Genomic DNA, 71,477 nt, shown 5'->3' with positions numbered 1-71,477 from the left:
GAGTCTGACCCACACAGACTCAGCCGGGCCCGGGCCGGGTTCCCACTGAAAGACCTTGGAATGCTGCGGAACCCCAATGGCCGCAGACGGCTCGGCACTGCGAACGCCTTAATTTTGAAATTCCTAAATTTTCCTTAGGGATATGGCTTTGTGTTTCCCTAAGGAAATTATCAAGGCCACCTACACTTTCTCAGCCGTGCTTCTGATTTACTCCCTGAAGCCATCTGCACGGCCCAGAATAAAGTCACCGGCTTCCGTCACCGTCACCGTTCACCTTGCCTGCAGTTAACTGGTTTCACGAGCTTCGAGGATTCCTAATTTCACTTCTTCATTCTGTTTCTGAGCCCGTGGAGTCTAGTGTTTTCTGCTTTGCTTAGATTATTGTTTTGTCATTAAAATGAGTTTGGCTGCTCCCCAGCTCTTCCATCAGTGTGTTATAATCTCACAATTAAAACGTCTAATTTATTTCCTCGTGTTCCTGATGTTATTGAAATTGGCCGGCTCTCTCTCGACAGAATGCCAGAACCTTAATAGGCACCGAGGTAACAAAGCATCCTGTCTCCCTTTCTGCTCGTCATTATACTAGCAAAGTAAAATACTTAACCTGTAGTCAGATGGAAGGCAACTCACCTTTATTTATATTAGAAGTTACTTTGCCGTAAACATTATTTAATGATTTCCCAATAAAGAAGGAAATATTGAAATCCAATGTAATTATGAGGTGTTGATTTTAATAACACCACAGCTTTAAAGGTACCCTGATCTATGGATTACGGAGGCAGGGAAGGAGGAGCAGCTGTCCCCAGCATCTCTTGAGGCTGACCCGTCTATAAGCAGAATCACTGGGCTGATCTTTTCAAATGGAACCTGAAACTTCATTGCTTGACTTTGTCATGCCAGGTGGCCTTTGTGAAATTTCGTTCATTCTGATAGGCTTCTAGAGTTGATCCAAGAACAGTTGTGGAGCTCTCCCACCAGTAGCTGGGCCCCACCTGCTGCAGGTCTGAGGGTCTGTGGCACGTGGCCAACGTGGCTCTCTGTGCAGGTGGTTCTGGAGCCAGCTCCCTCAGCCTCCCACGTGCCACGGCTCACTGTGACCGAGTACTGGCCAGGAGAAGCACTTGGTGTCCATGGGCATCAGAAAGAGGCGCTTATCTACCTCCATCTATTCTGAGAGTGTTGCTGAGACCCTGGTGGGCACTGGGCTGTAATCCAGCACCAGAAACAAGCACAACTGGCTCCTGTCCTCAGGGAAATCTCAGCTGAGTGCAGAGAGACAGTGATCAAGGGCTGTGAGAGGCAGGGACAAGGAGTGGAGCTGACCTGGCGGACCAGCGAGACCCTGTTGGCGGACCTATTCCCAGTAACTACTTACCTGAACTCAGAGGCTTAAGACAGCAACTTGGTCTTAGCTCCCCAGACTCTGGGGTGGCCAGGGCCCTGGTGGGCCCGGGCGCCTTGAGCCCCTCCTGCTGTCACACTCAGACACTGCTGAAGCTGAGGGACCTGGAGGCTCAACCAGCCCCCGATCCAAGATGGCGCCCTCACCTCTGGCCACCGATTCTGGCCGTACTCGGAGGCTCAGCTGTCAGCTGGCGCCCACAGAGTGACTGTGGCATGTCTTGAGCTCCCACAGCACAGGGCAGAGGGAACACCCAGAGCCGGCCTTCCCAGAGGCAGGAAGAGGGGCTGCCAGGCTCACAGAGGCTCTAAGCTGAACCAGCTGGTGGAGGCAGTCAGGGCACCCACCCAGAGTCAGCAGTCCCCAACACCTCATGTCACACTGGGAGCTGGACAAGAGCCCTCTGCAGAGAACATGTGGGATGGGAAGAGAGATGCGATGTGGGATGGGAAGAGAGATGCGATCGGAAAACAAGAGCTTTCCAGGTCTAAGAACATCCTTGTGAGTGCCATTTACAGAGGCCGTCTAACCACTGATTATGCTCATATGCCAGGGGCACACATTGTTCATCGAGTCCTCAAAACCTCTCAAGATGGCCAATATTTCTTGTTACAGATGGGGAAACTGAGGCACAAGGCATAAAGAGCTGCTCAGGTGCCAGTTCTATTTCGAGGCTACCTACCAGCCACCCATCATACGGGTGAGGCTAGTCTTTTCTGTCACAAATCACAGAGCTCTAGCTGTCCTGCAGAAGGGTTCTGCACCATGACATGCACAGGGGCTCCAGGTGAACTGACCACGCTTGCCTGGCACCCCGATGGCCAGGCAAGGTGGAGAAGGGGAAGGGAGCGAGGGAGGCTGGGTGAGGGCAGGAGGGGCAGGCACAGAGGGCTGGGAGGCAGTGGCTGGCAGGGGGGGGCTCCAGGGCAGAGCTGGAGGTGCGATGCCCTTGAGGGACTCGAGCTCAGCAGTGCTCTGAGCAGGGCAAGTCCACAGTCGACAGCAGGCCCGGAGGGGCCTCGTGGCCTCCATGTGGAGGTGGGAATGGACTTGGAGGAGGAGCCAGGTCCACCAGCAGGCTTCCCATGTGGAAGGCCAGCCGTGGGCCAGCAGACACCGGGCAAAGTTGATGGGTTTGGGTGCAGGACGAAGAGGCTGCACCCGCAGGGCCTGGGAGGAAAGGGGAGCGAGACCTGTGGGGCTTCTCGTTTCGGTGAGGAAGTTCGCCTCCTGGGGACTGTCTCTGAGGTGAGGAATGGCGCTGTGGAGAGGCAGATGTGGAGACAAAAGCCAGAGCCGCGGGTCCTCCCTCCTGCCCCACTCCAGGGGACGCTCCCCTGAAGGCAGGAAGCCCCGGAATGTGTCCCCCGTAGGTCAGACTGCTTGGGGCCCGTGTGCTCAGGGGACTCTCCCAGGGCTCGTGTCCCTGGCCGTGCATAGCGGGAGACAGATTGTCCCGTGGCCTGGGCAGGGCAGATCTGCGGTGAGGTGGCAGCTGAGCCACGTTCTCTCTGGATGTCCTCAAGGATGTTAGGTTGGAGACCTCAGGCCTCCTTGGGGGAGGTAAGGGGACAGGCCCAGTGGAAGTGGCCCCTCGGCATGGAGACCGCTGGGGGCCGTGGAGGACGGAAGAGAAAGTGCACGTGGCTGGGGTGAGGCGAGAGGGCCGGGCTCAAGGGGATCGGAAAGGGAGGCGCTGGCAGCTCTGTCTGCTCTTGCCCTGGAAGGGTCTCCATGACAGGGGCAGTCCTGGCAATTAAAAAGAGGGTGACAGCACCCCCACCCCCTCGTAGAAGGCTGCTGTCCCGGGAGGCAGTGTCACTGCCACCAGAGGCCCAGAGCTGTGTGAGGCACTTCCTGGGCTCCTGGCTGAAGAGGAGGTGTCTCGTGCAGGGCCCAGCCCCATCAGGAAGGCAGCAACCCTGTCGCCGTGGCTGCAACTGCGTCCACGCTCAACGGTCTTGGGGAAACTCTGAAGCCACTTTGGCCGGAGCCGCATTCTGCCGCTTTCTCTTTAAGGCTGGCGCGGCTCGCGGCTGGAGAGGCACTCCTTCGGCTTTGAACCGGGTGGGACGTATCCATCACATTGACTTTCCTTCAGATCTTGAGGCTCGGAGAACAGTTTCTTATTGGTATTTATTTTGCTCTAAATTAGCTATTTGCTTATTGACCCAAAATAGTTATCATCTCAGCTGGAAATATATTGGAACTCTGGTTGCCAAACAAATATTCAGCAAAAGATGAATAAAAGCATATGGGAGGAAAGCCCCACCACGTTTGGCCTGCCTGCGCCCTGGAAGGCGTTCTGGCCCTCCGCCATGAGCCCCGCTGCTAGCGGCACTGGGGATGACAGTGATCGATCTAACAGTGGGACGGTATTAATGATGCTCAGCGCCTGGTGGAGGCACTTCACCGTCATTTGCATTTCCATTCATCATCTCCCCGTTTATCATTATGAAGAGGACGCCAGAGCTAATTAAAGTCCGGGCTAACAGGGTGGCCGCGGAGTCTGGTGACCACAAGTGCTGGGGAGGGCCTGGGAGGGCTTCCAGCCGGCAGGACAGCAACCTTACAGCAAACCCAATTAACTTAATTCCTGGTGAAGCCGTAAGGCTCTTGCACTGGGTGGACTGGGAGATTGGAAGCACACCTCATATTTTATGTGTAAATTAGGGGCTCAGCAACTTGGCTTCGCCAGGGCGTCTCTTACCCTGTCCTCCGGCCCAGACAACCCCTGCCTTCCAACCACCTCCGCGTGGAAGTCCTGTGTTACTTGCTGGCAGGGCACTTACAATCCCGTACTGCTCTCGGAATTTTTAGAAAAATTTCCCCAAACATAATTCCAAAGACAGGTGCTCAGCCGGCTTGAACCTGGGTGCACGCACGAGGAACAGAAGGAGACATATCTCAGCGCACGGTAAGGCCTGACTCCAGTCTAGCTGTCACTCCGCGTGGAATTTGTTCACTGCATTTTCACAGGGCAGTTTCTCTCTTCAGTATCCATGACAATAAATGGCATCATTAGAGGAGGGAATTTAATTTCTCCTTTATGAGTTTTAATTAGTGAGTGACATTCTGATTCTTCTTTACCACTGCATGGCAGGTCTACAATAGGGTGTCTTGGGGGGTTCACCTCGGGGCATAATCTTGAAGTTGATCCAGGAAGACGAAGATACCCTTGGAGAGAGAGAGCTCTTTGTGTCTCTCATGGTGGGGGATGAGGAAGGTCCCTCTTGACCTGCCGAAGAATTGGGGGCTCTGTGGCCACCCTGAGCTGCCCTTCCAAGTGGAAAGAGGTGGCCGTACCTGGCCTTGTCCTGTGTGGACAGAGAGAGGGCTAATTCTCAGCGGCCACAATGGCAGCATTCCTCCCAGAGAAGGATGTGGTCCAGCTCAGGGCAGCGCTTGGGCCGGCTTCCCTCCTGTGGAACATGCCGGATGAGTAGCTCCCAAGGACAACAGGAAGTTTGCGCCTGTGCCGTCCACACCAGCTGCTGCACTAGAGCCTGGGCCCAGGACAGTGTGGGCCCTCACGACCTCAGTCTTCCTCACATAGAGGAGGGCTGTGGGGCAGGAAGCGGGCTCCTGCAGGAGCTTGGTGGCTTTTAGGGCTCCGTCACAGCCCTGCCAGGCCGCCTCCCTGGAGCGGTGGCCTCAGCAACGACGTCGGAGCTTGTCTGCTTCCACCTGGCCGGGGCCTTCCCTGGAACAGAGTCCAAGAGAGGGGACCGCGGAGCCTCCTTCAGAGCAGGCGCTCCTCCACCCGGGGCGGGGGTGGCGGCTGCTGGGCCTGCAGTGGGTGCTGGGCAATGACTGGGCAGGTAGGGGGGCTGCTCAGCCCTGGGCCAGCTCTCGCCACCTGAGGGGCTCAGAGTAAGCTTCTGGGTTGAAACCTTAGGGCCCTCCTGCACGTGCCTCCTCTGAGCCCTTTCTGTCCAGTGTCCCTGCTCCTCTGGCTGGAGGCCCTGCATGCCCTGGTGCCCAGTTGCTGGCACTCCCTGGCCTGGACACTACTCTACAGACCTGCAGACAGCCTTCTGCCTGGAGCTGCCCCAGCCTGGAGCCACCCACCCCGGTCCAACCCCTGTGCTGCCACTGTGCTCCCTATAATGACAGTCACTGAGTGTGGTGACAGGAGAGGCCGTGTGATGTTAAAGTCAAATAACTCTTTCACAAAAAAAACAGTGAAGTCTGCTGTTGGGGAGGTCAAGCTCTTTTTATTTCTTCTTTTGTTGGTTTACGAAACTCGTCTGCCGTTTTGAAAACCGTGTTTCTATGTGAATTCGCCCCACACATGAGCTGAATTATTCTGAACTCACAACTAGGAGCAGGGGGAGTAGAAATGGGGGAAGAACCCTCGTCTCCTGAGCCAGAGGTGAGCAGTGAGCGGAGAGTGTGCCACTCCCCACAGCACGCCCGCAATTATCCCACCCTTCATTAAGCCACAGGCCGCCGCTCACCAGAGACATAAGAAGCTGATTTTCCATCATAATTTAATCCCAGGGAGCCCCTTTCTCAAAGTATATAAACTTCTCCCAGGAGGAAGAGCACCATTATCATCAACGTGGCCATTATGATCATCAAAAGACATTTATTAAGCACTTAATTGTGCATAGCACTGAGTTAGACGTGAGCAGAGAAGCTGAGTTCTTGCCTTCGGGAACTCGCTGGCAAGAGGGAACAAGATGACAAGCCAAGGAGAGCAGTAGAGGAGCGGACCAACCCGCCACTGTGGGAGGGGTGTGGGAGAGAGGAAGCCACACCACGGAGGAGACGGGAGGGGCACGAGGGTCGGACGCACCATGTGAGTCAGCTTTCCGTTACTGTGTCAAAATGCCAAAGGTAAACCACTGAAAGAGCAAAGGTTTATCTTGGCTCAAGATTCCAGAGCTTCGGTCCACGGTTGGTTGGCTGTGCTGCTGTGGGCCTGTGGTGAGGGCGTGGGGGAGAGCAAGTGCTCCCTCTCAGCCATGGAGAAGCAGGGAGGAAGGAGGGCTGGGGTCCCCACCCTCTCCCAGGGCACGCTGCAGAGGCCCACCTTCCTCCACTGGGCCCCACCCCTAAAGGACACACTCTCCCAATGGTGCCATGGGCTGGGGAGAAGCCCTCAGCTCATGGGCCTTGGGGGCCTTTACACCCAGACCCTCACAGCCAGGCATGGTGACGTTGTGGCCGACTCCAGTGCAGGAGCTGCGCAGAGGACCTGTGAGGGGTGAGGAGGAAGAACGCAGGCGCGCTGTGCCGTGCAGGAGCCCGACACCCCACACAGGTGGCCAGGCCGACTCGGGGTCCACAGACACCTGAGGAAGTTATGCCACCGCCGGGTATGCACAGAGGACAAAACGATGACAAGTTCAAGTGGCAAGGGCCCGTGAAGGACACTTAGGTGTTCCACTTGTTTCCAGACTTTGGTGTGATGAGCGTGAGCTTTGCTGGTAAAGTGGAGATAAAGATGGCAGCAGGCACCCGGGTCAGCAGCAGGTGCCCAGGCAGGCTGTGCCTCTTCAATCCCAAGGGCATCCTGGTGGGGAGTGTCTGGTGGCAGGGCTTTCCTCAGCCCGGCCAGCTCCCCTCCGAGGTCAGTGGCAGCCACAGCAGTGCTAGCCCAGGACCCTTGGGTCCCAGGACATGGGACAGTCTGCTCTGCTCCATGCAGAAAGCGCTGACTGCAGACAGTCCCCTTTCTGACTCCTGAATCCCAGGTGCAAAACCCTGGAAGGACGTCAAACGCTGGTCTTGGCCCAGTTACCAGTCTGGCTATTGAGTTTCTGTGATCAGGACAGGGACACCCAGAGCACTGTGTGTGGCACGAGCTGACCAGCCATGCCAGCCTGGGTGTTCGGGGTGGGCTGTGCCATGGGGACACAGGGCTGCAGAGGAGCTTCCTTGTGGAATGGAGCATCACTGGAGCAGCGTCTTGGTCAGCAGGAGCCCACCCAGGATGCACCGCCATCTTTGCCCGAGACTTAGTGCCAGGCCTTTCCACTCGCAGATGTTTGTGAGAGTGATGAGCTGTGGCCTCGGTGGCCCCTCTTCTCCCACTGCTTGGAAGTTCTGCACAGTAGGGATGCACTGCACCCATTCTCCAGCAGAGGGGTGCTTGGGTCCTTGCCAGTTTGGGGCTCTGGGGCAATGCCGCTACGAGCCTTCCTGTCCTAGTGTTGTGTTTGCACATGGTAGCTCCCAGGCGTGGGATTTCTGGGCACGTGTGAAGATGGATTTTGTGCCATTTTGCAGTTCTCTTTGCGAGGGGCCATGGTGCTTTCCATGTCCAGCATCCCGTCAGTTTGAGGCCCCACGTCTGCTCCCCCACTGGGCTCTGCAGGGCCTCCCCCCCATTCCAGCTGATGGGCAGCAGTGTTGGTGGCACTCTCCCCCCCAGGTGTCTACTCCTGAGTCTCTGAGAGGCTCTGTTTCAAACTCAGGGCCTGTCACTGAGGCCGCGGCAGCGGAGGCCGCCGCACGAGTGTCTCTCAGATGAGGAGGGTGGCCCGTGAGCCTGCCCTGCCCACACTGGACTCAGAGCCAAGCCCTTCCTGTCTGCATCCTTCTGCTCTCTGCGTTCATTGCCATCTGATGGCCACCTGCAACCAGCACCCTGTTCAAGAGCGTGGCTGTCACTGGAGCTTCTGGGCTGGCCTTCTCTTCTTGGCTTCCATTAGCTCCAGAGCCTGACTACAGCATCCTGGCCATAGCAGGGCCCGGCCTGGTGTTGGTGTTCACCACAAGAGCAGCCTGTGGCCGGGCAGAGCCACCGCGTGGCCCAACTCCATTCATCCTGGTTATTAAAATCTGTGTGTGTGGACTGAATCTCGTGTCCCCCAAGTGCATAGGCTGAAGCCCTCCCACAGGTGGTGGTCCTAGGAGGGAAGCCTTCTCCATCTGTTCCATGCTGCCATGACAGGCACCTGAGACTGGGGCATTGATAAGGCCGAGATTAATCCACTCACAACCATTCCAGCATCTGGTGAGGGCTCTGGTGAGGGCACTGGCTTCTCAGAAGAGCCTGGGCTGATGAGCGCAAGATGCACAGAGGAACGGCCCCACTGCATCCTTCTCTGGGGAACCCACTCTCAGGATAACAGCCATTGTCCATGCACAAGGGCAGCGTGAAGGCCTCACCTCACAACACCGTCACACGGCCATTAAATTCTAGCAAGCGTTTTGGTGGTGACGTTCAAGCGACAGTGAGCTTTTGCAAACTCACTGGGGTCCAAAGAAGTCCCAAGGGTGGGGCCCTCCTGGGGACTCCTTCTAGACAAGGAAGAGTCCTGAGGGTCTCTCTGTCTCCCCGCCTCCCTGTCTCCCTCTTCCTCTCCAACTCCACCCCACGAAGACGCAGCCTTCCCTGCTGACTCCACGTGGCTCCGTCTCACCCGCCAGCCGCCTGTTTCCTGACAGCCTGGTCTCTGTGCTGCCCCTCTTCCTGCTTCTTCTAAGAAGAAGAGAGATGAGAGAGTCGACTTGTTGCTGCCAAGGACAGAGGCAGATTGCTGAGCACCGCTACTTAAAGATGAGCTGAGAAAGCAAGAGCTGCCCAGGCACCATGGGCCCACAGAAGGTTGCTGCCACTTGTCATGCTGTTGATGAGGAACATCCAGTTCTAATATCTTCTGTTCACAAACTCCCAAAGGACATGGGCGATGGAGTGATAAGCAGTTTATGAAGGTGTTCTAGTTCTCTTTTATCTGATATATTTGGCTTTTATTTATCCATTTCCAACAACTGCTCCATTAAACCCTGTTGGCCCTTGATTAGGGATTAATAATCCTCAAGGTAAGTTCACTCATCAACCCATTTCAGCTGCTCTTCAATAATCCAGGTGGTGTAGGGACTATCGAGGCCGGGCACCGAAGACAGCAGGAAACAGTTTTATTGGGCTGCAGCCAGGTTCAGAGGGCACAGCTTTGGCTGTAATCAATCAATCCCCTGAACCCCGAGTTCAGGGAGTTTCAGAGTTTTATACCCAGCGTGTAAGGGAAGGGGCTCAGAAGTTCACAGTCTGCAGAAGTTCACATAAAAGCAGCATTTTCTTTCAGTGTTCTGGGCACGTTAACCCTTCAAGGACAGCGACTGAGAAGGGGGGAGCTTCTCCTCCCCTCTCTTTCCTCCCCTGCCAGCTGTTACCATGGAGCCCATTTGTAACTTATCTTAAAAATGTAGACATCTCCGCGAAGCCCAGCTCAAGGCCAGAGGCCTTGTTTGCACATTTATACAAAGTACTATACTAGATACATGTTCGTGAAAAACTAGTAAGGGGTGTCCAGCACCTGGAGTGCTGCTATCTTCCCAGCCAGTGGCCAAGTAAACAGGGCAACACGAAAATAGGAAGTTTATCTACATTGGACTCTTTTGCAGAGACTCTTTGGCTGACAGTCCTAAAATCAGCCCTGGTGGAGATTTCTGGAGAGGCCCTTTCAGTGGAGAAAGGGGGTGCCACTTCACAGGAACACACAGTTGCCCCCAAGGCTTCCCCGGATGGGGATCTCTGTCCTAGGAGGCACTGTTATGTTGTCCTCCATGGCTGGGAAGGAGGAGGAAGATGGATAAGAGAGCAAACCCATTTCCCCAAACTTGCCTGTGTCTGTTTGTGCTCAGGCTCATAGCTGCCACCTGCCGAGGCGAGGGGAGGCCCATTCTGGGCTGCTCGTGGGCCTCAGTCCTGACTGCTCTCAGTCCTGACCAGAGCCTCTTTGTGTTCTGCACTCTGACTCTTTCCTCCTGGACCTGCGGTATCCCGTGGAAATGCAATGTGAGCCACAGAGGTGACTTTAAGTTGCCTAGCACCCAGTTTTAAGGCTAGTAAAAAGAAGTGGTGAAATTTTAAAAATATGTATCTCAAATACCATTTGAACATGGAATTACATAAACAGTCATTGAGATACTTTGAATTTTTATCAGACTGTCTTCAACCTCCATGAGCACCTAACAGTATACTGTATCTTAAATTAGATCCCACATTTTCAATGTAAAATGTCATCTTAGCAAAAAATCTAGCTGTGTTTAGCAGGGACATAGTTCACCTGGCTTCAGCCTGGAAGTCTGAACATAGATGAAAGGTGATTTGCATTTCAAGTCCAGTTCCTCCTTCGCAACAGCCGTATTTCAAAAGCCAGCCGCCCAGGTGGCCACGGCCTGGAACAGTTCAGGTCTACATCATGCACCAGAGAGGGGTATTGAGGGGCGGGACAGGAAGCATCCCCTGGCAATGCCATCAAGTGCCCACACTCTGCCGGTGAGCAAGTGTGTTCAGAGCCTTGCCCCTTGACGTAAGTGTGGGTGGGTGAGGACAGAACCTGTAACCATGGGGGACCAACGTGGCTGGCTTCTGAGCAGGCTTTTATGATGGGATCCAAGGCCCGGGGTGATTTGGGCACCTGCAGGACATCAAGGGCTATTTGGAGAAAGGTCCTTCTTCTACCGAGACAGCAGCACCCTCAGAGCTGCGTGGCCTGAAGTGCCACCGAGGAGGGCAGGAGGGAGACCCGTGCTGGGCTGAGGGGACGGGACCCCTGGCCTCCTGTCCTGGAGAAGGCAGGGCCAGCCTCAGCCCCACCACGGCCCACTAGGGCACTCTGTCCTGCTCAGCCCTGGGCTCTGGTGGGGATGCAGGCAGCTTAGTGGCTCCTTCTCCTGCCAGACAGGACCCTCGGTGCCACTCAGCCCCAGGCCTCGCAGGGACAAAGGGATGAAGGTGACCTGATGTTACTTATAGGAACTGTAGACGTGGCAGAGCCAGGTGGCGTGGGCACTGGGTGAGGGCACTCTCTCTCTCTCTGGAATAGCACTTGCACTGATGTCGGAAGAGAAGAGCGGGGTGCCTCATGAATGCGCCTTTCTTTGAGCAAACGTCTGTCCGGCTGGTAGGCAGGGCCGCGGCTGCTGCTCTCTGTTGTCTTAAAGTCCACGGTGGAACCCAAAGGGCTGGGGAAGGGCAGCCAAAGCCAATCATTTCAAATTGGCTGAAAAAAGCCATTTGGTTCCACTTCATCTACGCTTACACAAAGCTTCGTTCCCACCTCCTAGGACCCAGGCCGCCTTCACCTCTGGTTCCGGGGGGCCCAGCCAGGCCGATGCCCTGGCAGAAGGACATCTTAAACATCTTAAACTCTGGCACAGCACTGGGGTGCGGTGCCACCGTGCAGACGCAGGCGGGCAGGACCCCTGTGCCTGGGGATGTGCGCAGTTGCATACGTGCTCAAGAGACTCAGATTGTGACAGATCCAAGAGCAGACACTGCAAAGCCCAAGGTAAAACCCACCGCTGAGGGGTCCGGCAGCTACGTTGGCAGGAAGGGTGGCTCCTCTGCGGGCACGTGGTGGCCTTGGCGTCAGCCATGAAGGCGTTTGGACCCAGCACACATACAGGAAGCAAGTACTCAGGGACCACTGGCCGGGCCCCTGGCGTCTGATGCTGAATGCCCTGGTCTCATCCTCATGGATGTGCATCCCAAGCCCAGAGCAAGGGGCAGGCGTGAGCTGTAGGCCACATGGGACAGGAGCAAGGGGAAGGAAGGGCTCGAGCAGCAGCCAGAGACCAGCCGTGTCTACAAGGCATGAGATGGGGCCTCGGGTTGCAAGAGAAAGGCGGCAGACGGAACAAGGGCCAAGGCTCCGAGGCCAGAACAGGACGAGCAGTGGACAGCAGCACGGATCTGGCCTGGTGCTTCCTGGGCTCTGGGGGATGTGTAACCAAAGAGGAAAACGTGACATGTCCTATGGGAATCACAGGTGAGGTCGCTGTCAATCCTTAGCAGTTCCCGGCTGGCAGAGTTTGGAGGGCAGGAGGTTATGGTCCTGGCTGAAGGACAAGAACCTGCTTGCTTTCTTCTCAGAACCCAGCAAATGCCCCGATCCCTCTGTTTAAAGAGGAACCAAAGCAGCCTGGACCACCTCTTCCACTTGAAGAGGACGGAAGGTTTGACGTCAAGGGGAAGAGATGTGTCCCCACTGGAAAGCTGAAGATCATGTGTGCACTGAAAGAAGAAGGGAATCATGGAGAGGTGACAGAGAGATGGACGAAGAGCAGATGCTCGGATACGGAGAGGAAGGGCGACATGCAGATATGGATGGTAGATGCAAGATATCGACAGGGGATAGACATCAAAGATAGACAGACAGACAGCCAGGCTCCCGCAGGACACTGGGGAGGCGTGTGGTGGTGGAGTGCTTTCTGAGGCTGGTTCTGGCGGGACATGGAGATGCTGGCGGCCTGGAATCAGAAGGCACCGGCCTTTGTGTTCCTCAGAGCTGCCCACTCCATCATCAGATTGGTTTCCAGGTCTGGACAGTGTGTCCAGGTGAGGAGTGCTGGGCCTCTACTGGCAGAGGGTCCTCTGTGCACTTCTGAGCGCTAAGATGACTCTCCAAACTCCAGAATGGACAGTGCACCCTGGAGCAGGCTGCAGAGAGAGGCCCCCAGAACCTGCAAGGTTCTCAAGTGCACTTCACCCACTGGGTGGTGTCAATCCACCCCTCATCCTCTCAGGAGGCGAGGGGTCCCAAGGACCCGGGTGCCCCTGCTCAGGAGTTTGGGGCCCTGAATCTGCATCTTAGGCACAAGCCCCAAGTCCCAGTGATCTCTACGTAACTGTCCTCTGAAGTGCTCCCTGGCCTCGAGGACAGAACTGGGACGGTGTTAGTGGGTCTATGGCTTCGTCTATGGTGACAACTGTGGGGTGAGTTGAGGGGGGTCTAAATACCCACAGTGACGCTCAGGTCTCAGGCTCCTGCAGTGAGGGAGAGAGCTCCTGCAGGGGCAGCTTCTTCCCTCACTGGCCTACTCGGGAGTGCCATCTGGCCTCAGCATCACCTCCGGCTTCTCCCATAGGAGGGTCGGCAGAGGCAGGCTGGGGTGGGCCCTGTGCTCATTGAGGGAGGTCTATGGTGGCGAGGGGCACGTTCCTGGTGGCAAGAGCGGCTGCCAGGGGCTTCCTGGTGCTCTCGGTTTCCACTCCAGCCTGTCCTTGTGCGCACCCCAATGAGCTGCAGTCTCCAGGCTGGGGCGAGGTCCCCCACCAGGAGGCGAGAGGCCAGGGGCAGGTGCGGGCAGGTGTGGGGCTTTCTTGGCTGGTCTCTGTGGGCGGGCGACATTTTCCTTTTCTCACCTCTTTCTTTGCTTCCCCTCTCATCCTGCTCAGCCTCACCTGCACTGGAGTCCAGGAGCCAGGGCTGCTCCCCTCTATCTGCCCTTTGGAGGGGCGCTTTGTTTCCAGCCCACGCCTGCTCCCTCCCCGCCTGCTCCTGCCACAGAGCTTTAGACCTCTTCCTTCCTTCTCTTCTCCCGCCCTTCCTGCTGTTTCTTTTTTTTACGATTTTTGAAAGTTATTGAGAGGCTTCCTGGGCCTCCCGCAGGGCGGTGACAATGGGCGAGGCCAGCAGAGCTTCTGCTGAAGGTGGCTGCAGGATGCATCTCCTCTTGCAGGCTGCAGGGGAGGCGGCTCAGGCCTGGGCTCTGGCAGGACAAAGCGTCCTCCTCCTGCCCTTTGGCTTCTTGGGGGGGGGGGGGCGGCCTGGCAGCCTCCAGAGCCTCGGCTGCCTTTTGTGGAAAAGGTTTCCAGACATCCGTGGCGGCCTGGCTGGCAGGACCAGACCCACCTCCCCTGCACTCTGCTGGGTGCTCAGCACCTTCTCCCTCCCATCTGGCCTCCACAACCTGGCAGTGCCTGGCCAGCGGCAGTACAGGGCAGAGAGTCAACAGCACTGTCCTCTGAGAAGGGACACAGGAGTCTCCCTGCCCATCAGACTGCAGATCAGAGCCAACGCCCGGTTGTTCCTGATCTCGCCATCTTATTGAAAGGCACAGACACGAACATACAGACCGGGATGGAAACAGAAGGCAACCGCAGGAACAGACCCTGCGTGGAGCCCAGGCTCCACATTACCCTGTAAGGAGTCTGCACTTGGGTAGAGGTCTCCGAGGCATTCATGGTGTGGGTGACGGGCAGTTGGGGGGCACGGTGAGGGTTTGTCTCCTAGCTGTGCACACACAGACAGGAATCATGTAGCCCAGATGGGACAGGACACATCCCCACCCCAGCAGTGCTGGACCCAGAGACAAATGCACGAACACAGCCACAGAACCACACAGGAAGGCTCGTGTGGCTACCGCTTGCCGGCTACCCCACCCTGCCTGGTGCCACGCTGCCGCTCCCTCGTCGAGAGCACGTGGCAGTCCTTAAGCCGAACAAGCCAAGGCAGCCGCAGAACAGCAGTACCAGCGCACCCTCACAAAGAATAAGAAGGAGAAGGAGCAGAAACAACTTTAAACAAGTTGTTTCACGGCTGCTCTTTGTGATAAGGGACGCTGCGTTGCTCTGGGCCAGCCTAGTGCCATATGCTGCAGGAAACCAGGGCCCTTGAAGGAGGAGCGGCTCTTGAATTATTGATCAATGATTAGCAAATGCAATCGAAATTGTAGACTTGATGTTGTGCAGCGATCCATAATTTATGAGTGGACAAAATAGGAGGTAGCGGAGGTAGCAGTAGGTGATTTCAGCCCCCATATTGATTACTTAAAACCACAGGAGGTAAGTGTACTGTGACAGATGGAACCAGAGCTGACAGCTCACTGGCTGTCCGTCAGCACCGCCCAGGAGCCGGGGGAATACGGCCGCCTGCAGAAGCAAATGCATTTCCATTGTGTCTCTTTGATCATTATGCTGTTCGACGAGACCAAAGGACGTATTTGTTTATAATTTATGTATTCTCTTACTATAAAAGATTGATGGTGCCCTATTAGATACTGTAGTATCTAAATGTCCAGGTAGTTTGTACCTGTGGCAGCTGACGAAGTGGTGTTGCAGCAGAGGGCCACCGTGGTCCCACACACAGTTCAGCCACCCTCAGGGACAGGCGCCTCGAAACTGTGCTGGGACGTGGGCCAGAGGTGGCCCTGTTTTAACCCTCTGGTGGGGCAGGTATGTCGCATGGCTGTCCCCTGGGAGAGCAGAAGAGGAGGGTTGATAGGAACAGACTCTCTGTGTTGACGAAAATTCCATGTAAAATGTACATGATTTTTATCTCAGCGGCAAAAACAGGTAGTTTGGTTGGTCTAGAGGAGAAAATCTCAATGGGGGGACATCGAGCAAGGCTTGGGACATTTGGGCTGTCACACTTAGTGGTGAGGGGGGGCACTGCTGCTGGTGAGCCGAGGCCGGAAGCCCCTGACAAGCTGCGCTCCAGGCCCCAACCCCACAGCCGGGAATCACCAGCCCCCAAAGCCAGCAGCGTGGAGGCCTGGGAACCCTGTCGGAGGACTGGAGCAAGAGGGAGGAGACAGGAGAGGGGGAGGGTCCCTTGTTAGGGACCACAGTCAGCGGGAGGCCGGCTCAGGCCAGCTCTACCACCCTCGGCCAGCCCAGCTCGTCCAGGGCAGTCCCTGGACCTCTGGGTCCCAGTCTCTCTGTGAAGCGGGGAGAAGAGCTGGTGTGAGTTCAGACAGGAGGCAGAGCCTCGCAGGCAGTGTGCACGGCTACAAGCTTCTCCGTTACCAAGCTCCCTATTGCTGTTTACCGAACGCACAAACGCCACTCCCTCACATTTAGAATCTCACACAGGGTCTCAGCGTGCTCATCTTGCATGAGAAATATTATCTGTTGTCTGTCTGTCTAGCCATCCATCCATCCATCCATCCATTCATCATATATCTATCATCTATCTATAAATCTGGAGAGATGGGTTAAAACAGCTCAGACAACTTCCTTAATTCTAATAAAAAATAAATAAATATGAGAATAAATAAATTGAGAATAAGAATGCTTTTAAATAAGTCTCTTGGTACAATCTATAAAACACTGTAAAATATTGCAGAATAGCATTGTAATTGGCATTAGGAACGCCACTGTAGACGGTGCTTTTGAAGTCATTGCAGAATATATGATCGATAGGAGAACGTTCTTAAATTGAAAGAAAAATTCTTCAGGAGTCTTTGGAAATCAGTTTGAAACTCCTGCCCTCTATTGTTTTAAAAATGTAAAACAAACAAAATGGGATTTATTCACAAGAGCCTACGTGGATTCCGTCATTCTTTTAGAAGTGTAGTTTCTAACTGACATGGATTTGGGAGCAGTGTTTTACAAATAACCACTGGCACTTCAGCTGTCCTAATTATTGTATGGTTGAGACCCAGGAAATCACCAAACAACTGCACGTGCACGGCCTCCTCAAGCTCTGAGGAGCATTTGCTGCTCTAAAAAATAGAAATGAGCCGCACACGAGGGCTCGGAAGTCCCAGGGAGTGTAGAGTGTGGTCTTGAGTGCTGTGCAGGGACAGGCTCGGCCTCCTAAGCAACTGCCTCCCCTGCTCCCCTTGCAGAGTTCTGCCCGGTGAAGTGGGGTGCGGCTTAGGACACACATCTGCTGCGAAACTCACAGGAAGTGGATGATGAGTTCTGTCAGAAAATAGGCCTTTCCTGGCCATTGAAATGTATGCCTATAGACTCCGAATTTGCAAGTAAAAATCCACAATTGCAACGCCTCCTGTAGTCCCCTAAGTCCAGAGCAGCCGCTGATGGACTGTCAATCATACTCATCAAGGCAGGTGCTGCGGGGAGAACATGCCATTTTACCAGGACACTGTGGCTGTCCTGGGAAGTCCTGCAAGAACTGGCCAGGTGGCAGTCCTGACTCACGGCAGCAAATTCCTGGGCCCTACCCTCTAGAGTGGCAGTGCCATGCACATCCCACCCCTTGACCCTGGGCAGGCTTTTGGCTGCTCTGCCAGGGGGCAGAGGGATATCAGTGACTTCTGGGGCTGGGCTATCAGCCACCCAGATTTCTGCACTGGGTCCCTGGCAGTCCTGTGTGCCACATCAGAGAGCCAGCTGCCCTGAGGCCACTGGCCCCCATCACATGGGTGCTCAGGTACATTTGAGCCCTGGCCAAGCAGGCATTGGAAAGGCAGCTTCCTGAAGCTGACCACCTGCCTGCCACCTGAACACCTCCACAGCCTGTCAGTGCCACAGGGAAGCCACCAGCTCAGCCCTGCAGGATCCTGGCCTCCAAACCTTGACACAGCCACATGTTGGAGCCAGAGCAGGGTGGTCAGTGGCAACCGTGCACACAGCTGGAACACCAGCTACCCCAGGCCACAGTGGGAAGGCTCGGGGTCAGGAGGGGCAGGGAGGGGAGGGGCTCAAAGGAGGGACACTGTGGCTTCCCACCCAGAAGGGCACCCGGGGTCAGGAGCTGCACACGTGACAGAGAGAAGAGCCACGTGGCCACGCTGAGCCTCCCCTGCAGTGAGCGAAGCTGGTTTTCTCCCGTCGGGAGTCTGTCTCTGGGTGAATGGGGGAGAGGCTACAGAGTGACTCCACCACCGCCCCAACCCAGGGCTTGAGAGGCAGCGGGTGTCCCCACCCCAGGGCGCTCTCTTCTGCGACAATACTCAGCAACCCAGAGACTCTGTTTCCCTCAGACCTATTTGACAGATTGAACTTCTTCCAAACGCAAGTTTTTACTTGTGGAAATGTTGGAGACTAAAGCTGAGTTTCCTGAAATCCTACGAAGGTACGGCCTTTCTAGCACTCCAGGCCTGTGCCACCTGGTGACAAACAAGGGACACCTCGGGTCCCTTGCCTAGGACAGCCAGAGTCCCTCCCTGGGGAACTTCTCCACGTGTTCGACACCTACTGTTTTCATACTTCCATTTTTTCATTTTTGTTGAAAAAAATTTTTTAAAAGGTGAATTCAGTGACAGCCAGTGATTTCTCAGTCATACCCCATCTCCTGAGCACTGCCTGTGGGTCCTGTCCGGGAGTGCAGGCGCAGTGCATCTGTGGTCAGCAGCCTTTTTGTCGATGACCTTTAGCCCAAGGCCTTTGTCCTGTCACACGTAGTGGAAGGCCAGCCATGGGTCTGCCATTCTGGCAGTGGGGTTCCCAGCTGCAGACCTACTGTGCACTATGGGAGGTTCTGCCGCTGGCCAGTCTCCCAGCTGCCCCAGCAGGAAGTGGACACAGCCCCTCCTTGGCTCCCACAGGCTGCAGAGAGGGCCAGGGGCCTTGGCCCACCTCTGCCCTGCCTGTATGGCTTCCTCCCCAGTTCCTGCAGACACTGCTGTCTTCAGGGCCCAGGAGGACAGCTCCCACCTGTATTTCCCTGACAAATTGGGTCCCCTCCCAGATCTGCCGACAGCAGACCCTCGTGAAAGCAGGTTGCTCAGGAAATGAACCTCAGGCGAGGCCCAGAAGACAAACCAGGCCTCTGACTTCACGCCGTATGCCTGGGCTCTGCCACTGCAGGGAGGTGGGGACGAGCCGGTGTGGCCATGCCCTGTGCACCTGGCCTCAGTGATGCCCTCGACTGTGAGCTTTCCCCTTCACCTGGCTGAGAGAGGGCACGCTGCTGTGCCATGGGCAGAAGGCCTCCTCTCACACACTGGGCACCGTCCGCATTAGGAAATCACCCACATCCGCTTCCATCCCTTTCCAGAGACGAATGGCAGCTCCCTGTGGCCTGGTTGCTTTTGTTCTCAGCCATGTCCCCAGAGCCTGGGGCCAGGCGGGCAGTGGGTACTCTTGGGTTCCTTGCCCAGATGAAGACCCACATTCGGGGCTGGGGCAGGAGAGAACAGCCTTCCGTGATGGAGCTGTGGCTCTCTGGTTTTGCTTTCTCCTGATTTTATTTCCCATGAGCAGCCATGGCGACCCGTACTGCAGAGGCTGGAGCCTGGGCCCAGGCTGCCTGACTTCCACTGCTTGCTCAGCTTGTGCCCGCCGATGCCAGCGTGTGGGGTGAGCTCTGCCTTTTAAAGATTAATGGACTTGTGAACTTAGATGTAGTGCACGCTGTAGAAGGCCTCCTTTGTAATGCTCCTTAATGATTCAGAGGGTCTCATTAGAGCAGCACGCCACGCGCTCCCCAGCTGCCCCACCATATGCTGCACCCGCCTGGGACCGCAGCAAGGCTTCTTATGGGGCCCTGCTTCTGCCATCGCTGACCAACACCTCAGGAGTGAATTCACGTGCCCGTGCAAGGGAGTTAACTTAGGACACAGGTTTAAGGAAACCCATCACAGCAAAGCACAGGGGCGTGAAGCCACCATCTCTGTTGTACTCTGAGCAGCACGCTGTCCTGGAGGCCCGGAGACCCCGATGCTGACTCATTAGGTCCAGTCTTCAGCAGACCCGTTGCTAAATGCCTTGGATGATGTCAGGCCTGAACCCATTTGTAACAAATTTGGTTCCTAAGCAAATAATACAGCAAACATTAGAGCAGCTTCAACGGAGGGCGGTGCCCAGGGAGCCTGCAGGCAGGCCAGGAGCTGCCCTCCGCTGAGTCCAGAAGTGCTGCCCTGTCACCACAGGCCAGAAACTCCAGGCTCAAAGTGGGCTGAGCAAGACAGGAAGGAGCTCGGATAAGTGCCGAGGCTGCAGCAGCCGACACTGCAGATTTCTAGACATTGTTAGGGCCAGGGAAAGCTGGGAGTAGGCATGGTTCTTCCCACCGGATCTGGAAAGTTAAGTGCAGAGGTGGCCTCCTGTGGGGTGCACATCATGGCTGCAGAAACCTTAAAAGGTCATAGGTCATAGATGGCACGGGTCCCGGCGTTGGCCTTGGTGACCCTGATTTCTGCATTTCAGCAGTGTGAGGGAAGACTCTCCTGGGACAGGAGGTTCTGCCTTTGTGGGGTGCAGAGGCTAAAATATAACCCTATCCAGGGTTTTGACAGCTCTTCAGACAGTGGGGTGCAGGGGAGATTTGGCTCCTTAAACAGTTCCTGAGTCAACGAGGAACTGCATTCGCTCTGGCACAGACAGCTCAGGACGCCCTGAAGAAAGACCCCACCCCCTGGCTTGGCCTCCTGTGCATCTGAGACTGTTCCAAAGAAAAACTTGGGGAATAAATCTAACAATTAATACATAGACTTCCACATTTTTGTGTGGCTTTAATCATCTATTTTGGCTTTTATTTATAAGAGTCTTCCTGCACAGAACCTTCCTGCTCTGAAAGTCGGGTAGGGCCGTGACAGTAGGCATCGAGGGCACTAGACAAGGGGTTTCTCCCTGGATCCATGCAGGTCAGGAGTGGTCGTGGCTGGTGGGCAGGCCCCGTGCTCCAGCCTTCCACCATCCAATCTGGGCACTCCTGAGGGGAAGCCCAAAGCACAGCCACCTTGTCCACAGTTCTGTGGGCAAAACCTGGTTCTGACCTCCACCTCTCCTCTCCTTTTCCTTGGTTCCAATGTGGGCAAACAGAACAAGATGGTCCATTTTCACTTCCCACCAGGCCTGGAGCTGAACAGGACTCACATTTGTGCGTCTGGATCTCAGAATTTCATGGAGGGTTACAGTCATCAGGTCCAAGCCTCAGACGGGGGGACCGAGGCTCCATGGCGTGGAGGGGAGGTACAAGGTCACATGGCAGTGGGAAGGTGAGTCCAGAGCCCCGGAGGATGCTCCTGACCACAAGCCCGGCACGCAATTGCATAGGGCACCCTGGCCCGGGTGGCACCACCATATCAGGTCTGGACAGCCCCTGGACAAAGGCTGGTAGAGGATGGACCCACGCAGGTCACTCCCAGCTTCTGAGTGAGGTGCGGTTTTTGTTCAGTTTTGGGGCCCTCCAACAAAACACTGGTTTTGATTTTGTTTGTTTCTGGGACGAGGCCTCAGCTGGCCCCATGGCTGTTCTGGGGATTCAAGCTTCCTACATGTTGGGATTGGCAGGGGCCATGGCCACACAGTGCCCAGGCCCCACCAGGCTCACTGAACAGCCTCTCAGCAGGTGTCGGGTTTTCGTTTCTTTTTAAAGGTTCCCAGTTAAATCAATGTGCAGCCAAGTTGGAGAACAAATACATGTGAAGTCACTGTTCCTCACTGGTTTGGGGGAAACCTGCTGTCAACAATGGACCAGGTTCAGACGGTGAGCACAGTCGGCTCCGTTGTCCACAGTGCTCAGGTCCAAGGCCCTGCAAACTTTGGGGCAGCGAAATTTTGTGAGAATAGCTAATTGGGAGGCACACATGAGGCAGTGCCCACGTCTGGGTTCTCAGGCCAGTGGTGCAAAACCCTCTCGGTGTGAGCAACACAGGATGACTTAGCTGTGTCTTTGAGACGAAGACGTCTTGCAACTGTGGCCCTAAGGGCACCTGTCAGACAGAGCAGGGAGAGGCTGCCTCCAGGGGAGGCAAATGGCTGGCCAGGGCCTTCAAGTGGGGCTGGGAGTTAGAAACGAGCTGTGACTGAAGCCCGGCAGGATCGGCAGCGCTTGGTGGGCAGCTGGGTTTTCCAAGAAAAACCAGAAGGGTGGAGCCGGAGCGTGCGCAGAGGCCCAGCCAGAAGCTGGGCAGGCCCTCTCCATGCCCTGGGCCTGGAGTTCCGGGTCGGCAGGTCAGTGAGATGAACAGGTGAGGGGAGCAGAACGGGGGCCAGAGCAGCCTGTGCACCATGCCCTGGAACGCAGCTGGCAGCCAGGCCCGTGGGCTGCTGCGTCACCAGCAGGCAGAGGACTTGGGAGATGCCCTCCACCTGGTACCTGCGTCTCCGTCCAGGCCGGTGCTGGGTGCTGGGAGGGGGCGCCCCTTGAGGTGGCTCCAGGAGCGTGTGAGCCACGTCGTCCCTTCAAGCCTGTGTGCAGTCGCTCCGTTGCCTGGTGCAGTGTGCAGCTGAGTACAGGGGCCCTGAGAGGTTCCGGCCTCTTGGTGCAGTGCTGTCCCCTGCCCCTCGGCAGTGAAGTAAGGCTGGCGTCCCCTCTTGCTCAGGGGCAGATGGGCAAGCCAGGCTGACTGTTCTCAGTGTCGGGCTGAGCCACACGTGGGAAACTGAGAACTGATCCTCAGCGGAGTGAGGACAACAGCTGCATTGTCCACTGAGATGGGCACACAGTGCCCATGATCTGGTCTACAGGAGAGATCTGTCCTGCGTCCATGCAAACATGGGCCCTGTGCTCGCCTCATTAAAGGAGGAGAGTGTTTTCTAGAGAAATTTCCATAATGTGACTTCCAGGAAATTAACTTTACTACTTGAAAATCATAACTGTATTTCAGTTTTTAGAATAGACACTGAAGAGGCATTAGTCTTTGTTCTTGGTTCTGAATACACCCAAAGATGCAAGAGGTCTCCTTAGTTTGCCTCATGTTTCCAATGTTGAAAAAACCTAGGTGACACTATTTTAATAATTGCTATGTATTCTCAAAACCTACTCAAAGCATGTACACACAGTCCCCAAACAAGCAGAGTGTGCTATGATCAGAAGGCGAGTGTTTACTGCAGAAACAGAGAAGGTCCCGCCAAGTATGGGTGTTCGCCCTTGAACTCGCCCTTGTGAGTCTGGCATGAGACCCAGGTGCCAGGAGCCGCCTCCTTCTAGGGCTGTCCTGACTGGAGTGTGCTCCTGCTTCTTTTGGTCTATGAGTCCACAGAAGGAAGGCAGGCAGGGAACGGTGGAGCTGAGCCCCGGGTGGACCTCCTGGCCGGTCAGGGATGTGAGGTGGACAGTGGTGTGCAGGTGACCACCTGGCCGGGTCAGGGATGCGTGGCTCAGACTCAGCTTTCCAAGGTGCGTCTCGTGCCCAGGTGCTTGTGCAGCCCTGCGCCATGGCAGCCCATCTCCAGGAAATGTTCAGAGGTGGCACCCACTCTGGAGCTGGAGACTGGCACTCGACCCACTCGGGTCACTACGAGGACTTGCCTAATAATCTCTCCAGCAAGTTTTCCAGGTAGCTGGTCACTTTGCAATGAGTATTCTGCCCACAACCTCTCTTTTCCCCACCAAAATGCCATCAATAGAGTCACAGCACAATCACCCCCTTTCATCGGGTGGATCTGAAGGGACAATCTCGCATTAGCGGCCTTTTGGGAAGATGTATTGGACTTTAATAAAATTTGATCAATGCATTTAAGTCAAATTGAATTATATGTAAGTGGATAGGGTTGACATATGTTTCAATATCTGCAAGTGATACATTATTCTCCAGTGAGCATAAAATTTAATGAAATATAAATACCCATTAATCCTCATGTTTCCACCCATCAGTCACTGTTGATCCTGCCTGCTGTGAGCGGGAGCCGGCCCAGAAAGTCATCTGTCTCATCCGGGCAGGAGCTGCAGCCTGGAAAGACATCAGAGGCTGCACAGGAGACGAGGCCGGGCAGGGAAGCCCGCCAGCAGGCTGAGCCGCAGACGGGCCCAGGGCCGGCTCCGTATACGGAGGCTGGTGCCTCTGGACCTGCTGGGGGCAGCCCAGGAGGAGAGCGAGACGCCTTCCTCCCCGGCACATCCTCTCCGTCTCGGTTCATGGTTGATATGATGAGCTATCGTGCAGAGTGCCGGGCACAGCCGGCAGAGTCACACAGAGCCACCACGCCACCCCAGGAAGATGGCTGCTCCCTCCACTGTCCTGGGTGGGAGGTGGGGGAGTGGCACCACACTCCATGGAAACCCGCGCACAGAAGAGGACAGCAGGCAATCGATGGAGGTGGTGAGAAACGGCCCCTGGACCTGCCACCAGGGCACGCGGCTTCTCTCCTGTTCTCTGAGAACAGACAGAGACTTTCAAAGCACGTTCTAGAACGCTGAGACAGGTAGCCACTGCCCACACTGAGTGCTGCCCAGGCCTGGTAGGGGCCTGTGTGGGCCTGCTGATCACCCCCAGGCTGAGCCAGGTCCTGCAGCCACAGAAGATAGAGACACACTGTGAGGAGGAGGAGTGTGGAGAGGGAGACAGGTCCCAGCGCAGGGGCACCCATGACTAGTGGCCCTACCCTGCTCAGCCTGGGGAGGCGCTGGGGGCAGCTCCCTTCCAGAGCGCAGGCTGGGTCACTGCAGAAACTCGGTTCTTGCGGCAGAGCCTTGGGTGCCATGTGACAGACCTTCTTACCTCGTGTGTTCCCAGGGGACACCGCACCTTGCCCAGAGTCTGAGTAGGCACAATGTCGGTCCTTTGGGATGACACCTGTCGTCCAGTCACCTGGCTGATTTGGTTGAGATCACCTTGTGTTCACTGAGCCCTGGCCTCAGGGCAGTGCAGCAGCCGGTGTAGGAGAGCTCAGGCCAGGAGCCCCTCAGTAGGTATTACACGACAGGTGGGGTGAGACAGGGCTGGAGTTCAGGATGGAAACCGTGGAAGGTGACTCCCTGGCCCAGGCCTCACGCTGCCCCCACTGTATCAAAGCTTTTCCTCAGAGAGCATCCAGCCCCACCGCAGCACCCTGATGGGGAGAGGAGCGAGTAGCCATGGTGAAAGGAAGACCAGTGTGGTTGTGGAGTGCCTGCCAGAAGCCACAGTGCCACGCACCTGAGGTCCTCCCCACTCCACCCCACAGGGGCTGGACTGGGGGCTCAGGGTGGGCGTCAGAGCTGTGGAGTACAGAACATGCCATGTCCGATGCTGGCCTGCTCATTCCTCCCTTGCAGACTTGTTTTTTAAAGGAGGAAAGAGACACTGATTCACAAGAAAGGGACTTGCAACAGTAGGGGAGGTGAGATCCTCAAGGAGAAGATGGAGCTTCTGTTAATTGGGTGGAGATTTATGTTGCTGTTAATGCATTTATTGACATTTTATTTTTCCATATGCTTAGCTCTGGTTAATTAATTTACATGGCATTACTGAGAAAGGATGCTCTTCTCATTTTTATTTCACAAACGAGAGCCATAAAATTAGCTAGATTTAAATGGTCCACATTAGAAGGAGCTCACACACTTCCTTCCGCCCTTCCTTAGCATAGCAAGAAGAGCTGCAGCTGGCTGCTGGTACCCCGCAGTCAGGAGCACCGCAGGGCCCGGGGACAGACGCTCTCTGAACACACCTCAGAACCCAGATTACGTGCAGTCCAGGACCAGCTTACTTCACATGTTTGCTCCTGGATCACTAGAAGAAGCAGAAACCATTGACCCCGGGAACATTGGGGTGCTCCACAGCCCTGTCCTCAGGGCCTAGCAAGGCTTTCCAGGACATTTTTGTCACAAATGGGTCTGAGTCTCCTGACTTTCAGGCCCTGGGGAGGCGCCTGCCCTGATCTCTTGAATAAGAATTCAAGTTGCTTGAAGTGAGATTTTCACCGTTCTACAGACTCATGAAACATGCTAAGAGGACAAGTCTCGGGACAAGTGTCCCCCACATTCGGGAGGTGGATATGTCACCTTGGTGGTGGTGATGTCATCATGGGTGTCCATACTGGTCTAAGCTCATTGACGGCATGCGTTATTTATGTGCAGATTGTTGATACCAACTATACCTCAAGTTTAAAAGGTGCTCCAAGAGAAGCCTGTTAGCACCCTCCGCAGGACACTCCAGTGCTCAGGGTTCCACCTGGCTCTGGCTGCCGCACGGGGATGTAGCTCCTCATCAGGTATCATGAGACCTTGAGCTTGAAGCCTTCATACGTGGGTGTGGGCGGCACCCACGCTTTCCTGTCGATGGTGTGCATTTCTGAGGAACTGTACAAATACCTGGAGCCCATCTGTGCCCCAGGATGGGAGGCAATGAAGCTGAGGTTGTGCACGTCAAGTGTGACCTGGGCGTGGGCACCTTGGTTTGCATTTCGTGACAGAGGAGATCTGTCCAGCCATTCTATTTCCATGGCACAAGAACTTTCCTATCAAACTTGAATCTGCATGAATAGCTCATTTTTCTTCGTCTTCTTGCCTAATTCAGGGTTGACAAGGACTTCTATCTTCAGGGCCTGCGTATCAGGAGCAGCTTTCTGGGAGCTACCTGATCCGCTTTCCTGGCCACATGCAAGCTCATGAGGGGTCTGCTCAGGGTCCTCCTGTGGAAGGTGGGGCTGGAGCAGGTCAATGACTGTCCACATGGCCAGTGAGGAATAGTGGCCTGCAGACCCAGGACATCAGAGTCTGTGGTGTGCGGCTCCAAGCTAGGTCTGGTGCAGAAGGTGCATGGCTGGGCCCAGCAGCTGGCCCGTCTGTATCATCAGTGTTTGCGGTACAGGTAGAGGTTCTCCCCTCTCCCACCTCCAGTGTAATTCTGCCCTGAATGGGCAATTCCTATTTCACACTCCTCCTCTCTCAGATGTGACCCTAGCATGAAGGAGGACTCTACCAGCTGGGGACAGATTAGATACAAACATGAGGGACATCCTGTAAGCGGTCCTTACTGAGCACGTGTGTCCAGATAGGCACATGGTAGGCACAGATGTCAGATCCTGCTGCTTAGAGGAGACACACTTGTCTCTCTGAGAAACACGATTCAGCACAGTCTGCCTCTTGCTGGTTGGGAGACTTCCCTGGGATAATTCAGGCCTTTGCCCGCTGTGGACTTCAGTGTCTGGAGAATGGAAGTCACTGGTGTCCATTTCTGTGAAGCCCACTGGAAAATCCTGTCTTGCCGCCTTTCTGTGGGGAAGAGATGGGCCCTGATGGCCACGCGGACTCAGGTAGCCCGTGCCAGCCACAGAAGGCCAGCAGCCAGGAAGGGGCTGGCTGGACCCGAGGTTGCAGAGCACCCACCCTGAGCATGTTCCCACCAGGCCAGTTGGGGCTGGCCCAGGGGACACAGCAGTGTCCGGCCCTCCTGCTCTCCACCTGGAGGGTCTCCCTTTCATCCCTCGCTGGCACGGCCTCAGCCTCCTGGGCTGCTTTGGGTCACCACTGTCAGCACAGCGCTGGGCTTGGCGGCCATGCTGCATTGCCTGTGCGACTCTCCAGATAATCGTCTTCAGGTCCCATCAAATGCCATCCCATTCCCTGAACTTGCTTCCTGCAAGATGCCTGGGGAGCAGCCCAGGGGAGGCCTCGCTGAGAACTTCTTTCAGTTAACCTCGTAGAGGATGCACGGCCCAGAGGAGGCAAGCAGGAGAGGGCTGCCCACAGGAAGGCCTCAAGGCCGCAGACTGCTCCATCTAGTGAGCCGTCTCTGACCCCACGTTCCCCAAAAGGGGAGAGGAGAAGCGCTCTGAGCCAGCCAAATCCTACACAAAGCCACAGCTGCTGCCCAGTTTCCGTAAGATCCGTGACCCACACAGCTCTGGCGGCCATCTCCCTGGAGAGGAAAGAAGCAGCCCTGATGTGGAAGGCAGAGCTCGGGAACTGGACACCCAGGGAGCTCTGCTGTCTGGGAGCTCCCACTTCCCTGCTTCCGTGACAGGGGTGTCATCTAGAACAGGGCCAGGCCATTGAGGAACTGGGTGCAGAGTGGTCAGTCTTAGTGCTTGATGCTGAGTCCACGGAAAGCACCTTCCACACAGCCGGGACCTGTTAGCTGCCTGAGGCCATCTTCTCATTTACCCCTCCAACCCCCGGACTCAGATAGTACCAATATCCCCCTTAACAGACAAGAGGTTTTGAGAGGACGAGTGACTCAGTCAAGGTTATGAGCTGTGTTTCCAGCACAGGAATCTGATTCCAGAGGCTACTGGGGAGTCAGGGTCTTCTTCCCTGTCCCCATTCACCTGTCAGGGGACAAGTGCTGCCCACCACAGGCTGTGCACTGCCCCTCAGTAGCAGCTGGAAAGCACTCATGAGGGCAGGTGCCCAGGGAGTAGCCGCACAGGGAGCTCAGGCACTGCAGGGCAGGAAGGGGACCTGGAGGTAGACGGCAGGAACAGGCACTCTGAGAGCTCTGTATGTGTATGTGCATGTGTGTGTGCACGTGCAAGAGTGTGCCATGCTGGGGAGGGAGGGGGAGGAGTGTCCTTCACTAGAAATTATTTTTATTAAAAAGATGATTATTTTAGTTAATATATATATATAATTTCATGTGTGTGTGTGTGTGTGTGTATAGATATATAATTTTTAATATTGCTTAGTGTTAGATTTGAGATCTGGAATGTCCCCAAAGGCTCCTGGTTGAAGGCTTGGTCCCCAGTGCAGCGATGACCAGAGGTGGGGCTCTTGGGAAGAGGCTGGGTCACAAGGGCTCCGACTGTCAGTGGGTAACTGGTGCTTTGTCCTGTGATGGCGTCTTGGGGAGGTGGGGGAAGCTGTAGGAGGCGTCCCTGGACCATGCTCCCCTCTGCTCCCTGATGCCATGAGTGAGCAGCTTCCCTGGGCTGTCCCTTCCACGCGTGTCCGCCCCTCAGGCCCAAGGGAGCCAGTCCCCCATGCATGGACTCAAACCTCTGAAATGGAGCAAAGTCAGGTCTGGCTGTCCTGATGTGAGCAGTGATAAAGGTGACTAAGACATTCAGATGGCACTCAGAGAGTCAGTGGAAAGTGACAGGGTTCCCAATCCCCCTGGGGAGAACAGGGAAAGGCAACTCCGCGTGGCTCTTCCAGGAAAGCTGAAAGCCCATAAATAAATAGATTCTGTTTTGCTTTAAGCACCTTGAGAAAGCCAATATGGTAGATCAGCACCAAAGTCCACAAATTGTCTTCCATTAATCCACCATCCTAAATCTAAAATTAATTTGAATAAGATCCATATTATCAAATTCTGGAAACGCAAAGTTTGTCTGACTAACCAGGTGGTAAAGGCAAAAGGCAAACCCCCATCTGGCCACTGCCCCCTTGACCGGGGAGGGCAGCCAGGCCAGTTCCTGGGCATTGGCTTCCTTGAGTCTTGAGTGATTCAAAGAGGTCAAGTCCAAAGTTACACAAGTAAGACGACCAGCACTTCTAGAGCATGTCAGCGTCCATGTGGCCATTGGGTGTCCACAAGCTAGTGTGGCTCCACAGGACAAGAGGAGGCTCAGTCTTGCACATGGGGAAGACTGGACCACGTTCCTGACCACCTTGAAGTGAGCAGGGGAGAACATTGAGGGGCCTAGTGGGACCCCCCGCATTGGTATCCCAGCCAGAGGGGGCCAGAGGGAATTCAAGTGACCCAAAGGTAGGAGTAGCCAGGGACCTGCCGGGGACCACTTCAAGTGAGGTCACAAGATCATCTGCCATCCTTGAGGCTGGCGTCTGTCTTAAGATCACACACGCACACCCCAACTGTGAAGCAAAGGTACGGGAAGGAACTATTCACATGCCCACATCTTGGTGGCACGATTGACACTGTCACCCCAGGAGGCCCCTCCATGTGCGGGCACATTGGTGGGAGTGTGTGCCAGGGTGTGCACTGCGGCCATTCAGCACCAGAGAGGAAAGCCACCGCAAAGCGAGGAGGGGGATCTGCATCGCCTGCGTGTGCGTGGGCAGTGGGAGCGTGGACACCCTGCGCGTGCGTCGGCAGTGGGAGTGTGAATGGGAGCTGTCCTTTCAAACCTCACCTGGAGCCGGGTCAGCAGGGAGCTCCTCAGGACCTGGCCTGCGGTGTCTGAGAACAGGCACCAGCAGAGGATCCAGCGGGGCTGCTCCAAACAGGAGCAGGAAGGTCCATCTGCATCGAGGGCCTCAGGGCATCCAGGGCCTCAGGGCCCAGAGCACAGGCAGACCCAGCAGGCACTGTGGCTGGTCTCCAAAGCCAGCCTCTCCTCCGGGATGTGCTGGGCCAGGCTGAGAGCATGGAGGAACCAGAGTGAGAGGAGAAGGTGGGGGGTTCCCTGGCCCCTGGGCGCAGGGGTGGGACAGCATCAGGTACAGTCCCTGGAGCAGGGGTCTGGGCACCTGGCCCTAGGAGAGCCCTGAGCCTCAAAGGCTGTGCTCCTCTGGGACAAGTGAGAGCACAGTCCACGTGGGGAGGTTGGACAAGATCCACCTTCATGGTGGGAACCCCGTGGAATGGAGAAGACAGCAGACCAGCGCTCAGAAGCCCCAGGCTGCGTGCCAGCCTCTGTCCTGCAGGTCAGTGGCAGCCCCACCACAACTGGGTTTGATCATGAAAAGACTGTGTCCAGCAGTGTTGGGAAAGAATGGGCCCCTTCTCTATAAAGGCCTGCTGGGCTCTGAGGGCCACTGGAATAGGACACGGGTTTAAATGTGTGGATTCTGAGGATGAGATTTGTGGTGTGGCACTGAGCTGGGCAGCCGAGCCTCACAGGAGGGCTGGTGGGTCTGAGGCCAGCGGCAGGGTGGTCAGCAGAGGCAGAGAGGAGCAGGAGGGACCAGGGCTCACACAGTGCTCCATACCCATCCTGGGAGGACACGGCCGAGACAGCGATCCCTTCGCAGCCTGCTGTCCGCTGCATCATGCACAGGGCCACAGGGAGGAGCAGCGCCAGCATCCTGAGCCTCTGGGTGACCTGGCTTGGGCTGCACACCAGGCCTCGTGGGGCAAGGTGCTTAGACACTCAGTAGAAGGAGCAACCCAGCCCTGAATTCCCAACAAACACCACCTTTTAGTACCTGCCCACAGGGGATAGCCCAAGATTGGCTTTTATCAAAATAAGCTTAATTAAAGGGGAAAATCTGAAAGCTGTCCCATTTCCAGATTCCTGCCCACTCCAGAGCAGTGGTTGGTACTCTGTAACCTCGCCCCTTGGGCAAAGATGGCACGTCCCTCAGGCCTGGTTCTTGTCCTCTTTCTGAGAATCCCAGTTTGTCTGCAGTCACAGCTGAAATGCATATATCCTCAGAGCACGACCACGGCGCGCTTGCAATTCGTCTTTGTTCTCCAATGCCTTCTTCTTTCATACTATTTATGAATTTATTGTTCTGCAGTCATTTATTAAACCTGTTGAGTTTCCCACCAGGGTCCATAGCCACGAGGCTTTTCCCTAAAGCTGTGGAAGGGAAGCAAAGTGCAGAAGCCCATGATGTCGTATCTCCTGGACCACGACAGTCCTACCTGAGGTCTGCCCACCCGGCAGGGGTTTGCACCATCTCACAGTGTTTGCGTTCTGGGTCAGTGTCAGGTGTTTTAAAGGAGGGGGTTGCAGGAGGGTCCTAGGTCAGGGGTTGTCCACTCTCCAAGTGCTGGCTCAGGGACCCAGAACCAAGACTGTAGTCTGTGTTGGGCAGTGGCCTTTTCATATTGGCCAGCTGGGCCTGGACCATGGAGGAAGCCAGTGGCCATGCTGAGGCTCAGACCGAGCCCCAGGACTCTGAGAGGACAGGGATGTTACATGCCCTCCTGTTCAGCATGGGGCTGTGACACTTCCTGGTGCTCTCAGCCACAGCACATTCCAACCTAGCTGTGAGCTTCCTGTGCACAGGGTGTCACACTAGTGGCCCCAGAGGCGCCGGTATCCCACGGAATTGCCCATGGGCTGGAGTCTTAATTAGGAAAGTCCAGACTTTGTGTGGGTCAGAACACAGAGATAAAAAGAAGGGGCCTATTCCAACTTGTACGAGCTAAGTGAGAGGCAGAGAGCTGTCACTACCCTGTCTCTGTCCCGTTGGGCAGTATGAACCAGATGGGGACACCAAGAGCAGCATGGCTAGACGTGACACCCAGCCGCTGGGCAAGGCTCCACCACCCAAACCTCCCTCCGCTGCCACCGCACTGACCCCGCCACCCTGAAGTTGGCTGCAGGGCCCCCACAGCCACTGGGCAGCCAGAGCCCTGGGCAGTGTCTTCCCAGACCTCCTCCTCATACACCATCATGGAAGGGGCCCTGTGCTTGTCCCCAGCTGTGGGGAGACTAGTCCAGTCTGTCTTTCTCTACTGAGTTGGGTGCATCAGACTCCACGGCGTGGGGAGGGGTCGACAGGCCAGGATGGGGTTCCCAGGAGTGTGGACGGCCACCCAGAGAGGGATGCAGTGTAAGCTGGCGTCTGCTCTGGTTTCTTAGGACTGACCATCCAATGCAGAATTGCCGCAGTCTGGCTGGGCACAAAATCACGAGCCACCACACACCTTGTAGATTCAAACAGCAACTCTTTATTCTCGAGCTATCACAGGCCCTCTACACACACGTTCTGGGCAAATCCACGTTCTGGGCCCAAATCACGTTCTGGGCAAAATCCCACGTTCTGGGCTGGGCTCTGAATACTCTCTGAATCCTGCGAGAACTCAAGGGGAACTCAAGGAGCTGGGGCGCCTGAGGCAGCAGGATACGCCCTATTCCCAGCAGGGTACACCTTAAACCTGGAACCCCCCTAAACCCAAGGAGCGGGATATTCCCTAATCCCAGCAGGATACACCCTAAATCTGGATCTGCCCTGGTCCTTGAGCAAGGTCACCTTACATGCAATGTCACTGCAAATGACCTGGGTCCAATATGGAGAGTCCTTCCTCTAAGCAACATTGGGTAGGCTGACAAAGAAATTGCCATGCGTCATTCCTACTTGGCAATGGCTCTCAGCAGAGAATTTGACCCTGAAACCAAGGAAAGTGCATCCTTTGAGAGCTCTGAAGATGGCTCTGTCGGCCACGGAGGGTTAGGATGAGGCTGGGTCTCTATAAAACGTCACCTTAGCTAACAGGCACAGAAGGGGCACTGTGTACCCGCAGGGCAGCACCCTGATGGGTGGACCCCGCACAAATGGCATGCGTGATAATTCTTAGGAATAGCCACTAGTTCCATGCAGGGACTGTGAAGTAGGGTCGGGTGTGTCCCAGGATGCCACCACCTCCACAGAGACTACTTGCTAGCACCCATGGAAACCTGCCGTGGGGAATTGGAGCCACTGAAGTTTCTGGTTTGAAAAGTACTCGACCCAAACTCACCACACCAAGCTTTCAGACACACTTCCTCTTCCCCGCCAGCGTCTGGGCAGAGGTTTCACGAACTCTAAAGCTAGTCAGAGGCACATGATGGGCTTGGGCCATCGCTGGAATCCCCAGAGGCGACAGCCACTCTGACTTCTGCAGGGTGAGCTGTGCTTCCTGGAGGGGCCTGAGCCTGCGTCTGAGGCCAGCTGCGAGCTCAGCCGTGCCAGGCTCTGTGCCCCTGCTCATCTGCAGAGCAGCCCTGATGGTGCCAGGGCTGGACAGCATGCTCTCCTGCACTCAGGTCACCCAGGGGGCTCACTCATCAGCATCTTCATGCCCCAGCAAAAGCACCAGGACTTCACAAATTCACTTTCCACTGGTTATTGTTAAAAAAATGCTGATCTTACTTTTTGAAGCCCCTCGTCACCAGATGGAACATCCAGAGGGTGAGAAGTAATAACTGAAGGGAACCGGGTGGCACAGAATTTGCTACTTAGCCAATCTTTGCTGGGACTCATCACAAATGTAGTGTTAAAGTGTCTAGGATCTGAGGCAAGATGTGGAGGGAATTGTACCTCCACGCCTTCCCCCTGAGAGTGCACTTGACCTTGAGTGGCTTGCACTTGCTCACTGGTTAGCTTGAAGTTGACCTTGAGTGGCTTGCACTTGCTCACTGGTTAGCTTGAAGTTGACCTTGAGTGGCTTGCACTTGCTCACTGGTTAGTGCACTTGACTTTGAGGTGATTGCACTTGCTCACTGGTTAGTTTGGAGTTGACCTTGAGTGGCTTGCAATTGCTCACTGGTTAGTTTAAAGTTGACCTTGAGTGGCTTGCACTTGCTCACTGGTTAGCTTGAAGTTGACCTTGAGTGGCCTGCACTTGCTCACTGGTTAGCTTGAAGTTGACCTTGAGTGGCTTGCACTTGCTCACTGGTTAGTGCACTTGACTTTGAGGGGATTGCACTTGCTTACTGGTTAGTGTGCGTGACCGTGAGCACCTTGTGCTTGCTCTGATTAGTGCGCCTGACTGTGAGCCACTGAGACTTGATCTTTGGTTCCATTTAAACAGAACATTGTCCTTCCGCTGCCCATTTGTTGTTCTTAATTTAGAGGTTTCTTGCTCCATGAGGAAATTCTCCCAGCAGAAGGCCCACCCTGGAGTGGCGAGACTCCTGGCTCTCAGGGACGAGGACCCTGTGTTCCCTCTTTGTCATCTGCATAATGCAGGTGTGCCTGAGTGCTTCTTAATAAGACAGAGAAAGTCCTTTCTTTGGAAGTAAGTAGGAGGATCGCACCATCTCCTGTTTGGACATCGATTGGAGGACTCCGAGGAGACTCGTCCTCAGAAGGGCCTGACCTGAGCCTTCTCAGGAGAGGCCTGCGTTGGCCAGCCCTCGCTGACGGGTCAGGGATTTGCATTATAATGCTCACACTGTAAGTCCACATTTTTCTCTGTCACTGTGATACAGGGGATTTAATACCAGACAGCGTGACACAAGGGAGACCATGAGAGGAGGCTTGAGATAGAGTCGTTTCTCAAGGCCTAATAAATGCCTCATGATTCATTTATTCAAATATTGTCAAATAAAGCCAGAAGCTAATTTGGCAAATTCCACTTCACAGCCTCTTCTCCTTTCCGTCATTTCTCATCTTCCAGTCAGTCGCGGCTGCTCTTGGTGGGGCGCGGGAGCATCGCCTGCTGCAAAGCGCTTTCCATCTTCCCAACAACCAGGCTGTGCCCGGCTGGAAGCCCACACAGGCACGTCCTCCTACCTGGAGGTGAGGAGCCACCTGAGCACGCACACCTGCATCCATGAAAGCCCTCCGCCAGCACCTCGTCCCCTCTGATTGGCTGACAGTGACCTCACAGAAGCACTTGGGCGAGCCCGGGCACCCCGCGGTGTTGACTAGAGACTGCACCAGATGGTCCTGCAGAATCTGCCCCCAGCTAGGCTGGAGGTAGGAGGTAAGAAAGGCTCACACAAAGTGAGCAGCTATTAGTTCTGCTGCCCTGGAAAACCTGCCTGCAGGGTAAGGAGGGACCGCCACCGTGGAGCACTGATTCCCTTGCAGAGCTACTGAGGGAAGGGGAGCTACTGAGGGAGGGGAGGGAGGGCTTTCTACTCAGCTGCCGCCCAGGTGTTGAGCCACACTGCTTCCCAGTCAGCTTGGCCCCTAGGACAGGCCTTCAGCAGTGGAGCAGAGGTGAGCACAGGCACCACAGCACTGATAGGAAGGTGGGTTTCCATCAGAATTGATACAAAAGCCATTCCCCTTCCAGCAGGTGTCAGTCCTTGTGTGCTGCTATAACAACATATGCAGGCCAGGTGACTTGTGCACAGAGAAACATAATGCAACAGCACTGGCGACCCCATGCTCCTCCCCAGATGTGACCATGGCACGCTACTCACATTTCATTGACCTAAGCATGTCACAGAATTGTGACTTATCTTCAAGAGAATGGGGGCTTCACCCTCCAGTCCATATCCGCAAGGAGAGAGCTCACCCTGGCTCTCGAGCATGGCGACACAGGCCTGCAGTGTGAACTGCTTGTGATGTCACTTCATTGATGAGGAAAATGAACTGCAGCAGCCTGCAGGGTGGGCCAGAGCCAGCTGAGCCCGAAGCCCATGCTCCTCTCCATGGAATTGCCTATTGAAGCAGCCAGCCAGACAGAGGGATGGCAGCCCCACTCTGGAGTTTCCCAGGGCCCTCCAAAGCAGGAGGGGTTAGAGGAGGTGCTGGGAAGCTGGTCCAGGACAGGGCAGTAGTTATGAGGTGTCAGATGGTGTCTGGTCAAATCCCACTGAACCTCTGCCCCCACCCCACCCATGCCCGTGTGGCCTCCAGTTTGCTGTTGAGGCAGGCTTGACGGGTTGAGCCGGGCAGCACCTTCCTAATGCTATCTGAGACACCAGCCCCCGGCAAGGAGAGAGGCGTGGCTGGGACCGAGCTCTGTGGGCCTGGAGGACGACTGTGCCAGACAGTATGTGCGGTTTTCCTTAGGTTGGGACTTTTTGCCTTGTTTCTGTAATTTGTCTAGTTCCCACAGCGGTTTTCCTATGTCCCCCATATTTACTTCACGGTTAAAACAATGAAGCTTGAGATTGCAGCTTGCCATCTGTCAGCCACGTGGCTGGAGTCGGTCCTCTGCAGCTCTCCCTGGAAGTGACTTTCCTGACCACGTCTCCAAGCACAGGTAGAAGGGGGGAAGATGGGTAGGGCTTCCTGTGCACAAAGTCACACGGCCGTCGGCAAGCGCAAGGACAGTTCAAGCCCTCTAGGATCCGAATGGCAGACGGGGTATGCTGGAGAAAGGCAGGAGGGTCGGCTGGCCCTCAGGGTGATGTCATCACCCACCAGAGGGCAGGACAGCTAGTGCTCAGATACCAAGGCTTGTCTGAGAAACCCAGGGTCCTCCGGCTCCAGGAAGAGTGGATCCTGATTTCAGCCTCTGAAGGACACTCTTTAAGTCCAAGGGTGTATCCAGCAACGCCCTGCCAACAAGGCAGAGCCCACAGGGCCTACTGTGTGGCCCCCAGATCCGTTGCCTGGGTCTTCCTGTCTGTGCCCACAGTGGAGGTGGCTCTCTGACCAGGAGTGCTGGGACTCTACACTGGCCACTTGCAATCAAAGCTCTTGTCACCTGCTAATGTGGATGACAACTCACATGGGGGCAGAGCAGCACATCCCACCTGGTATGCACCCGTCACCTTGGGAAGCCTCCAAACCTCTCATGAGACCTTGAACAAGCGGCAGAACCACAACTGGACAGCTCAGGGTCAAATGGTATGAAACAAGACCCCTGCTCTGGGTCATGGAGGGAAGGGGAATTTAGGAAAGAAATAAAGCAAGGACTCGGGTTGTTTTGAGGCTCTGAGCAGACACTTGCACGAGGTCAACACCGAGGAGCCTGAGATTTATTAAAACGACGTTGGATACTATTTAAGCTACACTCGATAAATATTTTATATGAAGGAAGGAAGATGCAAACTGACTGGAAACACGCATCCGACTCTTGGACTGCCTCCAGATCCCGTGCCTGGGAGGCAGGAGAGGAGTCTGGCCCGGGGACGCGTCCTGGCAACTGAGCTGGGAACAGCAGTATCTTTCAATTTTCAAGCTTCTACTTTAGTTTAATTGAAGCACAACTTGAATCTGCACGTCAAACAATTAGAAAAGTTGCCACCACTCCAGCTGCTTGTTTTTATAAGTCGGAAGACTTGATTCTGTGCAAGTTGAAGAAATTCCCATAAAAATGAGAGATAAGACAAATATGAGTTCAATTAATAACCCTAATTAAAATGTGTTCATCAAAACATCTCAATTTTCTGATTGATTGATTTTTAGCTAAATATTAATGCAGACTTGAACATATCCAATTAATTTAGTAACCCAAATATTGCTTGTCTCTCTCTCACTGGGTTTTGAGAAAAAAATTAATTTTAAGAAAGTTATAACACCAAAAACTTTGAAATATGTTAAAGTAAGTCTCTCGAAAAATAGGACTAGAATCTAGACAATAAGGTTTCAAATGAAAAACAAACAAAACAGGTCTTTTCACTAGAGAAAAAGAAATAAGCACAGGACACACTGCAGAGACACTTAAGAACAGGGGCCAAGGCTAGGGAGCAGCTCAGAGGTGATTTCTTGCACAGTGGGCACGAGCTCAATCGCTACAACTACAAAAAGGAAAAGCAAGAAGAGGACCAAGCAGTTACTCAGGATGCCACATGGGCTAGACCCTGGGTGGCTGCCTGAGTTGGTCTGAATGTCTGGGCCGCCCGCAGGCAGGCTGTAGGAGGTAGGGCTTTAGAAAATGATCAGGCCCTCTGAGTGGAGCCTTGCTCTCAAAGATGCATCCTTGATATCTGAACTCATAAAGTCAATTTCCATTCCATCAGTCTGAACAGCCAGAGTGGTAGGAAAATCTTGGAACTTTACTGTCAAGCTGAAGCATAAATGTTGGTCATTGAGGGTATGTTAGATGTGTGATGTATCATGAAAAAACTGATTTTGTTCTAGGAATACAGTGGTGTGTGTTACGAAAATGATTAAAGTCCTCCTATCAGCAAACCAATAGGCAAAAGTATATGATTAAATGTTGATGATATATTTTGAAAATGAATATTAGATATTCAGAAAAACTGTTAGTAATGTTCAAATGTTACAACTGCTTAATAATTTTTAAAGATATTCATCTGAACCAAATAGTTATGTTTAGACTTAGTGTTAAAATGTGAATTTTATATTAACCTTAACAGAAAATAATCTCAAAGCCAATGATGTTTTTCTATCAACTCAAGCCAATGCAATAAGGTAAGAAAAATATATGATTTATGAATATGGAGATGATGAGACCATATTGTTAGTATTTATAGAAGATAAAAATATCTACCTGGGAATTCACAAGACTTAACTGAAAAAAATATATATTAGAACTAATAAAAGGGATGATTTGTTAGGGTAAAAAATGCAAAATGTGCATGCTAATGTGTATTTCAACAATGTATATATGGGAGAAAAGATAAAATTTGTAAAGGTATGCACATATGTGCATTTGTGAATGTGAAGAAAAATTAAAAATATAGATGAATTTGATGAAATATAAAATAAGCTTATGAATGGAACTCTTAATATTACAAATATGTCAAATTTTATAAATTAATTTGTAAATTAAGTGCTAATACAACATAAATTTTATCCAAATTCACTTAATGGATTATATCATTCTTCTCAAGTTTATTTGGAAAAATAAATATGTAACAGATTTTCACTTTAAAATGCAATTAGCAAAGCATCTTATAAAGTCACAACAATTAAAATACCAGGAGGGGTCCTAGGGGAAGCTGTGGAGCCCGGACATAGACTCCTGGGAGCAGGAGGGTGATGCTCCCTCAGGCAGCAATTCAGGTCACTGGAAAGAACATTTCTGAGCTCTTGTCTAATCATTTAGAGAAAAAGTTAAATAAGACCATGAAGATGTTTCAATGAAATATATGTGTATACATATATAGTATAAAATGTAAAATAAAATATTCCAGAAGAAAGCTATACAATAGAAATAAGTAGAAACATAATATGATCTACATCTGAAATTCTAATTTTAATAGTCAAATTTTAAAAATAATAGTAAGCAGTTGGAATTAATTTGGGGGGATTTAAATCTTTTTATTTGTTTTAATTAGTTTTCCATGACAGTAGAATGCATTTATGCACTTTGATATATCATGCATAGATAGGATATAATTTCTCATAGTACATTTTATTTTATCCAATGAGTCCAAATTATGTTATCTCAGCATGCATTCAATATAAAAATTATGATTAAATGTTGCTCATCACACTGGGAAACGGAGACCAGAAGATGAAACTAAATGGATACTTACATTATTAGCTTTCACCGTCTCCTCTAAGAAGAGTTTCCTGAACTCAGGGCCGAGGGTGGAAGACAGAGCAAAAGTTTTACCTCAATCTCTGCCCTCTGCTAAAATCATCTCCCTACCAAAGTGCTCTTAAACCACCAAGATGGGGCTCAGTCTCTGATACATCCCCTGTCAACAGAGCCGATGGATAGGGGGGGGGGGAATAGAATAGGAGCTTATTCTGTCTACCTCTCTCATCAATCCATCTGGTGCTGCAGAACTTCCAGGAACAGAGAAAAGCAAATACACACATATATTTATAAGATCATAGCAACTTCTCTTTTGTACCAGGGATTGAACCCAGGGATGCTCAAGCCACATTCCCAGTCTTAAATTTTTTATTTTGAGAGAGGGCCTCACTAAGATGCTTAGGGACTCGCTAAGTTGGTGACGCCAGCTTTGAACTTAAATTCTCCCTCCTCAGCCTCCCAAGCCACTGGGATCACAGGCTAGAACTACTGCCCCTGGCCATAGTAATACTATACACAGTAATGGGACAAGATGTCTAGCAAATCACAGAACTAAAACTCAAAAAACTGAATGAGCAAATTAAAAAAGACAATAAAACCACGCCCCAAACAACAGCAATTAAGAAAGCCACACAAACTCAAGCCTGGGACACTTTTAGAAAGAAAGACAAATTACTCAAATAACTATCAGCGGTCCTGGCTATGACGGGCTTCAGGAGACTGGTGCTCCCTCGGGCTCTTCACTTAGCGCTAGAGCTGGGGAGGAAATCAGGCCGGGCTGCCGGCAGGAGGGGAGGACGGGTGCCTGCTGTCTAGCGTGGCCTAGGGCCAGACCCATGCTGTCTGGGTGGCCTTGGGCTAAGAGGCTGACCTCAGAGCCTCCGGGTCTCTCCGTGTGAAGCGACAGCAGGACCGTGGCCCACACCACAGGGCCGCTGGGCCTTGAGCAGGACAGCACGTGCACAGAACCCCAGCATCGCAGACCCTGACGCTCACCGCAGACCCGGTGTGGGGAAAGAAGGCTCTAAGGGCAGCATTATAAATTACGATTGCTAATATGATTACTTATCCAACTAGACAGTCTCCTTTTGGACTGGGGATGTGGCTCAAGCGGTAACACACTCGCCTGGCATGCACGGGGCGCTGGGTTCGATCCTCAGTACCACATAAATAAAGATGTTTTGTCCACCGAAAAGTAAAATGAATAAATAAATATTAAAAAATTCTCTCTCTCTAAAAAAAAATATCTTCTTTTAATAGTACACTGGTCGTTTTCTGTAGGTAACGATTTAATTGGAGAAATGGACGTCACCACAGGCTCGTCTCTCTGTTCTTTGCAGCCATCATTCATGAATCAATACTGTTCTAGAGCCGATCAATCCTCATGAACCAATGCATCCACAGAGCAGCCACCACATCCCACCCAGCCCCTGATGCCCTGTGGGTATCTGGGTTCATCTGGCTCAGGACCAGTGGTATAGGTGGTGACCCTGAGCCAGAGGGTCACCCACACAGGGAGCACAGCAGCTTGTTAGTGTCTGTCCATCTCCATTCCTGCCCTCAACAGACTTGGTGGCACCTGTCCAGGAATGGTGATGTTCCTGGTCAGCCACGAGCACTTTTGCTCAATCTGGATGGAAGTCATAAAAGGCCAGGTTTGGCTCTTGGTGTTGCCAGCTCAGCCCTGGGCTCCTTTGCCCAGTTAGAGGCGGAATCAGGAAATGGCAAAGCAATCCCATGCCTAGGAGGCTCTACGGGTAGCTCCTGGTGAGCACATGAAGGCAAAATGCAGGACCAGCAGTCCCTGACCCCCGTGGGCTCCTTGCTCGTGGAGTCAGGGTTTGCACTGGATGTCACAGTCGGCCCAGGTGCACTGGGTCCAGCCATCTCATTGTTGGGCAGGATCCAGTGCACCTGTGCCGACTGTGACATCTCACGACACTGAGGGAACCTCTAAGAGAGCCTCTCAGGCTACATCAGCCCACTGTGTCCATGGTGGCCACCACTATGCAGAGGTTGGGGGTGCTGGCATTTGCCACCTCTCAACTCATCTCCATGGTGGCTGGGGCCAGTGTCCAACCTCTCAGGTGGGTGTCCCTGATTCCCACTCCTGCCTGACCTCCACCTCTTTTTGCAGGCCCATAAGGTCACCCGGATGTGCCCTGGAATCAGAGGTGCCTGCTCAGACTGACCTGGACAGTTCTGGTCAGCCACCAAAACAACCTGTGTCTGAGAAAGAGTCTTAAAAGTATAAAACACACTCGCAGAACCAGAAAGGAAGAGTTGGGCCTCTCCCATCTCTGCAATGCCTTGGAATAAATAGTTTGTATTTCAGACATTATGCAATTAACTAACTGCAAAACTTGCAAATTCATTATTGTTTTATTGTCATGTATATTTAGAAAATAGTCTACAATAACCTCTAAAGCAGAATTGGAAGTGGGAAGCAAGTGGATGTTCGCCCTGGGCCCTGCCTCTGGGAGTCCCCTCCAGGGCCAGACTCAGTAGGCATAGGCCACCCTGACCAGAATGCCCTGCAGTTGACCACTACAGACTTCACAAAGAGAGTGCAGTCCCACTGGGTTTATTAAACTGTTTTTTTCTGATGGAAGTCTTTGCTGCAGGCTGCACAGGCTGCACACCCAGGGCTCACGTGTGCACACACCCATCCCACCCAGGTCAGGAGGAAGGTGAACCTGAAACCTTGGCTCTTACAGAGGCACCAGATCAGGGCAGTGGCTAGAAACTGAGTCACTACCTTATAGGTGTCCACATTTGGCTAAATCTCCAGATTAATGCTTCAAATAAGGCCTTAATTTAGATTTCACAGGATGGCTAGTGCATGCTCATTAAGGGGACTGACTCTTGAGAGGGTGTTTACCGAGGGCTACCAACTGCTATCAGAAGCAGATTGGTCACATGCTGGGGCTGCTGAACTTCTGTGCCTGGGGTTGGTCCACCAGGGTGGCCTTCAGGGCACATCTCAGTAGCTCTGCTGCTCCAGGTTGGCACCTCTGGCATTCAGATGACTCTGGTAAAGCACAGATTCTTTTTATTCTTTGCTTTCCTCCTTTTCCTGACATAATTGCTTTCTTCTTTAAAGATAGCTTGAAGAAATTCTTGCACATTATAAGTCTTTATGTGTTATTAATTTATATGAAAATTAGAATTAAAATATTCCAGTGATTTTGAGTTTTTAAGGTATGAACAAATCTGTTGTGCAAAAACCAATGCTGAAATACGATGCACCTCTAAAGTACATTCACATGGGGCTGGGGATGTGGCTCAAGCAGTAGCACGCGCGCCTGGCAGGCGCGCGGCCCCGGTTCGATCCTCAGCACCACATACCAACAAAGATGTTGTGTCCGCCGAAAACTAAAAAAATAAATATTAAAATTCTCTCTCTCTCTTTCTTTAAAAAAAAATAAAAATAAAGTACATTCACATGACTGAGGTTTGTTGATCAGACTAATAAAATAATCATCAATTATAAATAAATCAGAGCAGAGCGGTCTTACTGTGCTAGTGCTGCCATAACAGCCCCCTAGGCTGGGTAGCTGAAAAAGCAGAGAGCAATTAGCCCCCAGCTCTGGAGGTGGGAAGCCTGTGATCTGTGGCTTGGTCAGATTCTGGGTGGGGCTCTCCCCGGGCTGCAGACCACCTCCTGATGTTCCCACGGGTCAGGAGAGAACAAACTCCCCGGGTCTCTTCTTATGAGGGCACTCATCCAGTCAGGAGGACCACCCCCCACCTAAGCCTACTTACCCCCGGTGGCACCAGTGGCAAAGCCATCCCGTTGGGCGTTGGGCCTCCGCACGTGAATCCTGGAAGCTGTGGGGCTTGGAGGAGTGGGAAAGTGTGCTTCAGGCTGGAAGCAGGGACACAGGGGAAGCTGCAGGTGCAGAGAAGAATTCCCCAATCTTCACTGAATTCTCTGCCGAAGTCTCACAGAACTTGATTGATGCCCAGGAGGCCCTCTCCCCAGGTCCTGAGAACACGTGAAATATTAGACCCTTCTCCAGATCTACAGACTAGTTTACGTAGCAACAAATACCACGTGCTCATGTCATCACTATACCCGACACCTGGCGGACATCACCACCCGTCATTGCTGCCCTGGTCCTTTGTTCCACTTGGGCCACTGCTGCCTCTTCATGGCTCGACACTCCCAGGAACTGCATTCATCCTCTGATGGATCGTCATTGACCTGAGGGGCTCCCTTCCAGGTGGCCACAGAGGACCCCAGTTGCTCACCACAGAGCCTTTTCCACAGGGTCCCATGTCCCCCAGGGAGAGGGCCCACAGCACCTGGGGGCTCAGCCCAGAGTGGCCATCATGTACATCATGCATCATGAGCAACACCACCATGTCTCCACCTAGTAGGACCGTGGCTCCCCAACACTCTGGCCTGCGGACTCCCCGCCCCTGGCTTCTGCTGGCCTGGGGGAATCCCTTTCCTCAGCCACTTCTCTAGGTACTGGAGTTCCGGCAGGTCATCCAGCCATGGGTGCTGGCCAGCTCAGTGAAAGCTTCTCCTTCTGCACACACAAGGCATCAAGGAAGCCTCTGCACCTGGACATCACTGGCAAGCAAGCAAGCAGGAGCTGCTTCTCCCAGCAGGACAGGGTCATCCAGGAGGCTCGCCAGGCTGCCCGGGCCAACCGTCTGAGAAGACAGGTGGCAGGCTTTGTTGTTCCCAGACCAGGCTCCCCGTTGGTGAGATCACAGAATACCTGAGAATGAGGAGTTCATTGCAAACCTGCAGGGCTCGCCTGGGCTGCTGGAGCATGAAATGGCCGAGGACATGCGTCCAGATCCTTGTAACCACGTTCATACCCAGGGAACTTTCGTTTCCAGTGAGTTTGCTGCACCGAGAGCTTCTGCTGGGTTAGGCTCAGCAGGCCATGGCAATGCCCAGCAGGACCCACTGGCCTATGCCTTCCTTCCCAGGCCATGGGTTCCTGCTTGTGAGTAGTTTTCTCCATGAAGAGGCTTCCCAGGGCAGTGGGCTGTTTCCCCCACCAGTGGCAAAGGCATCAGAAACGAGCGTTTGGCAGCTGATTCTGAACTCAGGATGGCTAAACCCTAATTAGAATGGCAGGTCCAGGTCAGCATTCTTCAAAAATGAACATCCTGGGGAAGCCTGATTGTTGACTATTCCAAGTGCATCTCAGTAACTTGCACACACGTCTTCCTCTGCAAAGAATGTTAACTTCGTACAGTGATTCTTTTTCAAATGGCATTTAAATAATTTTTAAATTATTAAATAGGAATGGTAGTGGAGACTTGTTCTTTAGAAATAATTCCATCTTTATTCATCATTTTTTTCCCATTACTAATTTCACCTAAGAATTCCTGACAGGGTGAGGCAGGATTTTAATTTTGATCATGCATGTCTTGGAGTGATATGTATTCCACTGGATGCTCCAACTCCATCATAATTATGTCACACCCGGGGTTTTAATGACGTGTTGTGCTTCACGGCTGTGGGAGCAGTAGACGCAGGCACCTGGCAGAGCACAGAAGCAAGCGTTCAGTTTTTCCTCAAACAAAAAAGGGTGAGAGGATTTCTGTGAAAAACATGGTTTGTCATCAGCACGGAAGCGAGTGGATGCTGTCGTGGGTAAGGACAGGGGTAAACAGGGACTGACCTGGGCACTTCCCCAAACTCAGCCGCACCGTCATGGTGCAGAGGACAACAGACACTCACGGCGCCTGGGGCAGGGCACCACCCTAATGATTGCACCGACGCCCGCTACGTCTCGCGGGAACACTGAGAGAACCCCAAGTTCACAGATAAGGAAATGGAGGCACAGACGGATCGTGTACTGGCCAGACACAGGCCCACATCCAGCCATCATTTGCTTTACTTCCTGCCTAAAAGTGCAAAGGAACACACACAATAACTCGTCCACACAGACGATGGCACACAGCACATGAGCAGGCACATGCAGTAAAGACGGGTGACTGTGGTCACTAACACAGGCACAGGCCTCTCACGTGTGCACACAACACATGTACACACAGGGCCACACAAAATAAGCACATGTGAACAGGCATGCACACACAGACCCATGTGCACACACTGAATGTGAACCCATGATTACACGGGAGATTCACGAGCATCCAGGCAGGAACACACATGCAGAGTGTGGAGCCTCACAAGGCTCTGACCCCAAACATGCAGATGCACCACACACCACAAAAGCACCTGTGCATTCACTAGCGCTGACACACACACAGATAGCACACTCACATATTTGTGCACCTGCACATTTACACACCAACACACAAATGTGCCCACACTTACAGAGGCATTGTAAGCACTCTTACATGCACACAGGGAGCCACACACATTCTGTGTGCTCACAGTCCCAGACATACACACACGTGTGCGCCCAGGCATGCACTCGCACAGGCATACACTATATTGGTGTTGACTTCTGATGCAGTCTCCTGTTGGAGCATCTGACATGCCCAGAGGCTGTTGCCCCTAGAGCCTCCTCCGTCACACACACACACACACACACACACACACACACACACACACAATGCCTGCACAACCAGCAGCATAAGCCAGTCTGCTGGGAACCTGCTTCCCGCTTCACAGGGTGGATCGGCAAGAGAGCCAGGTAGCAGGCGAGGCCCACTGCACAGATCCTTGCCCCACATTGTAGATGTGGGAGCTGAAGGGGTCATCCCTCCTATCCTCACAACTGCCACCTTCTTTAGACTGACTGACACCTGAGCTTGGCCTACACTCTTTCCAGCTCCCAAGTGACCAGCTGCGAGAAGGGCCTCATGGCACAGGAGGCACAGAGGCAAGACAGCTGTGGAGGCTTCCTCAGGCAGACACCTGCAGGCAGCCAACAAGGAAGCCTTTTGCAGGGGTCTTTCTGTTTTGTTTTGCTTAGTTTGGGGATTGTGTTTTGTTTTGCTTTGCTTTTAGTTGAATGAAATCAATTTGGTTCACAAACAGGCTTTGCTGTTCTTCCTACCGGAATGCACGTCTTAAATATTAATATACTTAACTTGTCATCACAGATAACAAAGGTGAATGCACTTGTCATTGAACTCTTCCTCAGGCCAGTCAAGACATTTAAAGCCGAGTTGCGTCACACTGGAAGTCAGGAGGGGCGCTGCGTCCCGACACTCCCGTGAGCACCTGTAGTGGGCGACAGGTGCAGGCCACAGTGCAGGAGGCTTTCTGCTCTGCTCTCCTGGGTCCTGCCCGGCTGTGTTGCCCACCCCCAGCAGACACCGAAGCAACCTGAGAACACGGAGCCCTGCCTGGAGGCCTCCGCTGAGCACATTTGGGATGATGGCGACCACCTCTCTTCTTAGGAGGACCAGGAAAACTCATTCTTAACTTCTGCTTCAGCTCACGGTTTATCTTTACCTAATAATGAGTAAATTTCAACTAAATGAAGTTAAAGGTCATTGAGGAACAACCTTGAGAGCTAAAACTAGAACACGGCCCTGCCCGGGCTCCTTGCCACCTGGGCGTGGGGCGTGCTCCTCTGGGCGCCCTCAGTGAGGAAGGAATGGTTGCAGGTTGCTTGATAGACTCTCTGTCCAGGGAAGCAATGGGTTTATTCTACTTGGGGTCAGGGAAGGAACTGGCAGCCCCAACTGACATCCAAACCCTGCTGCCAGCCACTCATGCACCTCCACCAGGGGCTTGGGCTTAGGAAACCTTCTCCAGGTCTAAACAGAGCTTCCCTGCAGGCCCCCCGGCCAGGGCTCACTGCAGACTCCGCTTCTTTCTGATAAAATCTCCTGAGAAGCTCTGGCCGCGTGCCTTTGCTTCCAATGTGGGGAGGTGGGTGGGTTCCTTTTTCTCCTTCAGGAGCCGAGGCTGTGGGAGGACATGGGCCGGGGGCTCCAGAACCCGCTGTAAGGGACCCGCGGCAGCACTCTGACAGGAACTGGGGCACACAGCTGGGTCTCAACATTAATTCCTCAATAATTGATGGCACCCTATTAAACTTTAAAGGCAAGTTGATAAGTAATGGTCTAGCTGCCATGTCACCTGATTGTTCATGTAGCAAGTCGCCTGGAAATGTTTTGGTTGTTCTATCTGAACCCGACATAATGGAGTTAAAGGGACGAAAAGAAAGGAAGAGTTTAAGGAAATGCCATGTCACCTGCTCGTCACTTAGAGCTGAGCAGAGGTGACTTGGAGAAGGCGGAGTTCTCCAAGCGTGGCACACATGTCCACAGGAGCAGTGGGTCACCCCCAGCCCACCTCAGCCATACGCACTGGGCTGCCTTTAAGCTCTCTGTACACCAGACAGTTTTGATAAAGAAGGGGAAGTGCGTGCTCCCTTAGCAGTTCCACAAGAAGAACGGGGCACACAATGGGTGCAGTGGAGAGGCGAGCACGGCCCAGAGTCAGGAGGACGTTCCTAAAAAGTCCCCACGAAGCACAGGTGCTGCAGCGGGTGGCAAGGACGGCGAGCGAAGAGGAGCTCAGGCGGCAGCGCGAACCCAGACCCGGCCTCTGGTACAGAACTGGTCAGGCGCCCCTGTCCCCCAGCTGTCCTCCACCACAGGGACCATCCTGCTCAGGAGAGGCGGATGGTCAGCCCTGACCTCCAGCCGGGCTCTCCCCTGCTGGAGAAGGCACAGTGCTTCAGTGACTAGCAGTTCCAATCATGCCCTGGATAGGAGCCCGCTGTTGGACAACAGGCCTCCAAGGACCTGATCCTGTCCACCATCTGCTTCTGTATGTTCTAAGCACGCGTGTGTCTACAGGGACTGTGGGTGTGACCTGGCTGTTGACCCACAGCGGGGAACAATTGGTCTTCATATGTGAGTCTGTGCACTGCACCTGACTCAGGCCACGCTAGGTGCAACCGTCTGGCTTTGGCTCCTCTGGGTCCCTGTACACGTGATGGTGATGCTGACATCGGCAGACGAGGACGTCCTGTGTCCTTCCCAACTTCTTTTGCCCCATCCCTGCCAGTGCTTGTCTCTCACACAGGACCAAGCCTTCAACACTTTGCCTTTAAGAATCACGTCACCTATGCATATTTATTTTATACCCTGTGTCATTTTTTAAAGTTTCCCTCAGGCAGGGATTTAGGGGAGAGAGAGAGAGAGAGAGAGAGAGAGAGAGAGAGAGAGCAAGAGAGGATCCTCAAGGAAACGCCCAGGAGCCACTGATATGCAGAAAGAACCCTGTAACTTCTGAGTGACTCGCCTTTCTTTGGCCTGTGCCCTTGTAAGAAGAGGGCAACGCCACGCGGGTAAAGCTGGCGCGAGGCGTGGGCTGGTCCTGCTCCGCCTCCACGGGGTCTAAGTGCACAGTAAACGCAGCTGTTGCACATCTCTTTTTCCTTGTGTTATTCTTAGAGAGCTGTGTCTTTCTGGAGTTCACCATTCTGTCTGAGTTTCCGGAGTTGCTGCCGCACATGGTCTTTGGTCCTGCTGAGGCTGGCTCAGGGTCAGGGGCTCTGTTCTCGTTCCCAGTACAGGGTTTCTGCTGCCCCCTCCCTGCCCTCCTCTGATGTCCCTCCAAGGTCTACCCATTTCATTAGCACAAATCGGTTTTTCGTATTGAGAGCTATCTCTATTATGTTATTAGTTACATTCCCTCACTCGGGACTTTTTTTTTTTTATTATGCCTTTGTTTCCTACTAATTTCTTGATGCATAAATTATGCAGAAAAAAAAAACATTTAGTGCCCTAACTTCTCTAGCAGACTTTTCTCTAGAAAACTCAAGTTTGGGTGGAACAACTTTTGTTTCACTCACTTCAAAATACTTTCTAATTCACACAGTGACTCATTCCCTGAATTACCAGTTATTTAGAAGTGCATCTCTCAATCCCGTTCCCTCCTCTTGGTTTGATACCTGGCTCACTTCCGCTGGGGCAGAACATGGACGGCGAGGATTTCGGCTGTGGACCTGCTGGACTCCGGCCCCGCAGTGCAGAGTGAGGCTGATTTCGCAGCTGTCCCGTGGGGCCTTGGGAGAGCACGTGCTCTGTGGGTTCCTACTCTTCTCTATGCCGGAGCACGGTCCTCCACCTGTTGTGCAGGTCTTCTGAGCTGCTACTGATTTCTGCCTGTGTCTTCCACCAACTAGAGTGAAGCAGGCCAAATTCTCCAACAATGCAGCTACATGTTCGGCTTCTCCCTTAGCATCACTCATGTGGTCTTTTGTATGCTGAGGCTTGAGTGTGAAGGGGTTGGAAAGTGCTCTTGTACCTGGCTCTCTCTCCTGCCTTGTCTTTAGAGGGCTTTGTCCATTTACTTTTAATATAAACACTTCAGAAGGAGGATTTGCCTCTGAAACTTGGGTATTTTTCCTATATTTTTGGTGTCTTTTTTTCTGTTCCTCTGTTGCCCCCTGGATACCTTCTGTTGTGTAAGCAGGTGTTCTAAAATCCTCGTAATTTCTTTTGCTACATGCTTGGAGGGTTTTGTGTATGTATGTGGTGCACCTGGGGATTGCAATTAGCATCTTAATTTACAATTTAGTTTGAGTTGATAACTTAACCACAATATGTACAGAACCTTGGCTTCCGTAGAGCTCTAATCCTCTCTCCCCGTCCTTTGTGCTGTTATTTGCAATTTTACAAAACACATCTGCACTTAACAAATTACAGCTTTGCAATTGTATGCCCACCCAAAGCATACTTATCATTTTTGGTCCAGGAAGTTTCTTTTTAAACAAAATAGGGAGAAAAAGAAGTTATAGACTGATGTTCATTGTAGTCCTCAGATGACAAATATACACACAAAATAACAACAAAAAAACCCTAAGTGAGACAGAGGCCCTCTGCCACCCAGTGGAAGGTCCTCTGCAACCCAGTGAGAGGCCTCCACACAGCCTGACCCATGGGCCAATTGCATGCTTCCAGGGCTTTCTGGTTCCTTTGTAAAAGGCACTAATACCATTTGTGGGGGTTCCACCCACATGACCTAATATTATCGCATTGGAGATTAGGGCTTCAACTTGTGAGGGTCCATAAACATCCTGTGTGTGTGTGTGTGTGTGTGTGTGTAAGTGTGTGCGTGTGAACTTTCTTCTTCCATTGACTTTAGTTTACTATCTAAAATCCTTTCATTCCATCCCATAGACCCACTGTATCGCACTTGTTATATATCAGATTTCCCACCAACTTTTTTTTTCAGTTCATATTTATTTGGAAATTTCTTAGGCTCTTCTTCATTTCTAGAGTACAGTTTTCAGGACATAGAATTTTTGGTGAACAGTCTTTAGTATACGTCATCTCAGTGCTTTCTAGCCTCCATGGTTTTTAATAAGAAATAGCTCTTGGTATGTCGGCCCTGGGTATGTGAGTAGCTCCTTCTCCGTGCCCCTGAAACCCAGGCTCTAAGTGTCTTGGTATCGCAACAGCCTGACGAGAACCTGTCCAGCTGTCCATCTCCCTGAGTTTTTCTACGTGGGGTACCTTGAGCTTCCTGGATGTTTAAGCTAATGGTTTTCACTGAAGTAGGGAATTGGGGGCACTTATTTACCTAAGGGAATGTTTAGCTGCTTCCCTTCTCTCCTCTCCTGCGAGTGCCTTCCTCAAACACAGGTTAACACAACCGATGGGTCTGTAGGTCTCTCAGGAAAAGTGAACAGATTCACTTTCCTCATTCTTCCTTAGGCTGGAAATTGACATTTGACCTTCCTTGAAATCCGTGGGTCCCTGCTGGAATCTGCTGCAGAGCTACTCTGATGAGATCTTCATCTCAGTCCTTGCGTCTCCACCTCTAGGTTTCTGTTTCCATTGTGCAGTTTATGTAGCTTCTTAATGTCCCTGTTTAGAGAGACCTGCTACACTCCACTGTGGTCATTCAGACATGTATCCTTTAGCTTTTTGAACACACTTAAAACAACTTTTATAAATGCTTTGTCTGTTAAGTCCAGGGTCTGGGCTTTGCAAGGACAATCTCATTGACTGCTTTTCCTCCCACATTGGGGCCTGACTTCCTGTTCCTTTGGTGCTTTCCCTGGCTCTTGTGGATAACTGAACATTTTAAAAGTCATATGTGGTGACTCTGGACACCAGATCCTGCCAGCTTCAGGTTGTGTGTTGTGGTTTGTTGGTCCCTTGTTTCAGTGGGTTGGTTCATTCTCCTTTATGAAGTACTTTTGTAACTCTGTGTCCTTCACATGTGGCCACTGCAGTTCCTGCTCAGCTGGTTTGGTGATTGGCTATTGACAGGAGAGTGATGTCCATAGATGACTGAAACAAGAACTCTACAGTCTCTGCTGAGGGACATTGTGTACATGTCAGGGACACTTTCAAGACGTGTCCAGGGGTTCCAGCTCTGCCTCCTCCCTCCCTCCTCCCTTCCTTCCCTTTCTCTTTCCCTCCCTCCCTCCTTTCCTCCCTCCCTTCTCATGTGGTGGAAGTGCACAGTCTCCTCCGTCTTCCTACAGCATGCACCCAGCTCTGGGCATGCACATGACCTGGGTTCTTGGAAGCTTTGTGGGGATTCCGAAGCCCTCTGGATGTCTCTTGCCCCAGCTTTTCCCTTTGAGATTTTTGATTGGTCTGATGTTTCCCCATTGTTATCTCCTGTCTCAAACAACCTTGGTGTTCAGCCGTCAAATCCAGTTGTCCTCCACGGATGCCACTAGAGAGAACGCTGGCCTGCCGGTTGAGCTCCCAGTGGTGTCACGCAAAGACAGCCTCCTGAGTGAGGCTTGCCTGGCCCTCCAGCAGGTCCAGTGAGGCCCATTCCTGGGGACAGGCCTTTCTGGGTCTCAGTTCTGCCAAAGCGTCCCTGTGATCATAAGCTGTTGTTTTTCAAATTTATCCAAAGCTGGGAGGAGAACATGAGAATAAGGCAAATTAAAGTCTATAAAGCTCTTATTGATATTCAGATTTTTTCCTCCTTGAGTGAGTACTCCTTGGACTAGTGTCAGCTCTTGTTGAATTTCTAGGTTTCTTGGAAAGTTGATTCTGACCAGTCCCCCACAGTTTGTCCTTGGTTTCATGGATGAACAGGTATTCAGGAGGTCGCGACTTCCCTGGTGTCCTCTTCTCTGACTTGCGGTTTGAGGGTCGAGCCACACAGCACAGACCCAGCTCACAGCGGTTTCTTCTGTGTGTCACGCTTGGCCCATGTTTGAGAGTCAGCCGTGGCTCACATGTTGGCTTCGCAGGGCTAAGGCCTTTCTTCGCCCTCCTGCCACTTGTTGGTTCTGGAGGTTGGTAGCCGTGGCGGTGGTCCTCTCCCCTGCTGGGCGCTTTCCTGGGTGGGAGCACTTCATTCCATGAGGACTGAGATCACTACCATCACTCTGTTGGCAAACACCAGGGATAGTAAGGCTTCTGGAATGCACGGAGAGTTCTCCAGGGTACTGAAGGTCCCAGCGGAAGTTCCTGTGATGCACTTTCAGAAATTAGGGCAGGGGAGGGTTTCACTGTCGGGACAGCAGCCTTCCCGCACCATGCGCTCTAGCCTCTGGCCTCTCAAGTTACAGACACTTTGCCGGTAGACAGCACCTCTGGGATCTGGGAAAGTCCCAGGCACCAGAGGAAGGTGCAGGGATTTCCCCAACTGCATATGGGAAGCCCCGTGGGGATCCCTGCCTCAGAAAGAGAAATGTGGAGCAGAAGTTGAGAAATACAGAGCAGAAATTTCTAATTTCTATTGAGATGGAGTGGGCACTAAAGTTCTTGTCCCTGAGGAAGCCACTGACCCATTGAGCTCAGCAGAGGCTTCTGCATTGAGGTTCCTTGCTGGACCACCCCATGGAGGTATCGAGTGGCGGATCAGGAGTTCAGGAAGACATTTTGGGGGACGACTTGCTCATCAGAAGTTTCCTTCATGCAGTGGTTTAGAGGAGCTACCAGGGAGCGACTCTATGTCTATCCATGGAAGGGGGAGCAGGACTCTCACAGCCCATCCATGGTGCCCTGTTTTGACTTCCTATGGGTGAAGATGGACACCCCTCCTATGAACCCTTCCGTCTGAAGAGTTCACAGCACATCGAGTCTTAGAAGATGAGAGCTTCTTCCCACAGCTCAAGCTGTGAAAATATGGGAGTTCTTAACTTGGGGTCAATCACCGCCTCCTTCTGAAGCCTCACGTCCACCTCAATGGAGCATGGCTGATGTGGCACTGTTGTGAGACTGTCCTCATCTTGTCAACCACCTCCTGTGTCAAGTGAGCAGAGAAGATGCTCACGGTTTTCTCTCTCTAATGTAACCCCACAAGGGAGACAGCACGTGGGAAGACTTCTGGTGTCACCAGCACACAACACATTTTACGTGAACGCATCCTTGCCTGATGTGTTTCTCTGAATGAATTCTTGGGGACATAAAAGTGCCCAGTGAATGGCTTAGAGAGATTAGTGTGTGGTCTTCCAGCCGCCTAAGTGCCCACACACATATCTGGTGTAATCCCAAGGGAGTGTGTCCTCAGCAGTGTTCATCTCAGCTCAGCTACATTTTCTCATCATCCTATGACCTGCTCCCAAGTAAATCCCTTTAGCTTTTGCGGCCTGAGCCAGTCCCCTAGAGCCACCACACACACCCTCACCCTCCCCAGGACACTCTGGGTCTGGAACACATCTGTGCTGCTTCCTCTGGAGAAGAAATGCCACATACTTTCTCTGTCCTGGGCGTCAGCGTGCAGGAGCAGGGTGGCCCTCGTAACTCAGGGGTGCTCCAAAAATTTGCATAGGTAATTAGATTCTACTGCTGCAAGAACAACAGAGCCATTTAACATGGCAGACAAGGGTGTTAAATAATAGAAACTCCTATTAGGTGAATTTATGAAGAAACTGTGAAAAGTTATAACAATACTGTGTACCCTCCAATACCTTCTGCTCAGAGGATATGTAAGTGGTCCTGAATCATTTATGCCAACGTGCAGGAAACTGATAAATTTTGAACAAATTTAATTGAAATCACCCCTGGCGTGTGTGTGAAGGGGGATTAAATTGAATGGTCTCACCGAGTGTCACAGCCCTAGATCGCTCCCTTCTGAAGTCGATTTTTTTCCCCTAAATAAAAGATTCCAAACCTCAATCAAGAATGAATGTGAGTTTAATCACATCTTAGAAATGAAAAGCATGTTACTTGGCCATGTAATGAGACTTAAAGAAGATGTTTAACCAGACAACCACAAGGCTGAGCCGCGTTCCCAGAGTGGGATGCAGAGACACGTCTGCGCCAGGGTGCACACGGCCCGGTCCACCTCCCTCCCGGGGCGTGGCTGGTGCCTCAGGATGACTCCCACTCTCCAGCATGAGGCACCTGCCCTGGGGACAGCTGTGCTCCAGATAGGGACACTCAGGTGTCGTGAAGACCCACTGCTGGGCACGTGGTTCCCTCAGAAGGTGCCACCTGGCAGACACAGTCATCCCAGGTCCCCCACTGACTGATACCTTGGGGTCCAAGCATCTGAGTACACAGAAAGGTGGCTGCATCTTCTGCACAACAAAAGGGCGGAGGCCAAGTGCCCTGAGGCCCAAACCCTCCTCTGGAGGATGAGCCAGCCCAGCTTCCAGGAAGGACCACATCCCACCTTGTCCCTGGTGTGCACTGCGTGGGGCCCTCTGAGGCAGGGGTCTCTGGCAGGGAGCGCCCCCTGTGCCAAGAGGGCAGGCGGCAGAGGCTCACTGCTCATGTCTGGACTACTCCTGGGGAGAAGGCATCTGTCTGTCACAAAGACACAGAGGGCATGAGGGGCGGTCGCCCACCTAGCTCGTGGCTGAGGGCCTCAGGCCCTTGTGTGGCTACTTCTCTAAGTCCTCAGTGGGATCTGAGGTGACAGGAAGGGTAGCAACGTGTCCTTGTATCTTAAATCCCCACTTCAGGTGACTCTCATGATGCCGGGTGTGGCTTCCACAGGGTTGCCCCAAGGGTGACCCACAAAGGACACAGAGCTGCCCCTTTGTCCTCTGGACCCTCTGTCATAGAAGCTGGCTTTGTGGGACACAAAGTCTGCAATCCTGAAAAACAGAGCTCAGGGTCCCAGCTGCTGCAGGAATACTTGCTGGCCTCTGCGAGGTTCAGGTCATCATTCTGTTCTCACTTCCACCGAAAAACAGAACTGCCTGTACAATCCTTCCCCATCCTCCTGGCTTTCTCCTGCGGATTTTATCTCTGTGTTAATGACACTGCCCACTATATAACCCCCTTCCCCCTCCCCTTCTCGCTCCCTCCCTCCTCCTCTCCTCTCTCTCTCTCTCCTCTCCCCTCATTCTTAGTTTTTCTCTTTCCNTCCCCTCCCATCCCCTCTCTCCCTCTCCCTCCCATCCCCTCCTCTCCCTCTCCCTCCCCCTCCCTCTTCTCCCTCCCCCTCTCTTCCTCCCCCTCCCCCTCCCCTTTCTCCCTCACCCTCCCTCTAATTATTTGCTTTTCTGCTTTTCCCAGAGGAGGTCTGGGAAGGGCCCTGGCAGAACATCTTCCTGGCTGCCCAGCAGCAGTTCTGCTGCAGGGGGCTGTGCAGGAAACCAGGGCAGACGCCGATCACCTGCTCTGAGCAGCCCAGCCTGGGGCCTCTGCTCCTGCCTGGGTCCCATCCCACACAGAACTCCATTTCCAAACCCAGAGCCGTCAGCTGCGTCGGGCGCTTTGATTCCTCTGGATGTCAGGCTTGATTTTCAGATGTAAATGTGCCCCAGGTTAGTCTTAGTAAGTTACCTGGCCTGGGACCAGGAGCACACCTGTCAGGTGCGGCCCCCTGACCTTCCACCCCCATGTAATCCTTCATGTTCTGCATCAAAGTCGCCCTCCTGCCCGCCTGGAGCTAAGTGCAGAATTATTCTCGGAGGAATTTATGACAAATACAATAATTCCTTTTAATGCACGGACTGTTTTATCTCCCGGCACAGTAAGTGCAGTGTGCCACCAGGAAACCACCGTGCTGTCTCCATTACCATATTATATTTAGAGAACACATCAATCCTTTACCGGGAGTGAGGAACGGAGTTTCCTCCACCAAGCTCCTCAGCTGGTGAGCGGTGGGAACGTGGATCCCTGACCTGCAGTGGACACCAGCCTTCCCTTTCCTACCACATTTCTGGGGCTGTACACTCTCTCCCCACACACCCTCTTCTGCCTTGGAAGTTCTCCTTCTCAGCTAACTTGAAGTCAAACAGTCTGTTTTTTCTCACTGTGAAGCTGGAGACTTCTCACGGGCTCTTTCTCTGCCTAACTCTAGTGACAGAGCCCAGCAGACATTTTATGGCCCCAGCCCCTCGGTGCCATGTCACCCTGGCCTGAGCCATGGCTGTCAGGGCACCCAAGTGAGTTCTCCTTACCCAGGTCTTTGCTGGAGTATCTGCTCTCCCCTAACCTGGAGAAACGTGGAGTCCATCTGATTTTGTAGCTTCCCTTTTCTCACAGGGTCTCAGCACATTCCACCCCACAGGCTTCTTCCAGGCCCTCTGCGGCCCTCTGCGCCATGTCCCAGGGCCCATGTAGCCAGCCCACACTTAGGCCACCTTGTGCCTCCCTCCCAGCCGCGGGTCAAACCCTAGGCTCAGTGGGAAGGGGTCTGTCAGAAGGGCCCTTCAGTGGGTGGCCTAACCGAGGCCAGAGGATGGGCCCAGCCATGGCACTTAGGAGGACAGTGAATGGGTTTCCTCTACCATGTGAGAATCTGCAAGAAGACAGCTCCCACAGCCTGCAGCAGGTGCTCCCCAGGCCCCACGTGGGCACCCTCACCCTGGATGCCAGGCTGCTCAAGCCACCCTCCCTGGTGCTGTGGTGGTGGTCGAGCTCCCAATGCATGGAGTCCTTCTCTAGGGTCATGAGAAGCAGTCCAGGGGCATGGCCTTGTTTTCCTGCTTGCAGTATATCAGCAGCATCTTTCCTGGTAACCAGGAATTCTTGTATATGAGATTCTCAATGTTCTGGTTAATTATAAAAAAATAAACCTTGTAAGCAATTGGGAAAATTGACAAAAAAAAAATTTGTTAAAAAGAGGGGCTGGGGTTGTGGCTCACACTGGGTTCAATTCTCAGCACCTCATATAAATAAATGAATAAAATAAAGGTCCATCAACATTAAAAATATTTTTTTAAAAATTTTTAAAAAGAAAAGAAAAAAATAATTTAAAGAATCATGGTTCACAGATTTAGTTAAACCATGAGGACAGCTTCCCCAGGTACATAATTAGAGGCTACTTTCTCTTAGGAGTTTGTCCTTACGTCACTCCACTTTTTAAAAAATATTTTATTAGTTGTTGATGGACCTTTATTTGTTTATATGTGGTTCTGAGAATGAACCAGTGCCTCACACACACTAGGCAAGCGCTCTCCCCCTGAGCCACAGCCCCCGTCCCACATCATCCCACTTTTCAAGTGCCGTCATATGGGACAGGATTTCCCACCACCTGGTGCTGTGCTGGTTCCCTTCTGACCACTGGCCACGGCCGTGGCTGCTTCTGCTGGTAGGAGCAGTTCTGCAGTGCCCACGCCTGGGGATCAGCCCATTTGAGGTTTGTGACGACCCCACGGGCTGCATTTCAGGGGAGACGGTTTCCGTGCTTAACAATACTCTGGGGTCACACTGCAGAGCGGGCCTTCCTCCCACATACAGTGAAGGCTGCTGAGGGTCTTGGCCCCAGAACGGAGCCTGTGTCTGGTTCTCCTGTAATCAAGGGCAGCTTCTCCGGTCTCCCTGCTCTTTCCAGACCTGGTACGCTTTAAAACTGAAGAAAGGGGACACTGAATTTGCAGCACTTGATCCCACCAACACTTTATCCTTTTAGGAGAGATTAAGTATCACACAAGATCAATGACACTTGAAAATGAGTCATAACTATAAAAGGCAGGTGTTCAGACCTGGGCAATTTTGCAAGTTAAGAACAGTGTTACCAAGAAAAAAAAAAACGAAGAAGAATATAAACCAAAGGAAAGTCCACAGGAAGCGCCAGCAATACTTTTTGGAGCTTGTAAGAAAGCAGCCTGTGTGCAGGTCAAGGTTCGTAGACTTTGTGCTGAGGGGGACACACGTCAACACCGCCCCTCTGTGCGCCCTGAGCCAGACCTCGTCCTTCAGGACTGCTGCGGTGGAGAATGTTCCAGACACACAGCAACTCATGCTCAGCTGGACAGGAGTCAGGTTCTCTGGGCTGGTCTCTAGCTAGGCCACTGGCTTCCTCCCTGTTCTTGACTTTTCTTTAGTACTGTTTCCCGTTGGGTCTGGGAGGAGAGAGTCTTGGGCGCTGAGCGCCAGTGCAAGGCGTTCTCTCCCTGGAAGTCAGAGAGGTGAGTGCTCCCGGGAGCTGCCTCTTCCCAGGGGTCCAATGGGAGAGGCAGAGATGAAAGTCTTCTCGCATGGGGGCGCTTGACAAACGCCTTTTCCTTCCTTATTGCACAACCACATGCTCATCTCTACGTGAGAAATGGAGCAGCCCTTTGAAGATGTTCAAAGACATTCTTTCCACATTCTGAGGCTGTTTATGCAAGATCGCTGCCAAGGGGAACCTGCGGGTGTGGTGCTGGGCTGGGGCTTCGCCCTCCACACTTCGAGTGCAGGGAGGAAATTTAAAGGAAATATGTCTGCGTGGCTGTGGGTACTACCGAGGCCGCTGCCCCCAAGACCCCGGTGGCCGGTGACGTCTGAGAGAAGCAGAGAGACTGGCTGGGAGTGGAGTCACCGTGGGATTCTGGACGTGTGATGCCAACCACATGACGTCTTCCTTGACAGAAGGTTTCCACCCACAAGAGCCTGCAACGCTCTTTCTTACCTCTGAGGATGTTTAAAGATTCTGAGGATGTGATTTCAAGTCAGACAACCCCGACAAGTTTATGCTAGCAAAGTGTGCAGTTAGACGAGATTCCAATCTTCCTAATTAATTGAGTTACCACCAGAGGAAAAGTAAGTCGTAAAAATAGGTTGAGGTGGGTGGTGTTCCCTTTGGCAGCATAACATGCACACAAGACGAAACCATGATCAAAAAAGGAAAGAAGCATTTAACATAAAATTAAGACAGCACATTGCATTGTTTAATAGGCAGAGAACGAAGGGCCCCCGGCACCTGCACTCTCTGCAACTTGTCTGTCCTCATGGGCACGGCTTCCCTAGAGTGGCCTCCAGGGAGGACCTGCACCTCGGGGGCTTTACAGCTTTGTCTCTTTGACCTCGGACCAGTCCCATGGCAGGCCATGTGGCCACGCTGGCCGCAGAGCACAGGTCTGCTGCTCTCGAGGCCTGAGGGCCCAGCCAGCCGCTCTTCCTGGAAGCAAAGTGCCGACCCAAGGACACACTCACCCGCCGCCTCCCGCGGTCTCTGTGCGTGGAATCATCCCCTAACCTGTGGGCAGCAGAGAGTGCCTTGGGGTGTTTCTCTGCTGTTCATCTGCTGTATTGAATGCCCTTAGAGTCGGGGGCTATGACCACATTCTAGACACCAGAAAAGATACTTTGAAAATGCTTTTTCCTTTTGTCTTTACCAGTCCCTAGGTTCTTGAGGCCTGACCGTTCCGTGGGCAGCGTGGGAGGGGCCGCGTGTCTCGAGGTGCTGACTCCTCTGGTCCACTCTCCTGGCCTGGCTGCTGCCTCTCGTCCATTCCACAGTCCTTCCAGCAACAGCGTCCAGGCCGGCACTGCCGTCTTTGTCCCTACTTTACAGGTGAGGAAACGGAGACTTGGGAGGCTTGGGCAGCTTTCCCGGGTCCTGTGAACCAGCGGGCAGTGGAAGCAGGACCCTGGCCTCCAGCCTTGGCGGCCAGGCACTGCTCAGCCCAGTGCTGGGGACATGGAGGACAGGCTGTTCTCTGTGGTGTGTGGAGGGACTGTCTGGGCATCGTAGGGTGTGTAGCATGCTGGCCACCCACTGTGCAGCCCACACCCTCCTGACAGTGTGCTCTGTGCCCGGGACAGGTCACTTCTTACTTCTGCCCAATCGCAGTGCTCTCCCCAACTGGTCTGGGTGCTGGCGCCTGGTCGGTGCTGCTGCAGAGCAGGATGTATTCTGGTCTAGCCCTGTCACTGTGATTTCCAGTGTCCTCATGGTGAGGCCTCCTTGAAGCCATGGTCTGTCCCCACAGCAGCTGGTGGGGCTGGAGTCCTTGGGCATGGCCAGGGTCCCTGGCCCTACAAGCCCACCACTGACTCCAAAGCACTGTGCTCTGTGGGACGGAGCTGCCCGAGGCCGGGAAGGACAATCTGGACAGAGACACGGACCCCCCCAGCTTTGCACTGGGGCTGGCTACTTCCCTGACCCGTGATGTGGGCACAGGGAGCAGGTGCTGAGATGGCCAGCTGAGGTGGCCCGGGGACCGGGACGAGCTCATGTGCACCCAGCCCTGCCCCGTGCAGACACCAGGGCTGCGCTGGAGGAGGAAGAGCGTCCTTTCCCTCTGGGTGATCAGCTGCACAGAGACTTCGGGACCCTGACAACAACCCCCTTCGTGCCACAAAAATCCTCGGCACACAACAATTTCCACAATACCTGAGATGGGAGACAGCACACCAGCAAGGGGAGGGGACACTGGTGGCAGGCCTGAGGCCGCACCCACATGGTGCCCTCCAAGGTGGAGAGGCAGAGAGTCTGGGCAGAAAGAGCCGCCCAGGAGGGAGGCAGTCATGAGGCCAGGCTCTGGGCCCCAGCAGGGGGAGGAGCCCTCCTCACTGGGGACAGGGCAGCGTGAAGACCACTGCTCCAATGCCCCATTTCTATTCCAACCCCCCTAGTGAGAGCCCCCCTCGTTTCTGAGACGCCTTTCATCTGCCCGTCCTCCCTCCCATCATTTCACAGTCGCAGAGCCATCCAGAGACCGTCAAGCAGACATGTCCTGGCTAATCCCCAGCCGTCTCTTTGGGTCCTTCAGACTTAGCACACTTCCCAGGTCAAGGAATCAGGGCAGGCCGGGCCCAGCCACCTGCTCTGGGCCGCACAGCACCAGGAGGGGCAGAGCCGGCACCCACCACCTGCTTTTCCAGGCAAATGGCCCAGCTCACAAACCCACCTGAATCAATTATTCTTAAACATACATTTCCATTTAGTGATTCATGCTGAGCCAAATTCACTAGCTGTTTAATGTCACTTAGAATCATCCAGGGACCAAAACAGCCCTGCAGAGAACAGATTTTAAAAGTATATTCTAAAGATAAAGATGGAGCTTTAATATTCTACAGGATTTCAAATCCCTGGACAAAGAATGTTAGCTTAAATTTAAAAGAAGCCCTCTAATATCTGTCCCTGGAAAAGAAAGGCAGCAGCTGTCTTCAAGAAGGCCAGGGACTCACCTTTGGCAAATTACAGTTTTCAAGTCTGATATAGCCAGATAATCATCAGCGGCTCAAATAAAATCATTATTTTGTCAGAGAGAGAAAGCACGTTCAAGGGGACAGTTAATGATGGCACAGAAAGAACAAAGTTGCGTCCTAATAGGGAGACTTTCCCTGAGATTAAAGGACAGCCCTCGCACTTCACTCTGCTTCAGGTGTTGGTCTAAACTCCTCTTAAAGGATACATGAAAATCTCACCCTGACGAAACTGGGGGGAGAAGACTTCCAGGAGAAGTGGGGACCCATGTGCTCAGGCAGACCTGCCTGTGTCCCACGGGCGTCCAGTCTCTTCCCATCACGATATCACAGCCCTGCTGTGACCCAGAGGGAGACCTGGGAGACACCTTGGGTGACTTCAGGACAGCATGCCCTCCTGGGGAAAGAGAAGCTCGTGCCGGTGGCTTGAAAGGAATCTAAAGAGGTGTCTCAGCCTTTCCAAGCCCAGGTCCAGGCACCAGCTCCCGAGTGGTGGCCGAGTCAGACCAGTAGTGCTCTGTGCTGTGTGAGCTGGTTGCACTCCCACACGAGGGGTGGTGAGCTGTCTCTCAGTCCTGCTGCGACCCTGCAGCACCCTCAGGGCAAGACCTGAGCCCAGGAAGGGTCTGACAAGGGAACTGGCCGGGGCAGAGCCCACTCTGCGCCAAGGCGAGTTGGGAGGACGGAGGCCCTTCCCTGATGTAGGCCCAGCCCCTTCCCACACTCCTGCCTCGAGGAGGCCACATTTGCCTTCCCTGCCATGTATCCATCCTCTTCTGCCTTCCACAGAGGACTGGGGCTTCCGGGATAGTGTGTGACCATCACCGGGCCTTTGGGAGTTGAAGAAAGAGAACTCACATTCTCTTCTTCCCAGAGATCCAGGATGCTCCAGAAATGGCAAGCATTTCCACTTGGCTGGGAGCCTAACGTTTGCTGGCCTGCAGGAAGCATCGTGCCCTGGAGCGGGCAGAGAGTGACCTGGGCCAGCACAGGCAGCTCTTGGTGTCTGGTATTCCTTAGGCTCTGTGAGGGCTTCCTGTTCAGGTGGCCCATGGCTCCGCCTACTTCCTGCTCAGGTGGTTGGGGGCCCACCTAAAATGTGGTAGTGCATCCCTCGCAGCCATCTGGGTGTCACCGCTGCAAACCTCAGCATCTCTTCAGTCCCTTTATTTTCTAAGAGACCTCATGAGATGTAGAGTCTCCCAGCGAAGCAGCACCGGCACCTCCAACCACACACTGTTCATGAAGCTGATGTTTCCAGAACCAGACTCTGGGCCATGCGGAGACCCTTGCCCTAGACCACCTCCAGGGTGTTCTGGACCTTCAGGACAGAACAGTGCGGGGGCCTTTCTTTGTTCAGTGGTGGAAGGCCTGGTGGTCACCACTCACCAAGATGCCCTCAAGATGTAACCTAGAGAGAGAGAGACATGTCAAAACAGTGCCCAGGCCATTCTGGGCCCTATTTTGATATTGATGACCACAGGTGCCTGTCAGCAGAGAGGAAGGCAGATTCACAAAGCCCCCATACAGAAATCCACCTGTTACAAAGGAAAATGTTTGTATTCGGAGCCTGTAAATATTAATCAGCGTCTGGATTGTATTTCTGCCTGGACCAAAAATGGACCAAGGGCTGGGCAGAAAGCTGGGCTTTGGAACCTTGCAGGCAGGAGAAGTGGGTCTGGGGTACCCTGCACATACTTTACTGCAAGCACAGATCCTCAGGGCTGGCAGACATGGGGGGAACAGGGTCAGATAGGGAGGAAGGGCCTGACCCGCAGGCACACTGATTGCATAAAAGACTGATGCCTTTTCAGTAAGAAATCATAAGCTTAGATGCACTTCACAGCTGCTAAGTTTCTTCTAAATTCAAACCACATTTGAAATGTGGTCTCAGTTGCATATTCTTTATTCAAAGTCTAACAAAAAGTGAGAGTTGACTATCAGCCTAAAGACAGGGCCGATGCGCGTGCTGGAGAAATTTTACTTCTCATGAAAGATTCTGGCATTTAGAGAGAGAGAGAACATCTTGCAGACAGTAATGAGCTTGAGACGGACACAGAGATCAATGGTATGCAAAATACTGCCAGCAGGCTGCAGTGCACCCCAAGGCTTCCTGCCTGGGACCTGGGGTGCTTCACCTGGGACCAGCACTTTCCGTATCTCAGCCCCCTTAAAACAGCTTTTCTGACCTGCTGAGTTTGAAAATGGGAGCTCAGAGGAGGCTGTGGTGGTTAATCACTCTCTCTGCTCTTGGAATACCAAATGAAAGGGTGAGGGAGAGAGCAGATGTGCCCGCGACCAACCGGAAACTCAGCCGCTCAGCCCAGGGAAGGCCCGCCTGCTCCAGGAAGTGCTGCTGAAGAGCTTCCCTCAGGTGCAGGAGGAACCGTCACTGGAGCAGGTGAAGCTGCCCAAACCCTGGCCAAGGCCGAGTGCCCACTCGTGGGTCTCCAGCAGGAGGCTCCTGGTGCCCAGAGCCGAGCAGCGGCTTCACGTTGGCCTGTGTGTCCTGCTCCCGCCTGGCTACCTGGCTGAGTGGCTCTAGGAGAGCACATCAGCACACAGTCCTCTCAGCCTCTCCCGCATCTTTAGAACTTACAGCACTTGATTCTATGCAGGGAGCTCATAAACACTCACTGGCCAGAGTAGCGCTGACCTCTGTTCTGGCCCACTTTCCTGGGGACTCTTGCTGGGCACTCCTGGCTCACGTTCTAGTCAGCTCAACGTTCATCCCACCTCCTGTGTGATTTCCACCCGGTTCTTGTTCACGGAATCCCTGCAGGCCGTGAGATGGAATGTGGCTTTACTTCTACACAGAAGCCACCATCCTGGCCAGCTCCGACTAGATGACAGACCTACCTGCGACCCCGTGACAGGTCTCAGAGGGGGTGTCTGTGTTCTGGACACGTGCTGTGGCACCCACCGTCAGTCACTTGAATAGCACTTGTGAGGATGTCGAGGTAATCACAGAGCTTGCACAAGCTGTGTCTTGCTCAGAGGTGACTTACAGGTGTGTTGAATTTGTCCCTTGACAGAAGGCTATTGTAAGTTATCCAGTCACCCATACTTTTGGAAGTTCTGCATCGCAATAGGCTGCTTTTCAAAGTGATCCTGCAGAGGCCACGGGAGAAGACAGAGGGGAAGGAGGTGTGTGTCATCGTCATCTGGCCAACATCCTCAGATACAGGACCAAGATGAGCAATAGAGTCATCAAACACAACTATTGTGACTTTCATGAAGGCTGCCTTCCCTGCACAACTGAAAAGAGAAGGGGTTGTGCCCTGTTATCACAGTCCACGGGGGACAGGAGTCCATCCTGGTGAGGCAGTGAGGTGTTCACCCCAGGAAGGGAGGTCTGGGGAGAGACATGCTGAAGACACAGGATCACAAAAGCCAACCTCTGTGCTCGCTCCATCTCCAGAAGGAGAAGGACCCGGGAACTGCAAGGCCAGGCCCATGCTGTGGCGATTGAGAAACCAAGCAGGGACCCTGAGGAGCTTCTGGACACCCAGACGATTGAACCGAAGAGCAGGTGCCGCCCTCTTCTCCAGGAAAGCACCCACAGGATGGGCAGCCAGATTTGCAATCCAGGGCAAGTTGTGGGGAGCATTGAAAAGGTGAGCCACGTTTCCAGATCTCTGGCATGATCCATGGTGGTGCCCGCATTCGGCCTCTAAATGCAGGGTCTGGGGCTTCATCAACCACAAGTTACTGAGCATCAGCTCTACATCTCTGTCCAGGGCAGGGTGTGCAGGGGAGGGCAGAGCACAGATGCATGCTTCCGGGGGCTGGGGGCAGGGAGGGTACGGAGACCTGTGGTCAGCCACCATCATCACACCAACCCCAGGACTTTCTAACGCTGAGGGTGGCAGGCACACAGAGCACCTGCCAGGCCACTGCACCACACTGGGCATGCTGGCTCACCTCATCCTGACCCGGGCAGCCCACCTGCCACTCTGCCACCTGTTTGAATTACGGACTGTGAAATATTTATGCTATATGGTTTTGAATACTTGATACTGGTACAACATTTGATCTTGTTCCTTAAAAAAAAAAATCAAAACATTAGAGAGGAATGGAATTGCATCCAAGCAGCTTCCCTTTGGGAATCAGTGATCAGGGGGGCTATTTCCACTGCTCTCTGTCCTTATTAGAGACCCCCCCAACCCGATAGCTCCTATGACAGGGATCGGATTAACAAGAATGAGCTGCAAGGCCTGCACTCTCAGTGGCCACTGCAGCCAGACCATGAGGCTGAGAGGCCCTCGGTCAGGGCCGACACCCCAAGGTTCGCAGACAGGGTGTGGACGGAGGAAGCATTCAGCAGCAGAGGCGTGAGTGCTGGACACATAGATAGGGAGAGCTCTTCAGCTCCGCCAGAGGAACCAGACGCAATCCATGCAGCCGCGAGGAGCAGCACAAGGTGCCAGCAAATCCGAGCCTCAGATGCACCTGCGTGCCCTGGCCTCTGGGACAGCAGGCACAGATCTTTCCCGTCACATTCTGGGCCTTACTATTGACCTCTGCTCGCTCACTACAGTCAGACTCTGAGCAGTGTTTTAGGCCACTGCTGTGGCCATCAGGCAACAAAAGAGATCACAATCGTCCAGCAGAAACTCAGCATGTGCTGAGGTGGGGTGTCCTGGGCAACTGAAATCTGGTCCAGCTGTTGGACTCTGGGGGTTCAGAGCGGGAAACTGAGCTTTCCGTGTAGCCAAGTGGCTGCCAGCGTCCACATTTGGCCAAAAAATGAAGTCAGCAGAGGCCTTGCTGTCTGTGAGTTTATATGTCCCCTGATGTGCAGGGACCATGGTCACCATGGAGACAGGGGAAGTACCCTCAGAGGCAGAGGAAGAGCTGGTCAGCACCCTCGAGGTCCCCTGGGAAGAGTGAGCCAGGCACCAGGATTGCAAATGCATCTGGGAGCCACCTCTGGAAAAGGTCCCATGTCCCCAACTTGACTCAAAGGAAACACTTCAGTAGTCTGGACCTCAGGTCCACAGGCCTCAGAAATGCCTGAGAGGATGGCAGGAGGCCCAGGCTCCAGAGCAGCCCATGGAGTCTGGGGCCCCACATGCCGCCCCCCACCTTAGGACCAGGATTGAACACCCTTATTTCTCCACTTTTCTTTGTCACACAGGAGAGCCAGGCAAGGTGATGTCGTGACTGATGAGGTCTCCAGACAGAAGAGGGACCTCAAGGACGGGGGTCAGCAGGGTGCAGTCAGTGCCCTCTCAGGACCGCACATGCTCAGTGTGGCTGGCGGGTCTCCGTGCTCCTCACACCCCAGCCCTGCTCCGCAACCCCCACCAGGCCCGTCATCCACGTCCCCTCTGTATCTCCAGGCTCTGCCACAACCATAGCACACCCAGGTCAGAGAAGTGGTGGGTTTCCGCCCTCGGGCCTGTGGGCGCTCGAGGTCTCCAGCCTCTCGGTCCACTATGCACACAGCTGCCAGGCCACAGGTATGCAGCAGTCTGGACTTGGAGACCTGGTGCTCTGGGTGAGGATGGAGGTCCTGAGCCTCCGCAGCATTTCAGACGTGGAGGCTGACTTCCTTCCCACAGGCCTCCGCCCAGTGGGACTTCGTCAGCACCAAATTGCAAAAGGCCTGGAGCCTGACGTGCTGACACTCCCCAAAAGCCCTGGCTGTTAACCAACGTGCCTGCCTCGCACACCTGAAGGGCGGGAACCCCAGAATGGCCCAGGGGACTGCAGGGTGGCTGGGCATCCCAGTGCCTGACAGAGTCCCTGAGTCCAGGTCAGCGTCCTTTGTACAGCAGGTGACATACCTCTGTCCCTTAGCCCGGGCATACAGGTTCTCTGTCCTTTTCCCTAACAAGGTACGTGAGAAGGCCTCCTAAGGCTGCTGCAGCCAACAGTGGACGGCCTTGAAGACCAGTCCTGCACACAGACAGAGAGCCCCTGGGTTCTGGGCAGCAGTCCCTGCTCAGAGGAGTCTGGGGCACACAGAACTCGCACACAGTGGAGCCTGGCGGATCTGGGGTGACCACTGTGGCCACTGCCCAGCACCTCCCAATCCCCCGACAGGTCACTTGGGGTCTTCAGTGCCTTGTAATGTGACTTTCCTCCCAATCCTGGAGCAACAGAAGAGCAGATGCAGGATCAAGGCCCATGCTGGGGTGAGGAGAGCAGCCACACTGGCCCCCCATGTCCCTGTCCCATCTGTCATGATGAAGGTGGTGGCATTGCTATCTTCACCCCAAGAATCTTGGGGCTGCTGAGTCAGCAGGTGGCCTTCTGGGCCTTGAGGGAGAGTCCATGGGTGCTTTCCTGGCTCTGGTGTTTGCTGGCACACTGGTGTTCCTTAGTGTGGACCTGACATCCCTGTCCCTGTCCCATCCTCTCCTGGCTGTTTCTGAGAGTTGCTTGTGTCAAATCCCCTTCTTTTGAGGACACGGCATGTGAGATTCAGGCCCGACCTTCTGTGTGAGTATGATCTCATTTTTAACTAATTACACCAACAAGGACCCTATTTCCAAATAAGGTCACAATCCTAGGCACATTGGGGTTATGATTTCCACATGAAATGCAATCCAACCTCTGGTACCAAATCCTCAATCATGCACATAGATATCATTTAAATGTGATACTTAAAAATATCAAAAATACATGGTAGACAAAACACAAGAAATGTTCTTAAAGACAGGGTCAGAATTGCTCACTTCCCCGGCTCTGGGAGGCTTAGCTCACTGCTCTGAAGGATTCCATTTTATTTAAAAGTCTGACACTTTGTTAATCATCCTTTCATTTGCATTGACTATATTTTAACATATTGTGTTGCATATTATTTATCTAATCATAAAGTGTGCTGGGGTCCCTTAAATGCCAGGCAAGCACCTCCCTCGACTCACCCTGGCCTGGTTCCAAAAGGACTAAGTCCCGTGAGACAAAGATCAGCTCCCCTTGGAGGAGGCCGCACCAGAGGGTTGAGCAGCCCCTGGACCATGGTCTGCCCTGTGCATTCCCCAAGATCACCATGAGACTCCTTTCCTGAGGGCCTCACGCTGCCCTGCAGGCTACAGAGAGGTCAGGGAGGGAGGGACTGGCCCGTAGGGGTGACTCTGAGGCCTGGGAAACCAGAGAAGACCTCACTGGGTCCCCACCTGAGCACCCTTCCTGCAGGTGAGGGGCCGAGGAGAGCAGTGTCCACGGGGCCTGCCTGCCCTTCCCTCCTGTTTCCTTCTTTCACTGCCCAGGCAGGAGGTCCTACTGACGGCCGGGAGGGAGCCGCTGCCCAGCAGCCTGGCCTTGACCCAGCTCCTGCAGGGCCTGACCTTTCCCCTCCTTTCCTCAGGGAGGTAACGGTAGCCCTCTCGCTGGGCCCACGTGAGCCTCTGGCCAGGATGGCCAGCATCCAAGTGACCCCGTCATGGATACCCCAGAACGACATGAGCTCCCTGCCGGGGCTCAATCCTCTCTCTACGTCACAGGCTGGGAATGGGACACTCCTAGGTGACTAAGTGGCCGAGTCCCGGTGCTCAGCTCAGGCACCGCCTGGTGCATTAGTAACACAGGGAGTCAAGAAGGTCTGTCTGTGCCCCATGGCAACTGCTTCCCATTCCTACACCATGAGCTGTGGGTCCCCTCTGCAGAGTGAGGAACCTTCCTGCAGTGCCTGGGAGGCACCCTGGAGCCTGGGCTTCAACTGTGGATGCCCTGGGAGCACTTCCCCCCCCTGCAGCCTCCTCCCTCCAGACACAANCTGCACCCTCCTCCCTCCAGACACAGGTTAAGTCCACGTTCCAAAGAGATGGAGAAAAGTGTGTGGACTCACGGGGTTCAGCCAGCGGTGGCCTCATTGCACCAGACCCCTTAAATGTACCCCATGTGTCCTCTCATGGTGGCCTCACGCAGGGGCCTTGCTGACCAGCCACCTGAACAGAGTGCCTGCCAGCTATGGGCTGGGTTTTGAAAGAGAGGTCAGGGAGGGAGGGATTGGCCCGTAGGGGTGGCCTGGACTCAAAATTGATGCTCTGAGGCCTGGGAAACCAGAGAAGACCTCACTGGGTCCCCACCTGAGCACCCTTCCTGCAGGTGAGGGGCCGAGGAGAGCAGTGTCCACGGGGCCTGCCTGCCCTTCCCTCCTGTTTCCTTCTTTCACTGCCCAGGCAGGAGGTCCTACTGACGGCCGGGAGGGAGCCGCTGCCCAGCAGCCTGGCCTTTACACTTGCTTTGAAAGTGAGCTGCTGCAGTCAACAGCTGGAGTTGCCTTCTCTCTGAGACCACCAAGCAAAGTGAGGATGCCGGTCAGCTGCCACGAGCTGCAGGCCTCACCACCCTGACTTCCGCCATGCGCACTGTGTTTCCAAGTGGCTGAGAGGAGGAGCTCAGGGCTCTCAGACTCCCGAGCAAGGAGGGCGCCATCTCACATCTCAACACCTGTTCTCCTGCTCTAGTCACATGCATGTTTAACTAGACGGACAGATTCCATTTCATGGTGCAGAAGAATATCAAATCTGCTCAGGGACCTTGTGGTCCAGCTTGGGGGACTTCTGACCTCTGCTGTCAATGAGAAGACTTGACTGTAGGCACGCCACAGTCTGGAATAGAGGACTGGTCCACTCGTTCAGTTTCCTCAGCCTCAAGTTGTATCTTATTCTGAAGATTGTCAGTGTGTCTGCTGAGAGGGAGTGAATGAGGCCTTGAGACCTGATCTGGAACCTTCCTGGACAAGTAGGAGAAGTAGATTCTTCACTTGGACCCTCTCTGTGTCCTCTGGCGTTCAGTTCTGGGGAATCACCAAGCTCTCCCTGGGTACCAGGAGGCCCCTACACGGACAGAGGATACCTACTCATCACAGCCAGCACGAGGGTTGTGGAAAAAGTAAAGGGGTACTCAACCCCTTGAAGGTGGGAGCACCTTCTCACCTGCTCCAGCCAGAACTCTCCCTCCTGAGGGGCCATCACAAGGTGTGTCTGGGTGCTCTCAGGGCCAGCTCAATGTCAATACTCCTGACCCCCAAATACTTGCATGTATGCATGCACACATATGCACCTACATGCAAACACAAATGCAGGCATGTTCCTTGTGCATGTTCCACACACATGCACACACACACACACGTACATACTGATACACGTGTGCACACTTGCAAGAGGTTATATCTAGTTCATCACCCATTCAGATGTGTTTTCCTTGAAGACACAGAGCTATAAGCTTAATAAGACAGATGCATGACTTTATATTTGTGAAAAAACCTGAAATCTTTAAACAAACAGATTTTTTCCTACTTCAAGATGCAAAAGAGGTCTCCAAATGTCCTTCCTGGTGTGCGTATTCAAGTGCTCAGATTTATTTCCATGAGGCTGTATATGTTCTTTGTTTCCAGAACATTTAGTTGATGTGTTTCAAAGTAGCAGCAAGGACAGCTGATGATGAACTTCTGCTGCTTTCATTGTGGCATCTTAGATGCAAGGTAACAAATCTGGCTTCCGTGAGCAGCAATTCTGCAGTTCATTTCATTCTCTGGTGTTGAAAACAGATCCCTTGCTGTTACCTGTGCTCAAGCCAAACTGTAAAAATCTTGGAAAACTTTGGCAACAGCTGCATTTTTTTTTATCATTTCCAGGTGCATTTGGGGAAGAAGAGAGTTCTGATGAACCTAAATTGGCTGTGCAAATTCCAAATCTTGAAAGTTATACTCATTTCAAAGAAATATTGCTTTGGAGACTTGAAAGAAGATGCTCTGTCCCCAAATCAAAGGTACTGATCTGCCATAGCACTCACACCTTGTTCATAAATGTGTAGACACTAGTTTCCCCAATATATTCTTATTTTAGTAATTATTGTCTAACTCTGGGAAGATATTGTTTTAAACTCTGGAAAGAGATGGCCTGCCACCAGCCAGAGAACTTGTGATGTTAGGCTTTCCCTTGGCTAAAATGTGCTGAGGACTCAAGATCCAATTTAAAAACTGAGATGGAATGTCACCTGCCACCTAAGACCCCCAGGCTCTGAGACACAGATCCTGGGCACAGGGTTGCAATTAGGTTTCTGCTTAGGCAGATACACTGTGATGAGAGTCCCCATTTTGGACACAATGTATATTTTAACTGGAAACTTTAAAAAGTTGAAA

The sequence above is a fragment of the Marmota marmota genome, unplaced genomic scaffold (assembly GCF_001458135.2).
Source record: "Marmota marmota marmota unplaced genomic scaffold, marMar, whole genome shotgun sequence".
NCBI classification, from domain to species: domain Eukaryota; kingdom Metazoa; phylum Chordata; class Mammalia; order Rodentia; family Sciuridae; genus Marmota; species Marmota marmota.
Note: the sequence above shows the minus strand (reverse complement) of the source record.